Below are 58,629 nucleotides of genomic sequence, written 5' to 3' on the forward strand. Positions count from 1 at the left end.
TTTACCCTGTCCCCACAAGGGTTTCAACCTGCTTGACCACACAACAAACAGAAATAAAATCCAATTATATCTGCAACTTTTATCAACAACATTTTTTAGCAAAGAGCCTGGAATAATTTCCCACAACTTCTGCTCCAGATGGGCCCAAGCACAGACCTGTCCCCCAACACTGCAGTTGTTCCATGTGATATTTTCCCTCCTCCCTCCTAAATGCCAGCCTGTGTGAGCACACCCACACGGGCACCCACCTCCAAGCCTTTCATCTGCTCAGAGAGGAGGCCTTTAAGCACTGAAAACTCCCAACCACACCCCCCAGGAGCCTGGCCAAGGCTTGACCCACCTGCAGGGCCCACGGCAGAGCCCTCAGCCTGGGTCAGCTCTGTCATCCCACATCTGGTGCTTGGAACATCCCAGAAATCATCTGTAAGGAAGGTGCTGTCATTCTGTCATTCACACCTCTCTGGGAGGACAGCTGGGCAAGGGATCCAACAACCTTCTCCCCCAGTTAATACTCAGGGACCTCACAGCTCAGTTTTGGGAATCATCTGGGAAACCTCTGGCTCGCCAAAGCACTCTTTAGGAGGAAATTAATTGTGAATTAAGGTTTGAAGGTTAGATAAAGAATACAGTATCTTTCTGGTTTGCTGGAAACCCTGAAATGGCACTCCCCAGGCAGAGGATGGACCCTCATGTCAACGTGTCTCCATGTGCCCAGAGTGGAGCCCTCCAGAGGTACTCCTAGTTGGGCCCCAATTTGAATTCAGCTCCCTCTGAGGCTCCAAGAATGTTTCTCTCAGCTCCAGTGTGAACTTCCAGCTCCAGCACAGTGTCAGGCTCTTTCCCAGCACTGATTCAGGACCTCCACATCCTCACCCAGCACAGCAGGACCCACCAACTCAGCCTCACTCAGCCTCCTCCTCATCCCTGTCCTCATTCCCAGCCCCCAGTGGGAGCTGCCCCAAAGGACAAGACTTGCAAAAATGTCCCTCCAAAGATGCAGATGAGAAGGGTTTCGATGGGGGTTTTAGCCCTGGTGTCTTCTGAGACAGCTGAGTCAGGCAGGAACCCAATCTCCAGCTGTCCAGTCCCTCTGCATCTGCACTGGAGCTGCTGCCAAGCTCAGCTGGACCGGTACAGAGCAAGAGCCACTCACCACAAAGACACAAAGCTGCACAGGGATGAGATGTTTAATCCCACACCTGCCAAGCTGGCCACTCCAGAAAGCTGGATCTGCCCATCAGTCTCACCACTGGTGTCTCAGGAACCAGCCAGTTCAGAGGCACCCCTGCCCTCCTGCTGGTGACACTGGTCCCAGCCTCTGGTCTGACTCCTGGGAAAGAGCTACAGGAGGAGCAAGCACTGAAGGTGGGAAGGCACCTGAGCACTACAGGGTGCCAGGGAGATGGCAGCAGGGACCTGTGCTGATGGCTCCCTGACAAATCTCCAGGGAAGTCCCTAGTGATCAGTGCTGTTCCCCAGTGAGCACATGCAGGGAGCAGCACACCGAGATGGCCCCAAGAGCACAGGTACCTGAGACTGTCAGACTGATCATCAGAGACACAAAGACACCCAACTTTCCACCTCCTGCTGTGTGGGCAGCACCACGACCAAGAAACTCCCAAACCACACAGGCACATTCATCCAGGTCCCAAACTCTAGCTCATGCTTGCCTCTGGACCAGCTCCTGCTCACACAGTGGCTTGGTGGTATTAAACCCACCAGGAGAACCTCATTCCAGCATCCAGCAGATGATGGCAAATGAGCTAAAATGAACACTTTGCCAATCCTGACTTGGCCAAAACCAGGGCCTCCCCAGAAGGGTTTGCACAGCTTTAACAAAACCCAGCTCCCTAAGCCAATTGCTGCTCTAATGATGCAATTGAGGGGATAAACAAGCCCTTCAAGGCTGGTTATTCAGGAGCAAACAGTGCTGTCTGGAGGCAGCTTGCAGCAGCCCTGTGAACAGAGCTAACAGAGGCTGGGAAGCAGTGTGGGCACAGCTGGAGCTAGCCAAGCTGGCCAGATGCTCTGCTGGCCGGGCCCGAGCACACAGGCCAATGTTTAGGCTGAACCAGATCCATGAGCATCTTCCCAGTTCTGAGCTGGCCCAGCTTGGAAGGCATTCACCTGGTGCTGAGCTCCAGGAGCATGTGTGTGGCAGCATCCCCACGAGCCAGTCCAGCCCAGAGCTTGGAGCCAGGCAGATGCTCAGTGGGGCTGACACAGAGCTCAGCACTGGGTGGATGCTCCAGGGCTGGAGGCAGCACCAAGGAAGGCAGGAGGAGACAGCGCTGGGAAATCAGAGGACAAGGAGAAGGCCATGGGAGGACCAGGCTCACCCGCATTCCTGCCCTCCCCCTAGTGTAAGGTAGAATCTGGGGAGGGGATGCAAAGGGACAGCTTGGGAGCATATGGGGGTCTGCCAGAGGCAGAGAGCAGCTGAAAATCAAGACCCTCTCTACCGGGTTAAGGAATCACTGCCTCCTCCCTGCCCCCCATACCATGCAGCCTCGGGGGATGCGCCGACCCTTCACCCTCCTGCCTGCACACGCAGTGGGGATGGGGTAGCACATCTCCCCGGCTTTCGGTCCGGGGCCCGTGCACTGAGGGGAGCAACCCTAGCACAAATGCTCGGTCTGCGGGTAAAGCCGGGGCAGAGAAAGTCCCCCCTCCAACCCAGCTCGGGGTGAGAATGACACTCCCCAGCTCAGACTCAACCCAAGGGAAATGAGGGAGCTGAGCACACCCTGACTCAGACACCCCCTCCAAGGGGTAACGGGGTGGGAGATGAAGCACCCCCGGAGCGAGTCAGCCCCTTCCGGGGTGGCAGAGCAACCCCCGGGGCACGGCAGGCTGAGCATCCCTACCGCGGCCCCGCCCGGGGGGCAATGGGGAGCATCCCCAGTAGGGGGGGTGGGGGGGAGGAGGACAGAGTATCCCCGGAGGGTGGCAAAAAGGGCAGAGCCCGCCGAGTCCAGCCCCACCGGGGCTGAGCATACCCACGGGGGGGCCGAGCATCCTCTCGGGGGGCAGCAGAGCATCCCTGGGGGAGGCAATAAGGGCAGAGCCCTCCGGGTCCGGCCCCACCGGGGGGGCTGAGCACCCCCGGGCGGCCCCACGGGGGTCACGGGGGCAGAGCTCCCCCCGGGCGGCCCCGCGCGGGGCTGAGCATCCCCCGTGGGCAGCGCGGCCCCGCCCGCACTCACCGCCCGCCGAAGTCGCTGGAAGCCGCCGCTGCCGCCGCTGCCGCCCCGCCCTGCCCCGCCCACTGCGTCACCGTCCCCGCCTGGCCACGCCCCGGACACGCCCCCGAGCGGCCACGCCCCCAGGGGAGGGGGCCGGGGGTCGGGGCAGGAGCGGGGGTCGGGGGTTGCTCCCGGGGACAGGAACGTCCCTGGGGACAGGGTACCCCTGGAAAGGGGAGGAACCCCTCCTTTGGGCGTCACAAGACTTTCATGAGCGACAGGAATCCCCCCAGGGGAACCCTCCTTGAGGGCAGAAACCCCCTTGGGGGCAGGAATTCCACCGGGAGGACAGACGACTCTGAGGTGGGGCAGAAATGCCCCCGTGGGAGTAGGAAACTCTCTTGTGGGGAAGGTTCCTCCCTGGGGGAGGCACAGCAATCCCCCTGGAATGGGCATAGGACTCTCCTGGCGGCAGGAACCTCTTCGGGGTTTGTAAGTCCCCACAGGGGCAGGACTCCCCAGGGGTCTTGTCCAACCCCGGAGGAAGGGAGGGAGGCAGGAGCAGACCTGGGCTCTGGGGTGTCCGAAGCCCTGGGTGCCCCGTCCCCCTCACCATGTGGGGAGCAGCAATGGAGCCAGGCAGTGACCCCCGGACTGCCCCAGCCCCCTCCTCACCCTGCAAGGCTCAGTTCTGAGCCCTGGGGGATGAGATGTGTCACCCCGGGCTCCCCTCAAGGATGTCTTCGGCATCATCAATGGGATTTGGGACAGGGCACCCATAAACTTCAGCGGGAGCAGCCAAAAGCCCACCCTGCTTCATCATCCTGCCCTGCACAGGGGCATCCTTCACAAACAATTAATTTGGGGGCCTTGGAAGCAGAGCCCCTGACACAGCCTTTGGGATCCCTCAGCAGTCCTCACCCAGTCTACCAACAAGGAGCTCCTTTCTGTGACCCCACAGGGAACGACTGGGATCAGTAGCATCATCACAGAGCAGCACCTTCCTCTCTCCAGGAAGGACATGGAGCTCATCCGCAGGATTTTTGCTGGAGGACCCTGAGGAGGTCTCACATAAATGCCTCCAACCCACCAGAGGGAGGGAGTGTGCTGGATCCGCCCACCACCGGCCAGACTCAGGAACAACTGCCTTCAATCCCAAGAACATTTCATCTCTTTTCCACCTGCCAGAGTTTTCTAAGCCAAGACAAGCTTCACTTTTTAAAAATAATACTGTGATACAGTTCTCAAATAACTATGATGAATAGGATAATCCAAGGAAAACATTTTCAAGTAAAGAGGTGGGTGCAGCCAGGAGCACCAGGATCTGGTTTATTGACTGCCATACACATTAATTTGTATCCATTGCCTTAAGGACAGATGGATTAGGAGTAGCCTTTCTGTCAAGGAATGGCCTTTCCTGCCTGGGATGATAAGAAGTTTTCTCAATCAAATATGTTCCTTGCTGATAAAATGCTCTTTGTTTATTTAAGAAATGCTGAGAGAAATAGGGTCAGGCAGGGAGGTTATGGACATAGCAGTTCCTGGCCATGCCTGGGAAGCAGAAGGAATGTGGATTTCCTGGATTTGTCCATATTCCCTGCTTTATCCTGCTCTGGAGAGGCCCAAGAGCTGACACCACAGCTGTGAAAACATCTCGCTGTCATTCCAACCCTCTCCTGAAGTTTTGTAGGAAAGGGGCACAAGTAGGAATGCAGCACTCTGGAGTGTTCAGAGTCATTGAGGGAGAATGGGGCAGGACTGGGCTCTTTGGTCACTGTGTAAATCCCAGAGGAGGGGAGCAGGATTCCACCTGCCTGCCCAGTTTACCCCAGCACTGGGCAGGACTCCCAGCCAGCTCCTGGCAGCGCCCAAATCCCCTTGTAAGCAGGGCACATACCCTCAGGGGCACACAGGCCCCAAAATCACCATCAGCCCCTGGGCTGCCAGTCACGATTTCCCTTTGCAGATCCCCTGGAATCAATTCCTCCCCCATGGGGTGGCACCACTCCTTCAGCAAGCTCTGAGCACTCATTTCAGCCCTAAAAAATAGCAAATGCAGTTTACAGCTGGTGGCCACCCATCACTGCTCCCACCACAGAGGCGTGGGTGGCACTGGGAGCCTGTGGTGTGGGCTGTGCTTGGGCACTGCTCAGTGGGTGTCTCCTGGGTGTGTTCCAAATCCTCTGAAATCATCAGGATAAACCCCACCAACACTGTCTTTTTAGTGTCAGTAGCATTACTTTATCCTTGGCCAGAGTGTGTGTGGCCAACAGGGTTCCAGCCTCCCCACAGACAGAAATACAAAACCTTTTCATGTGTTTATACATTTTTAGAAGAAAAAAAACAACCAAACAATAAACCCCAAACAAACAAAACAAAACTTAATTTGGTCTAAATTCCATAATTCTCTTCCATTTAATACTATTCTATCCTCTACCAGTTACTGATTTCTCACTTCTTATGTTAATTAGTCCATCTTTTTAGTCTTTTTAGCATCTTTGGAAAATAGAAAATTTTAACACATAGATGGAGTTTTGTTCGCCTCTTCTTTATCTTCAGGTTTCTGCAAAATGTCCTTGTAGCTCATAAATTCAACATTCCAGATGTCCAACCTCACCAATATGTTCTGCTCTCCCTGGCTTTGTTCATTGAAGCATATCAGACTTAGTTTATCAAAACTTCAATTTCAGTACTTTTCCCAATGTGTGCTCCTACAGAAGTGGCTCAAGGCAACTTTGCTAAATGCTGGAAAAGAGTAATTTAAGAATAACACACTATTTATAATTTATATATAGGTTATGATTAATTAAAGCAATTAATTTAAAAGTTAATTAAAACCATTAACTAAAATTATTATTTAAAAGTTCCATTGTTTCCAACAGGGGGTGCATCAGGGCAATCACCTCAGAGTTCCTCCTTACTGGGAGCCCTGGGGGGGCCTGCAATCACCACAGAACCCTTTTACTGGGGGGTCAATTTCCTCAGAGACCCTCCCTGCTGGGAGGATGCAGGGAATCCCCCTCAGAGCCCCCCTTATTGGGATGACTGGGAAGGGCAATCATCTCAGAGCCCCCCTTTACTGGGATGACTGGGAAGGGCAATCATCTCAGAGCCCCCCCTTATTGGGATGACTGGAGAGTGAAGTTACCTCAGGGGCTGTCCTTACAGGGAGGACGTGGGGGCAATTCTCTCAGAGATCCATGCTCTGGGAGAACTGGGGACCCACCCACTTGCTCAGAGGCCCTCGTTACTGGGAGCACTGGGGAGCCAGCATCCTTTGTGACTGGGAGGACGGGGATCCCTTCACCTCAGCGACCCTCAGTACTGGGAGGACTGGTGTGTAGGGGATCCCGTCGGGCACCCTGGTTACCGGGAGGGGGCAGTTGCCTCACAGACCCGCAGTACTGGACGGAATCCCCTTCAGGCCTCCATTACTGGGAGGACTGGGGCAGGCTGGAAGCCCCTCAGGGCCCCTGCTAACAGAGAACTGGGAGGGGGCAATCCCTCAAACACCTCCATTACGAGAGGGGCAATTCATAGATCTTCATTACTAGGGGGGATCTCCTCAGGGATCCCCTTTACTGGGGGGAATCTCCTGAAGTGCTCTTGTTACTGATAAGACTGTGGGGGGAGGGAGAAACCCTCAGGGACCCTCAGCACTGGGAGAGGGGGAATCCCCTCAGGGGTCCCCGTTCCTGGGAGCGCTGCGGGAGGGTCCCCTCAGCACGGGGAGGACTGGCGGGTTATGTCACAGCCCCAGTGATGTCAGAGCGGCGCGCGGTGTCGCGGCGGTGACGCGGCGCGGGGCGGGCGCTCTGGCGCTGTCCCCGCTGTCCCCGCGGGGCCCGGCCGGACATGGCCCCGCGCGGCCGCCCCGCCGCCGCCGCCATGCCCCGCAGGGGCGCCCGCAAACGCCTCAAGTTTCGCGCCGACGACGTGTGCTCCGAGCGGGGTGAGAGCCGGGCCGGGCCGGGTCGGGCCAGCGGAGCCGGGCCTGGGCCGCGGTTGAGGGGGCCGAGGCTGATGAGGGGAGCGGCACCAGATGAGGGGAGCGGGGACTGTGAGGGAAGGCGGGCCTGAGGTGAGCCGGGCCGAGCTCTGCTGGTGCACGCCGGAGAGGAGGCCTGGGCCCGCATTAGGGCCCGAGGGAGGAGATAGTTAAAGGGCCTGAGCTTGGCCTGGGTGAGAGGGATGAGGGGAAGGAGGACGATCCAGTCTCACCTAGGAGTGAGCTGAGCCCTCTCGGGTTTGTGCAGGCAGAGAGCTGAGTCCAGGAGGGATCCCCCAGCGGGGTTCTGGACGGATGTGTGGCAATAAGACCTCTTTGCCTGTGGAGGAGGAGCCTGAGACCAGAGGATCATCCAGGCTCGAGTTGGGCTGTGTGAGGGAGAATGGGATTATCACTGGCTGAGGTGGTGGGAGAAGGCGAATTGCGCTGGGCTGGGCGGGGGCGTGGGTCCCCTAAGCCTGGTAGACCGATGGTCTGGAGTAGAGACTTTCTGGGGACTCCTGGCCTGCACATCTTTGCTGAGGCTCATTTTCCTGCTTGTGCATCTCCTCCTCGAGCCTCTACTCCTGTGGAGACTGTTCCCTTTAGTCATCGTGACTCTTAGCCCTTTTGTCCTCTCCCCATAATCCCTAATCACTCTGACCCCTGTTTCCCCCTCTCTGCAGTGACGGTGGCAGATTATGCCAACTCAGACCCAGCTGTCGTGAAGTCTGGGCGGGTGAAGAAGGCTGTGGCCAACGCAGTGCAGCAGGAGGGTGAGTCTGCCCTGGGGCCCCAGCCTTCCCCACACTGTCTTCAGGTTTTGCTCTGCATGACATGGGAAACTCTTCTTCCTTAAACTGAGAAAATTTGTTGTCCTTTAGTGCTGAAAATGAGCGTGTGCTACTCTGCAGACAACCAGATGTTAAGGACTTAGGAGGTTCTGCAGAAAGCCTGCTGCAAGAATTGCTGAGTCTTTGTTAGTGCCTGAAATGGAAAGGCTCGGGTGTCATCTCCTGCTTGAAGCAGAAAACAACATTATAAAAGTCTTTATTACTTTATTACCACATATAAAACTGTAGATAACTTTATTAGCAGGTAAAGTTCTTTGCCGGGGGAGTAAGGTTGTGATAGGTCTGTCAAACATGTGTTGTGAGGAGGTCTTGAGAGGCTGTTGCTGTTTTTTTGGCAAACTTTGCAAAGGAGGAGTTTTCCTGGAAAGGTAGTGCAGTATTTTGTTATCTGCTTCCTCCTTGTCTGGGAGCTTTCTGAGCTAACACACCCCACTTGCTTGAGAAATGGTGAGGTTTTGGCCTTTTGAATGTAGCTGTCACATGTGTTGGAGATGGATGTTGTGTTGACAGTGATGACTGAACTTTTCATAAAGGAAAACTCTTGGTTTGCTTCTGAAATCTTGCACTGTTGGAGGCAGTATGCACTTGGCATGAGTGCCTGTCAGGGGCAGTGGTGCTCCTGAACATTCTCTTCAGCTGCTGCTTCTCAAGCTTTTAGGATCAGGGCACCTCCCTCTTTTGTGGCCTCCTTTGTTTGGGGCTTCCCTCCTCCCAGGCCCTCTCCTGTTAACCCATCTGTGTTCTGTCTCCTTGAGGCAAAGTCCAGCACTTCAGCATCATGCCGGCAAACTGCTGGTGTTCTGTTCTCCCTGCGCCCAGCATCATCTGCTTCATCCAGTTTATTGCCTTCCCTGCTGTGTTTCTGGCTCACCTCCACCTCATCCTGGTGCCTCCGGGTCACAGCAGTTCCACGCCCACCCCTTTCCCAGGTCTTTGCAGTGCAGTCTCAGGGGTTTCCCCTCCGGATTCAGGGATTCTCGGGATCTCTCCTCCCCCGCCCCGGGGCTGTGCTCCAGCCTTATCTGGCCCAGCCATGACTGTGCTGCAGCCTTATCTGGCCCAGCCTTATCTGTGTGTCTCGGGGTGCCACGCGTGGGGACAGGAGCTCCAACCTTTGGCCTTGCTGCCCTCCGGAAACTGGGCTCCGAGTAAAGCCCGTGCTGGGCGTGGCTGCAGCGGGCAGGGCACCTCCCATAGCGAGCATCCTGAGGGAGCTTCACCCGCAGGGGAGCTGCGGCCAGGAGGAATTTATCTGGGCTTCCTTCTTAACGCCCAGGATGGGAGGATTGCAACAGTGAGGTGAAGAGAGGGTGCCTCTGCAGGGTTGCAGTGCAGCCATTCACTGCTCGGTGGACTCGTGCTGGTGACTCAGAGGTTGACTTTTCCTTAGCAGAGTGGGGTGGACTCTTCTTCTAAACCCCACTCTGAGTCCCTGTCAGTTTTGTCCTCTCTTGCTTGGCTGTGTTTGATGTCCTAACTCACTGTCATTTGTGTTGCCACCTGTTCCACTCTCTTTTTACCTATGAAAGGTCATGTAGAGAGGGCAGGGGGAAAACAACTGCCATGAATACATCCAGGTGCCTCCAGTTTACAGAACAAACTGTGCAAAGTGAGGTAGAACTGGTTTAGCAAAGCACTGAGGTGTGTCTAGTCAGTGGGTACAATCAAGCCCTGTCTGAAGACTGTCTTTCCATCTGCTGTCTTTTCATTTTAAAACCTTGTTTGGTGGTTAGAAATGAGAATATTTTTCACCTGAGTTTATGTTTGGTTTCTTGCTGTTGTTGTTTGTTTTTCTGCTATTCTGTCTCTGAGATTAAAAAGCACATTTTGCTCTTCAGTAGTTCTGGTGACTGCAGTGACTGGAACTGGGATGTATAAAACCTTCCTGGGCCTCAGGTTGTGCTGAGTAGAAAAGCTTGAACACTGTAAGCCTCCTCTGACCTCACTGGTCATGTTCTATTCTTCACCCAGTTTGTTGGGTTGAAATTCAGCTCTCGAATGAGTTTCACAGCCTGTTAGCCTTTGTGCTGCTGTGGCAGTGCTGGTCTCTGTGGCAGTGCCTCACACAGCTGTAATGCAGGACCACACCTTTCTTTTTCCAAGACTGTCATTACTGACTCTCATGTGTATTTTTCTGCCCTAATGAGCCCTCAGTTTACAGATCAAGTTTTAAAAATAATATTTCTGAACAGGGATATGTCTAAACATGTCCCCAGATACAGGAAAAAGCCAGCCCCAAGCTCCAGCTGACTCAACTGGCTGTTTTCCTCACTAGGCCAGGGCCTTCCCCTTCACTAAATTCCAGGGTAAGTGAACTCGTGTGCACTTGACACTGAGTTCCAGCCCCAGTGGATTGTGTGATCAGCCACAGGAAGGTTGTCCTGCTGCAAAGGGAGTGAGTCTTCTCCATGTTCATAAAACAGTTCCAGAGCAGGTGCTGCCTTCAGGCTGAACATGGCCATGCAAGGCAACTTTGCTATTTAGGGAAACCAGTTACCCTTTATAAAGAGGCTGTTGTTTTATTTGGAGTTGTAAATAGCTTCAGCTAAACCAGTGGGATCTGCATAATGTGCTGGTAATCATCTTCATTGTTCATGACTTAAAACAAGCAGCTGAATAATTATGTTTCCCATTCACTCATCCCTGCTAATCTTTCTCTGACAAGGTAATCCTTGAGCTCAGGATTTACTTGCTTGTGTCACTCACCAGAAAGCTTTAAGGCAGTGGTTCCACTGAAGCATCTCCTGAACTTGGATCACCTTTTCCTCTCTGCTGTTGTACTTACTGTTGTTTTTCATTCCAGTAAAATCCCTGTGTGGTTTGGAAGCTTCCTGTGTCCCTACTGAGGAAGTTCTCTCTGTGTCAGGAGAGTCCTGTGACAGCAGTGATGAGATGGATACCAAGGAGAGCATCAACGGGAGAGCTGCGAGGAAAAAGAAGAGCAAAAGGCACAAAGGTGTGGTCACCTGCTGTCCTGGGGCTCTGTGGGCTCCTGCTACATGTCCAGTGTGGGGGATGCTCATGCTGAGGATTTACAGGATGGTCATGGGGCTCTTGGAGCATTCTGGAATTTGTGTGTGCACAAAGAAATGCCAGGGGTTTAGTCACTTGCAAATCTTCGGGCACTTGGTCACAGGAGCTGTATTTGCACAAAGGCAGAGCCTGGGGCATGAAATCAGAGCCCAGAGAGCTCCTTGCTTTTAACAAATATCCCTCAGTCTTGGAAAACAAACACTGCTATTCCAGAGTTGTGCAACTGTGCCACTGGATATGTTGCTTCACTGAACATGGGGTGGTGGCAGCAGGTTTGCTTTGGGGTTGAAGTGCTGCTGTCCGTGATGCATTTGTTGGCAAAACACAGGCTCTGTTTTCAGTGTTTCCAAGGCTGTGGTTTGTTACAAATGGGTTTAAAGGGCTCCTTTTCCAGCAAGGAAGTGCATTTGATCCTACTGGCACCTTAATACATTAATTCAAGGGAGATGTATCCTTCAGCATTTGCACTTTGTGCAACCCCATAGAAATCCATTGACAATGCAGTGTAAGCATCAAACAGCTCTGCTGGACTGGGGAACCCTGCAGAAGTTTCTAGTATCAGGTTGCTTTCAGGTTGAGAAGCAAATTTTGACCAGTTTTCTTGAGCTTAATAACAATTTATGTAGCACGTGATCATCCATCCACCACAGACTGAGGGTGGACAGCACTTCCTCTGGGAAGGGAGTGAAAAGAGCTTAATCTCTTTTATTAAGGCATCCTTCAGAATCCTGGCAAAATAATATCTGAGTGGCTGGAGCTATGAGTCTGGGAAGACAATATTCTGTTCTACCACAGCCTTGTCTTGTTTCTGCTACACGTTTAGGGAGGAAAAAATGGTGATAGAACAGTGATGCTTCTGGCTGCCCTCTGAGTTCAGCAGTGTGGAGTTTGATGGCTTCTTGAGCCAGAGCTGACCCAGCAAAATGGGTGTAGCAGCTCATTGTGGGTGTGCCTGCCATAAATCTGAAGTGCTGTGGGGAAGTGATCACATCCAGAGCTTTCTTTGGCAAGTATCACATGAGAATAAAGAACTGCCCTTTGTATTAACCTGCTGTCTCAGGGTTAGATCTGGCACCTCAAGTTCCCAAACACCTCTTCTATGCCAGAGATCTCACAGCAGCTTTTCCTATTAGCAGTGTGCACAAGTTGTGTTTTCCTTCTCTGTTCTTAACCTTCCTAGTGCTCAGTATTGTTCACCTACTCTAAAACTATTTTTTACTCCTAAAGTTGGAGCAATGTGTGTGCAAAAATATGTGGTGTAAACTACTAAACACTCCAGGAATGAAAGGAGTGTGAGCCCTCAGTTCTGGCTGAGCAGTTCTGACACCTCTAAGAGGAACAGGCCATTCTCTCCATCTGAATTGCATTAAAAGTTCTATCCAAAAAGTTTTAATGAAATAATGAGATTTAAGAAAAGAAGCTGATTGCCAGATGCAGAACAGAATTTCCCTCCCTGACAGAGCTCCTACCAAAATATTGTGACCACTGGAACAAGGACCTGATAAGCCTGGCAGTACCAGTGATCAGGGTCTTCATGTGTGAGGCTATTTTAGTGACCTGTTGAATGTGCCCTTTTCATTAAAAATGCAGGAACTTGGCCCTCCTTTTATGTGAAGTTGCCTCTTTATTTGACATCCAATTTTTATTTCTCAACTTCAGTGTGGTATTTCAGCTGTGCCAGGGTCAGGCATCAAAACAGGGTCCAGAAAGGCTTTGTGGTTTCCATCCTTGCACACAGCACTCACTTGGACAAGATGCTGAACAAAATGACCTAATTCTGTATGCTTTGAGCTGAGCTGCTAGATTAGAAACCTCCAGCGAACCCTTTCAGCCTGAATTCCTTTATGAATCTGCCACTTTGCCCATTTGTGCAGCAGGGATAGCAGTGGCAGGTGTCCAGCCCAGGGGAGGTGTCTGGCTGTGTGGACACTGATGGCAATGGGAGCAGGGCCACTGAGGCAGTGCACACTGGGGCTTGGGCTGTCCCTGGGTGTGAGTCAGGGGCCCTCGTGTGCTGCCAGGTGTGCAGCACGTGTCTCTGGGTGGGAGTTGGTGCAGATGGGATGTCCTGCACTAATCCACCCGCGTTGCCTTTAGAAGATGCCGAAGGGGGAGGAGGAGAGGAATATCCCATCGACATCTGGCTGCTCCTGGCTTCCTACATCCGCCCTGAGGACATTGTCCGGTTCTCTCTGATCTGCAAGAAAGCCTGGACTGTCACTTGCACTGCTGCCTTTTGGACCAGGCTCTACAGAAGGTGAGACTCCAGAGGGTTTTAAAACTGGTTGTGGGAGGGTTCAGTAGAGAGCAGTTCTCTGCAGAGCTGGAAATTAGGGAGTAATTCTCTGTAGGCCTGGGCCCTGTGTTTGCACATTGACATTGTGATGTGAGCCTCTCTTGTGGAATATTCGTATCCCTCAAGGACAAGCTGGGAGAGCTTGGGTTGTTCATCCTGGAGAAGAGAAGGCTTGGGGAAAACATCCCTGTGACCTTCTAATACCTTAAGGGGGCTTAAAAAGGGGAGCAGAGGGACTTTTTATATGGGTCGGTGGTGACAGAACAAGGAGTAATGATTTTAAACTGGGAGCAGAGGGCAGGGTTAGATTGGATGTTAGGAAAAAATTCTTAACTGTGAAGGCAGTGAGGTCCTGGCACAGATTGCCCAGAGAAACTGTGGCTGTCCCATCCCCAGTAGTGTCCAAGGCCAGGTTGGAGCACCCTGGGATAGTGGAAGGTGCCCCTGCCCATGGCAGGTGGTGGAATGAGCTGAGCTTTAAGGTCCCTTCCAACCCAAACCATTATAAGATTCTAATATCACATCTGGTTTGGGTATGGAAATGGATCTTTGTGGTGTTTTCCTGTATGTTCCCTGTAAAATCTCAGAGTTTTGTGTCCTTTTCTGATTGCCATGGCCCAACATTTGTATATATCAACCTGTCCAAGTGTGTATGGCAGGGTCAGTGCTGAAAAGCAAACATCATTGATGGACAACTTGCCCTGCCTCAAGCTGTAATCACAGCCACCTCCCTGTAATTTGGGAATTTTGGAGCTGTACAGTGACAGAAGTAAGTGAAAGCAAGGAGGCCAAAGGGGTGGTCAACACTTGATACAAATGCTTCTGTCCCAGTACATGCCACTGGGACATTCCTTCAGGAGAGAACATTTTCTTTACACAGCTGTTGCCCAGGAGGCACAAGCAGCAGGGGCACAGAGAGTGGCTGTGGTCATCCTCGCCCCGCCCCTGGTTTTTAGTGTGACATTCCCTAGCAAAGGCTCCTTTGGAATGTGATCAAGTAACAGCCCTTGAGTGCAGGTGTTCAGGCTGCTCAGGCAGTGCTGAGAGCTGCAGTCAGCTCAGCTGGAAGTCCCTGGGAACCTACAGCAACCTGCAGCCCTTTGTGCAGCCTGCAGCTACATCCCTGGCTGGTCTCTGGGCAAACTAGAAATGATTGGGAATTGTAGTAGGATGTGTGGGCTGGAAGCCTGCCTGGTGCAGGTCAGGGCTTTGAGGCTGCCATGTGGTGTCCTGTCAGCAGCACAACCCCCTCACAGCCCTCAGGCTTGACCAGAGTCAGTCAGATGTGTGTGTGTGGCTGTGGCCCTGCCGTGCCCTGGAGCTGACACGTTGCTGTGGGCTGTGCAGGCACTACAGCCTGGACGCGTACCTGCCCCTGCGCCTGCGGCCCGAGTCCATGGAGAAGCTGCACTGCCTGCGCGCCTGCGTCATCCGCTCCCTGTTCCACATGTACGAGCCCTTCGCCGCCCGCCTCTCCAGGAACCCCGCCATCCCAGACAGTACTCCCAGCACTTTAAAGAATTCCAGAGTAAGTGGCATCACTGAGGAGCTGTTTTCTGTTTGGCTTGGTTTTTTCTTTCTAGAAGAAAAACAGATGATATGGAGATGGTCACCAGTGAAGCTGGTGTAGGATGGTCACTAACTGGGTATTCTCAGTGGGATTTGTAAAAGTGGGCTGATTACTTGTGTGTGTAGAGTTACTCTTTGGAGTAACTTCTGCTTAAGTCCTATTCTACACCATTTTAACCAGCAAAAGGGTCCTGGTATCACTGGATATCAGAACTGCCAGGGATGTTTGCAGCTTCCCTTCCTCTGATCAAGGCTCCATAGGATCAGCTTTTATATGTTTTGCTTTATTCTGACACTGCCTGCCAGAGTACATCTTCTCTCTGTAACAGGCCTCTGGAGAGCTCAGGAGTGACATTAATGCCAGGAGTTGTGTCACTCTGTGCCACTTTCCTGCAGGTCATCCATGGTGTGGTGTGTGGGTGAGGCGGGGTGGTGATGCTGGGAATGGCAGATGCATGGCAAATATGCAGAGCCAGTGTCTGCTTGGGACTGGGCTGCACTTGTGTTGGGCTGTGAAGGGCTTGTCTGTGGTGTGGGCAGGTAATTCCCTGTGCTATCCCAGCTTGGAGCACTTGCATATTATTCCTCTTTAATTGCTGTTGACCATTAACTCTGAAATGCCTTTGTGTCTCTTGTTTGGTTTTAACTTGCAACTGGCCGATAATCTGTGAGCAGCTTAAACAATGATGTGAATTCTCCACCCTCCAAATCCTAGGTCAAAAGAGGTTTCTGGAGCCAAACTGAAGTGGGTTTCATTTAGGAGTTGTTCTTTCTTTTCTATTCAAAATAGAGGAACCTCATCTATCTGTACATGACATCCCACCTTTCTTCCTTCCTCTCCCTGTCACAGGCTGTCCTAGGCTCGGGGAGCATCCAGCAGCACACAGGAGGTGGTGCTGCAGCACAGGGAAAAGCACGTGGCTCTGTGTGCGGTCTTATCTCTGCATCCAGAGCTCCTTGTTCTCTTCCTGAGTCCCCAGGCTGGGGATCTTCATTCTTGCCAACTGAAAAAACAAGACACTTTGAGGAAATTCCAGTAGTCCTGAGCCCAAGCTCCCACTGCTCATGGCTGTAGGAGCTGGAGCCCCGAGGCGGTGCTGGCAGGGTTGACATTTCAGGAGGATTCCTGATGACATCATAACGGCTTTGGTGCCCACTGCTAGTGCTTCTCCTGTACTAACAGTTGGAGGAGGATCGTTTAAGTGCAGTCTTTCATTGTTCAGCTTTTAAAAAAGGAAATTAAATGGGGACGAGACTTTGTCAGAGCAGTAGAGGTCTGACCAAACCCCTTGCAGCATGAAAGAGCCACCCTGAGTCTGGTCTTGCTGTACTACTGCACTGCAGGACTCTGAGCTCCACTTGTGTGACTGTGCACACAAATCCCTCAGCACAGAGGGTTTGGAGGAGGACCTGGCACTGCCTCCCCACGTTCTGGCTTTCGTGGGCTTTGGTTGTACCTTTGTGGGTTGCTGACACTAACGGCAATGCCTACCTAAAGTGCATGTGGCTAGAGGAGAGCCCAGCCCCAAGTGTGATCCAACCTAGCTTTTCCTCTTTAATTTCCTTTTTTCTTTCCCTAGCCTAGCTTGTGTGGGACACTGGAGCCGTTATGGTGTCAGCAGAGGTGTTTGCCCTTTAAAGACACCCCATTATTTTGGGCGGAGCGGCCCCGCACGGCGCGTCTGAAGGGCAGGACGGCTGACCCGAGGACGACATCCTCTGCCCCTTAGGAGGTACTGACCTTTTGTGCTTCACTACTTGCCATGACCAAACAGGTTGCTAGACCAGGCTGCCTCTGTAGGTGAACTACAAATGCCACTGGTGGAGTTAAACTCAGCAGCATCTGCTGTTCATCTGAGTTAAAAGATCTGGAGAGTATTTTTATTGGAAAAATACTTGAGGGCTGCTTCCTCCCAGGTGGAGGTTATTCTGTGCATGTTTCTGAGCTTTACTCCACAGAGCTTTGTTGTTCACTTCATGAGGATTGTGGAGAAAAAAGGTCTTTTAAGGACTTGTTTATGAATGTGACTCAGAGTTGAAGTAGAGGGTCTTGTATCCCCCTTGGTCTCTTCAGAGCCCCTGTGGTGGAGGGCTGGCTCTGGCTTCGTTTTATTAGGATCACTCCATCCTGGAATGAAGTTAAATGTGTGCTTTGCCCTGCAACCCAGTCAGGCCTTCTCTCTTCAGGAGAGACTGTGTATGAATCACAGGGAGTTCTCTTTACCCACATTATTCCTCCTTTACCTGCTGACACTGATGAAAGATAAGACCAGCTGTGGTGGGCTGGCATCTGTGGTGTGGAAAAGCTTTGTGGGATGGCTGGACTGATTTGCCAGGTTCTTTCCTTGGCTGTTGAAGGCTGGTTGCTTGTACTGTGACTGGTAGGCAGGGATTTCCCCCCTACAGTTTTTCTGAGTCTCCTGCTCTAGAACAAGCTCCTGGGCTGGAGCCTGTGGCCCACACAGTGATAACCAAGTGAAATTGGAGCAGTCCTGATGTATGTCTGCATGAGAGGGCAATGCTGGTGACTTCTGAGGCTGGTTGAGGCTGGTTTCTCATTTTCTTTCGAAAAGAGACAGAAGGTCAGACTGTGCTGTCCTGGCAGTGGTTTTGGACTCAAAATGATGACAGTCAGTGCTGGTAATGGCAAGGTCAAGGTCTCCATTTGACACCACAATGGCTTAGGAACTTCTTCATCCATCACCTCATAGCTCATGTGGTGGTCTTTGTATTTCCCTCTGGATCCTTTCCTTCTCAATCCTTATTCTGTTCTCTGTTGTTCCTCGCTTTAACCTTGTTTGGAACCCAGTTTAATGGGAGTTGCTTGTGGGTAGAGGGAATGGGTGAACCTGTACCACTCACACCTGCCCTAGGAAAGGGGTAAATGGCACATCAGGATTTTGCTGTTTGGCACATCAGTGACTACACGTTGCATGAGGAGTTGGCCAGCTTGAAACTGGGAGATCTACACTGCTGAGAGGGTTCTTTGAACATAATCAATTTGAATAAGTGGCTCCTAATTGCTCCTATGTAATTGTGTTTTCAATTGGAAGCCTTTATTATCTGTTGAAAGTTATTTAAAGTGGTGTTTCTAAGGGTTTCATAATTTTGTGTTTCTTTTTTCCACCTCAGTGTCTGCTTTTCTGGTGCAAAAAGATTGTAGGGAACAGACAAGAAGCAATGTGGGAATTCAACTTCAAGTTCAAAAAGCAGGTATGAAAGAACTAGATCAGCTGTGACTTTTGTTTGAAGTAGAAATTATTTTTCTGGGGAGTAGAAGGGAAGTGGATACTTTTTGTCCATTCAGAGAATAAATACAAACAGATTTCCATGGTAAACTAAAGCACGTTGTAGAACTACACTCAGTTTTCAGTCTGTGTTACCAAGACATTTAGAATCCCACATTTTTATTTCCTCCTTCAGTATCCTTTCCCTGCTATAAGATGTGGATCATCACTACTGATTGTTACCAAAAACCAGACTGTCTGACTGTAGTGGTCAAAATGTTGACCAAAATCTGAAACTTCTTGTTATGCCATTGCCAAGATTTCTCAGGGAAGTGAAGACAGCCAGCACTGCCAGGGAAAGCCTCCAGTCGTGGGTGTTGGGAGAAGCCAGTAATTTCAGGCAACCTTGGGAATTGTGCAGCTTTCCCCTCTAAAGAAATGGGTCTGAAAATTGTCCATCCAGAGTGATGGCATTTTATTGTTATTGTGACACTTTGCCCAAATACCTGGGGAGGAGGAGAGACCCTGCCAGGCCACACTGGGGAGGAGCAGCCAAGCCCAGCAGAGGTTCCTGCTTTGCTAAATCGGCCTCTCTTTCTTTCAAGTCTCCCAGATTGAAGAGCAAGTGTTGCAAAGGTCTCCAGCCCCCAATCCAGTATGAGGAAGTGCACACAAACCCAGATCAGGATTGCTGCCTGCTGCAGATCACCACCTTCAACTTCATCTTCGTGCCAATTGTCATGGGCATGACCTTCACCTTGGTGAGTGGGAGAAAGCTGCCAGGCTTTGCAGATGAGGTTCCTGTAAAGACATGAGAGGGCACCTGGAATCTCCTGTGTTGGAAGGGACCCACAGGGTCCCCTATTCCTGGCCCTGCACAGGACAACCCCAAGAATCCCACCCAGTACCTATTTTGGGCTGTATAAATCCTAGTGTTCTATCAGCAGACCATTTCTGGGAATCATATGGTTAATGAAGAGAGGAAGTGCTCAGAATCTCAGTTTAACTTCTCCATTTCCCCTGTTTGGTGCAGTGAATAGAGAGCATGTAGAGAATGTGCCAGGAGCTGTGGTTAGGCAGTGTCTGGCTGCAGGTCAGTTACCAGAACTGCAGCAGATTCAGGAGACAGGGAGCAGTAGAAGTGGAGGTGTGCCCCTCACAGGAATATCTCTTTATGGCAGTAAATTCTGGGAGGAAAATCCCACATGAGCAAACTCTTTGATTGTGTGTTTGGTCCCTGATTGGGATTCAGGGTTTCAGAAGTGGCCAGTGCTCAGGAGAGGTTCAGTCTGGCCTCACTTAGGAGTTGGGCAGTGAGTTCCAGACTTCTCCTGACAGCCATGTGTTTCCAGGTTCACTTAGAATCAGAATCATAAAATTACTTAGATTAGAAAAGACCTTTAAGATCAGTCCCAGCACTGTCATGTTCACCCCTAACCCATGTCTCAAGTGCCACATCCACAGGCCTTTTGAACACTGCAAGGGATGGTGACACCACCACTGCCCAGGCAGTTCCAGTGTTCTTTTACAACCCTTCCAGTTTTTTCCAGCATGATTATTTGGGGCTGCCAGCCAGCTAGCTGGTTTGGATGAGAATGAGAATGTGACTGTGAAACACCTTGTACCATTCAGAGGAATTTATAAAGTCTAGAAGTGTGGTGTTGAGAGCTCTCTTGTCACTGTGACTCTCTGAAGCAGCTCTGGTCTCCTCTCTTGCAGTTCTCCATCTCGGTGAGCACGGACATGCGGCACCACCGCGTGCGCCTGGTGTTCCAGGACACGCCCGTGCGCAACGGGAAGAAGCCGCGCATGGAGCAGGGGGTGCAGGTGGTACTGGACCCTGTGCACAGTGTCAGGCTCCTGGACTGGTGGCACCCACAGTACCCCTTCTCCCCAAAGGCTTAGTGCTCTCCTGAGGCTGCAGGAGCCCACAGGGGACTGAATCTGGCAGGCTGAAGAGAATTTCTAGGAACCAGGAAATCCTATTTTTATTTCTGAAATAAATTCTGCAGTCTCCTTGCAAGTGGTTGAAGCTGCTGAGCTAGTTTGTATGTATATAACTTCTGGTCAGTAATGAGCAGAGCTGAGTGTAAAGCAGAAACTATTTGTAAACACACTTTTATGTAAAATTGACATTTTATGATTTGAAAGGAGCTCCCTGGAACTGTTCATTTAAAATCCTTTTGGTGCTAATCAAAGTGGTCTTGTGTTCTGTTGTTCGGGAAAAAGTAGGAGGTTTTGCTTTCCAAGAACTTTCCTTTTTGCTTTCCAGGAACAATCAACAAACAAAATTATGTTTGTTTTACTGCAGCAGGATTGTGTTTATGCACAGTGTGATATTTCAGTGTCTGAGAAGCAGTGAGCAAGACAGCAGTGATCAACAATAATCTTAATTCCCAGCCCAGCAGATACCAGTTAAGGAAAGAAAAAGGTGTAAATGATCAAACAAAGGAATTACTTGAAAGAGGACTTGTAAGGCAAAAGTATGTAAAGGTACTTAAGTTCTCACACTGGTGTTTTTCTTTGAAAAGAAGATCTAAACTTTTAAACCAGAAGGTGCTTTTCAGAGAACATAAACAGGGAGGGAGAGGAGGGGACAAACTAAAATAACTGAAGCAGTGATGAAGTGATGAAGGACTCGACTCTGTCTTTTCAAAGAGCAGTGCGGAAATCGTTTCTGTTGAAAGCCCCCAAGCAACCACTGATCTGGCTTTTGACTAAGTAAATTGATTTCTGTGAGGAAGAAGCAATCATGAAACTTCCTGTGGCTCTGGGCTGACTGAGAAGTGAAAGGTGCAGGGGCTGGGCCTGTCAGAAGTGTGGTCTGACCAGAAGGAACCTGGCTGGAGGTTTAATTGAACACGTGGCTTCCTGGGGAGGTGCAGAGGAGGTGCTACAGGGCAGGGGAAAAGCTGTGCAGATACAGACCCTGGACTGAGCTTTGCTGCTTATCAGATATCAGCTCCTCAGTCCTACTGCACATATCTGGTCCCTGGCAGGAGGAACAGTACTTGTCCATGTAGAATGTTCAGTGAAGCTCCTGAAGGAGAGGGAGTTCTGCCATCTTGGTTTGGACTCGGTGGTCTTTGAGCCCTTCCAGCTCAGAATATCCAGTGGTTCTGTGACCCCACATGACCCTGGTGTAGCTGCCCAGAAGGAGTTTCTTGCCACTCTGTAAATCACCACTAAGGACATCTGACCCGACCTTGGATCTCTGCTGTATGGGAACTCAGTACATCCCTCTGGATGTCCAGAGTTGGAGACTCTTCATGTTGACTTCAAACACATTTGGGACAGCTTCTGCCTCACAGTTCCCCTTTCCACCACTGCTGAACTGTTGATGCCACAGGTAAGTTTTGAAGTTAAGTTGGTTTATTAGAGATAAAAGGCAAGAAAAATGTGCTGTCCCTGTGCACCTGGGGCTGCCATGACAGCAGAGCCTGGGCTGTGTCATGCTTGTGCAGGAGAGGCAGCACAGGGTTGGGGCTGGAGCTGTGTCTAAGGGCTGCAGGGGCTCTGTCCCCAGGGAAGCTGCTCCAGGGCAGTGGGGGACAACAGTCTGCCTTTTGCTGTGGGGTTAAACACCACTGAACTCGGGAACAGGTGGTGAGCTCAGGCAGTAAAACGTGGTCAGGCTGCACTTTGTGGTTGTCTTGGAGGGAGGTGGCTGCTTACTCAGAGCCTGGTTCTGGCTGTGCTTCAGGCTGTTTCCTGCTACGTTCCCTGAAAACTCCCTCGTGATGATGCCATGGGCATGTGCCCGGTGACTGCTATTGATGCAGGGTCTGGAGGGTGGGAGCAGAGTTGGTTCCTGGCTCAGGCTGATGGCAGGAGCACGGAGCAGGCTGGTGTCTGTGGGGGGCTGTGCCCTTACCTTTGGGGGGCTGCTCGGGCTGAGTGGTGCTGGGAGCGGCAGCCTGGGCCCTGCTCTGGCTCCTGTGCAGAGCTACAGAACAGCTCCTAGGGCTGTGTGTTCCTGCCATCTGGCAGAGCAGGAACACCTTCTGATCAGGCATATGGCAAATCCGGGGGGCAAAGGTGCTTGGCAGCTCCAGAATTCCCTGGCTGATCCTGGGCCGTGCAGCCAGAGCGGGCGGCACAGGCTGTGACAGCAGGAAGCAGGTGAATGGGAATGTTTCCTGCTACCAACAGACTTGCTGGATTCAAATATGGATATTTAGATACAGATGCCCCTAAGCCAGAGGTGCCCCTCCCAGGCCAGGCTTTTGGTAGGCTGAAATGTATAAAATGTACAAGAACAATTCTCAGTCTTTCCCTTTACAAAGCTCCTGGTGATCTGGTGCTGGAGCTGTGCTGATCAGCAGTGCTGGCAGGGATTGGGAACCTGTTCTGATCCACGTTGGGAGGATGGGGAGTGGCAGGGGTGCTGTGGAAGGGGGATTCTGCCTCTGTGTAGAGCTGCAGGTACAGGTGTTCCCCTTGGTCCCTACCCAGAGCATCAGATCCTGAATCCTGGGCTGAGGTTTGCTCAGTGAGGAAGTGACACCAAAGCTCAGCCCCGAGCAGGGGATTTCCACCCTGGCCCCTGAGCCCAGCCTCTCTTGAAGCTTCATTGCCAGAAAAGTCCTCTTCAGTGTCCTCCAGTATGGGATGCAGTGAGTCCACGGCAGGAGTGGCTGTGGTTTGGTGTCACCCATTTCTGTAGGACACAGCTCAGAGGGGTCCTCAGTGATGTGGAAATGGAACCCCAGATCAGCATCATGGTGGCTCTCCCTGTGCTCTCCCTGCTGTGTGAGGCCCCATTCTACCTTTGCTTTGTCCTGCTCCTGAATAATGCAAGGGCTGTAAACAGATCCTGCCTGGCTCTCTGGTTTCCTAGGGGAGACAGGAAGACTTGGCCACCATCCTCACCCTGCTCCTGTCCTTGTCAGGATCCGGTGTCCAACAGGAGCTGAGCTCGGTAAGGCGAGGCCTGGGGGCTTGGGGAAGGGGCTAGGCCCTGCTTTGGATTCCCTTGTGCCTGTCCCATCCCAGTCCCTCTGCTCTGGCCTCAACTGGGAGAACTGGTCCTCCCTGGCCCTCTGAGCTGGGTGTGCCTGTGCAGCCACAGGGCCCTCTCAGAGCAGCCTTTGCACCTGAGGCTTCTCTTTCTTCTTCAGCTTATTCTAAAGCAAGCAAACATGTGCCTTTTAGCCTCATTTCAGCCACCTCCCTGTTCCCTCTGGTCAAATATTTTGGTGAGCAGAGCATGTTTGGGCTTGGGGCCAGAGGGAGGTTTGAGAGCAGCCTTTGGTGCCAGGCTTTGGTTGGTTCCTGGGCACTAGGGCTATGCTGTGGCCCTCACAGGGTGGCAGGTGGAGGGACCCTTTTTCAGCACCCAAAAACCATTTGGGACCTGCTCCATAGCACAAAGGGGGGGACTGGATGAACTGGCCAAGGCTGGGCTTGTGGGACTTGCTTTGAGGGCAAGAGGACCCAGGATGTTTGTCTGGGCACCAGGAGCTGTTTCCTAGCTGGATTCCCTTCCTGCTCCAGGCCTGCTCGTGGATGTCCCTGGGGAGGGTCAAATCCTGCCCTAACACTGCACCCTGAAGCAGCCTGTGAGGACCAACGGGGAATTTGGTGGTTCTCTGGCTCCCCTTGGCAGTGCTGGCTATTGGCAGGGCTCTGTTCTATTGGCAGGGCTCTGCACACCGAGCATTGGGGACCCAGGGCTGTGCTGGGTGTCACAGCCCTCCCCCTCTTCCTTTCTGCGGGGACAGGAAGGACCAGATTTCCTTCCTGTGCAGGGGTGGGGGTCAGGGGCAGCTGTGGTGAGAAAAGCCCTCCCCCTCCTGCAGCTGCTGCAAGCCCCACAATCCTTCCCACCCTGGGCCACTGAGCAGCAAAGTTCTGCTGGGCTGCACCATCCCAGCTGCCTTGGCCCTCCTGGAGTCCTCCAGCCCCTGCCCAGGTGGGAATCCCAGACTGCCTTTGCTCCAGAGCAGGTGGGGTGTCCCCACTGAGCCCCTGGGACCCCACTGGGACAGAGCCACTGCCACTCCACCAGAGGAATGTAAGGATTTAAACCCAAATGATGGAGGAAAAGCAAAAACCAGCGGATCCGGGAGCCCGGGGACGTCTCTTCTGCCTTCCCAGCACCATCACCTGCTTCCTGCTCTACCTTCTCTCTCTCACAGAGGAGTTCCAAGCTCCACGTGCTCCCACGGGAGCAGCTGGGGCTGGAAGTTGTCATGGGGAATTTGTAGAAGATGGAGCATGGCAAGAGATGTGAGGTCTCCTCCCTGAAGGTAGGAGAGGCCCAGGCCAGCAAGGAGAGAAGGGAAGTGGGATCCACACTTTGTGTGAATAAATAGGGGGAAGGGAAGGGAAGGGAAGGGAAGGGAAGGGAAGGGAAGGGAAGGGAAGGGAAGGGAAGGGAAGGGAAGGGAAGGGAAGGGAAGGGAAGGGAAGGGAAGGGAAGGGAAGGGAAGGGAAGGGAAGGGAAGGGAAGGGAAGGGAAGGGAAGGGAAGGGAAGGGGTTTCCTCTCCATGGGGCTGCTGTGGGAAGGAGCTGATCTGGTTGGGAGCTGGGGACAAGCGATGCCATTGATGACTTGTGGATGCTCCAGAGCCATGTTCCTGCTCTGGGTCTAGAGGAGGGAAGCAGTGGGAGAAAAAGCTTGGAGGGTGGAGGAGTTGGCAACAAACCGGGCCCTGGAAGGGCCCTATGTGGCCCACATTGGTTCACTGAGATGAAGGGGCTTCAGAAGGGGCTTCATTCCCAGCCCAATGCTCCAGTGAGGAGCTGCAGTGTGTGGGGAAGCTGTGGTGTCCTGGGGCTACATCCCGGGTGGGATCCAGGTTCTGCCCTGCCCCAGGGTGCCAGGCATGCAGTTCTGGCTCTGCAGCCCCAGAGGTTTTTGCCACCTCAGCACAAGAGCTGGAAAAGAAATGGGCAAAAAGCTGTGCCAGCTCCGTGTCACCAGCTCCTGGCTCGGTGAAGTGTCAGGTTCGTGCCAGAGTTTGGGACGCTGCGGCTTGGCAAGAGCCCCCAGCGGGGGTTGCTGCTGCCCGGGGGACTGGAGCTGCCTGCGAGGATGGAGTCGGTGGGGCACAGCTGATGCCATCCTGGGCTGCCGGTCGGTGGGGCTGTCGCAGGTCCCACGGCGGGCTGGGGGCCCTGGCCCGTCCCACGTGGGTCCCCGCCGACCTGGCCGGTTCTCCGAAGCTCCTGGGATTGAGGGCGCCGGCGGACGCTCCTCCTCTGCGGGAGGCAGGCAAGGACTCGGGGTGGGGCTTTGCCGAGCGAGAATCCTGAGTCCGGCCAGCCCGGGGAAGTTGCCAGGACCGAGCACCCCGGAGAGGCGAGGCTGCCGCCCACCCGTGAGTCTCTGCCCTCGGCGGGTGCGTGCAGAGCGGGGCTGGCCAGGAGCCATCTCCTGCTGCCGTGGGAGCGGGTGTGAGGGCAGGGGGCTGGGCTGGGGACAGGATCGGTGTAAGAGTCCCTCCCTGCAGGGACCTCCCTGTGCTGTGGGACACCTGAGCTGACTGAAAGCTTTGTCCTCCGGAGCCGTGTGCTGCTAGAACAGGGCATTTCCCCCCCTTTGTCCCCGTGGGACAACCCGTGGAGCAGAGACACTCAGGTACAGTGGGGCCAGAGCCTGGCCTGACTCCCAGGGGGCCCAGTAGCCCCCATCCCCCACAGCCCGAATGGCCACAATTTGCCCATGGGGGACGTTGTGCTGCCACAATTTGCAGTGTCCCCCACCCATTTCTGGTGCTGGGTTCCATCCCAGCCCTTTCCACCCCGGGGACCCTCAGGGCGGGGCACTGAGCTGTGCTGCAGGAGAAGAGCTGGTGTTTACCCTGCTGGGTGACACAGCCTTTGTCTGTGCCTCAGTTTCCCCCAGCATGGAAAGGCACTCCTGGCAGTGGGAAGGGAGCCCTGGCTGTTCCCTTCTTGTGCAACCAGCCCTGCTCTCCCCAGTGCCGGCGGAAGCAGCTGGAGCTGCCTGCACACCGGGAGCTTCCTCGGAGCCCCGTGGGACTGAGGCTGGGAATGGACTGTTCCTTCCCCTGCCCTGCACTGAGGCTGGGGAGGAGTTTGGCTCCAAGCAAGTGGCTCTCAGCTCCTCCTGGCCTATGTCCCTACAGCAGGGTGGCTTTTGGGGACATCTGCAGTGGGGTGCTGGGCTGTGGGGAAGGTGCATGAGGTGCTTGGAGCAAGTGTGGGGACAGGGATACTCTCTGGAGGCACTTTGAGCTGGAGCAGGATGATGCTGCACCCCTGGTTGTGCCCACTTTACCTGGGCTGCTTTGTTCCTTCATGGAGGCAGGAATCCAAAGCCCAGTACAGTTAGGGAGCTAATTATGGGGCTGCACTCGTTACCTTCTGTTCTGTTCTGTGCTGGTGACCCCTGTTCCCCATGGGCTGCCTGCTCCTTGGGTGAAGCTGCTCCTGTGAGTGCTGGGAGTGCTCAGCAGCATCTTGTTTTCCATGCAGGATGGGCCGTTGGCAGCCAGACATTCCCCAGCAGCCAGGAAAACCTTTGGCCACCCAGAGTGGCCAGATGCCCAGCCTGGCATGTGGCCAGGCCTCGCCCTTGGTGACCCTTCCCAGCTCACCCCGTGGCCCTGGTTGTAGATCCCAGAGGTGCAGGCTTGGAAATCCACGTTCAGGGTGGCACCAGGGTGTGATGTCCCTGTGGCTCGGACAGATCCCTAATGCTGCTCCCCCCTGAGCTGGTGAGGTCCCCCATGTCTCCAGAGCTGTAAGGGATGGAGAGGCCACACTCTCTGCTGGGACCTGGACAGAGAGATTAAGCAGCTGCAGGAGCTGGTTGTCTCTGCTGCAGGTCAGCCCTGCCCTGCCCTGCCGGGCAGCGCGGCTCTGGCTCCGTGTTTATCTCCGAGGGAGCAGCCGTGTCCCTGGGCGGGGTCAGCGCTCCAAGGGCGAAGCGCCTGCGGATCGGATCGGGGCACCTGCGCGGCACCAGCCTCTTGGGGAGCTCACAACCCCTCCAGAGGACTCCTGGGTGCAAACATGAGGGTTCTCCTTAAAATAAGCCCAGCACACGCTTCAGGGCAGCGGCCCCAGAGGTGCTGAGCTCCAATCTGTGGGGCCTGTGGGTGGGCTCAGGGCACAGCGGTGCTGCTCAGCTGCACAGCAGTGGTTGGGGCAGGAAAGTGTTCAGAGCGCCGTCCTAGGAAGCCCAGCCTTGGTTTGGGAAGGCTTAGGAGGGCTTTTCCTCCACGTTTGCATTCGAAGCTGCTTTGACCAAGCCAAGTCACTGTGAACAGCTTGGATGGGGCTCAGGGTGTCTGCCCCATCGGGCTGGGCACTTGCCCAGCCTCAGCTGCTTCTCTTCCAGGGCAGCACTGTCATATTTATAATGGAAAAAACCCAGGCAAACACAGGAGCCTTTTAGCCTCCTGCCACACCTCTGCTACAATGTACATTATCCAAGTTCACTGCCACTTGCTTGACACTGTCCCCTCAGGGACACTTTTCTTGTCCTACCAAGCAGGGGATGGGGCTGGGACAGGGCGAGCTGGTGCCTGCCTGGAGGAAGGTGGGGAGCTGCTTCCTCCTCACAGTGCTGGAAGAGCAGCCTGGGCCCATTTGAGACCTGAGTGTTTCTCAGGGCTTGGTGACAAATCCTGGGGTGTTGGTGACTGCTCTTGGGGTGTCCCCATGACCCGAAAGTTTTTTCTGAGGCTCTGTAACCTGCATTTCTTCTGCTTCCAGCTCCGGGGTGCTGCTTGGGGTGTCCCTGGGGCTGGTTTGGGGGGGATTTTGTACCTGGCTGATTTTGTCCTGGTCAGGTTGGGGTTTCCCTGTCCCTGCCTGCCCAAAGGGGACAGTGCACAAGTGTCCCCTGATGCCCCATGGCTGCTCACAGGTGTGCACCTGTGTGTGCTTGGGGCAGGGGGTCGGTCCCAGGGGTGTACCCAGGTGCTGTCCCACTGTCCCATCCAGGGGGTGGTGGCTTTCTCCAGGCTGTGCCCTGACATGTCCCCTCTCCCCAGGCCTCAGCCAGCAGGAGCCATGCGATGCTCCCTGAAACGCTCCCTCACAGTTCTGCTTGCTGTCTCCTTCCTCCTCCTCCTCCTCCTCCTCCATGGGAGCAGCTGGCAGGAACAGGATCCCCTGGAGGTGAGTCCCCAACCAGAGACATCCCACTGGAGAGGCTAGTGGAGCATCCTCTAGCCCTTCCTGCCCCACACGAACCCCAGCCTCAGCTCTGCTCTCTTCCCTGCCCCCTGTCACCCCAACACCCCCCACCTTCTCCTCTGCCTCAGATTGCCCTGGGCAGATGGACCCCCCTGAATCCAGAAGTTGGGAGGGCAGGACAGGGGCTCCCCTTCGCTTCTGGGTCCCCCTCTTGTCATCCCCCCTTGCTTGGTGCTCTGTGGTGTGACCTGTTGCCTGTGGCTCCCATGCAGGTGCAGCTCAGGGGCCTGGCTCCCGACACGATCCTGCAGCTGCTGCAGCCAGAGGGAGCCCAGCACATCCTCAGGGACACAGCTGAGCTCTCTGCACTCCACAACATCTCCTACCAGCTCCTCGCTGGCTCCCCAGCTCCCCGAAAAAGTGAGTGGTCCTGGGCCCTGTGGGTATGCACCTCTGGGTGTGCACAGCTGCACATCCCAGCACAGGCCTGCCTCCTGAGTGCTGCTGGGGCAGGGAGAGGCTGGGTCCTGCCTTTTTGGGTGGGGACCTGCCCACAACCCCCACAGCCTTTACTGCTCGCTCTGGGGATGGAGGAACTGGGGAAGCTCCACGTGCTCCACACAGGGTCCAAGTTTCTGCACCTTGGGACTGGGTGACTGCAGGTGTTTTGGGCTTCCCAGACCTCTCTTTGGGGGTTGCTGAGATCCCATCTCCCTGGGGTTGAGGTTCCAGTGGAGATGGTGAGCTGGACCACTGGGACAACCCCACAGTGTGGGAGGAGTGGGCCAAGCTCTTGGACAGGTGCACAAGAAGCAATTCCCATGCAAACTCTGGGAAGGAGCCCAGGGCAACCTGTGAGGCTGTGCTGGAGCCAGCACAGGAATGGTGTTGTCCCAACCATCAGCAAGAGAAGCTGAATCAACGCAGCCACTGCTGAGCCATGGGGAGTACACAAGGTGCCTGATCCCAGTGTGGGTGCATCTCCATGAGGTGTGGAGTGGGGAATGCTTCCAAGATGTGCAGCCATACCAATAAGCCATTTCTGCCCTACAGACTCTCTCTCTGCACTGTTACTTGCCTAGATTTGGCTTTTTTTAAGGTGTTTTTCAGGAATATTTCTTGAGTGGAGCCCCTGCCTCCTCAGCCTGGCTCTTGCTGCCATTTGGACCAATTTTGGGCCTTTCCTGAGATGCTTAAAGCTTCAGCTTCAGGAAGGAGACAACAGCCTTAGACATGGGGTTACAAGCAGCACTGATCCTGCAGGCTGGCCATGGGAAGAGATTTTTGGAGCCCTTTCGTTACATCTTGAAGGGAAGAGCATCACTATGGTGATCCCAGGTTAGCCCTCTGCCTGTTCATGCCTTTCCTTTGCCTTGCAGAATTCCTGGCGGTGGGAATGGCATCCGTGCAGAGGCCACGTGGTTTCTACCTCCTGGCCACACTCCAGTCCCTGTTCAGCCAGTCCACGGAGGAGGAGCTGCAGGAGATGGTGGTGGTGGTGCACCTGGCTGACACCGATCCTGGCTGGAACGTGCGTGTTGCCGCCACCATCGCCCAGAAGTTTGCTCGCCACATCCTCCTGGGCCGGCTCCTGCTCATCCACGCTCCCCCTGAGTTCTACCCCACCCTGGAAGGCCTGAAGAGGAACTTCAACGATGCAGAGGAGCGGGTGAGGTTCCGCTCCAAGCAGAATGTGGACTATGCCTTCCTGCTCGCCTTCGCCGCCAACCTCTCCTCCTACTACCTGATGATCGAGGACGACGTGTGGAGCGCCAGGTCCTTCCTGACGTCCATCCGCAGGGCACTGGCTTCCCAGGAGGGCTCAAACTGGGCTACCCTCGAATTCTCCAAGCTGGGCTACATTGGAAAGCTCTACCACTCCAGTGACCTTCCTCGCCTGGCTCACTTCCTCCTCCTCTTCTACCAGGAAATGCCCTGTGACTGGCTGCTGGTCCACTTCCGCCAGCTGCTCACCCAGAAGGATGTGATCCGCTTCAAGCCATCCCTCTTCCAGCACATGGGCCTCTACTCCTCCTTCCAGGGCACTTTCAACCGGCTGAAGGACGAGGATTTCCAGGCCGATGCCTTGGACCTCCCGGACAACCCACCAGCATCCCTGTACACCAGCATGTCCATCTTTGAGAACTACGAGCCCCTCAAGGCCTACAGCTCAGCACAGGGGTACTTCTGGGGCAAAGACCCAGCAGCTGGCAGTACTTTTACCATCGTGTTCCAGCAGCCAGCCCGAGTCAGCCGTGTCCGGGTACGCACGGGCTCCGTGGAGCGCCCGGGCGATTTCCTGCGCGCAGGGCTGCTGGAGCTGGGCCAGCGCCGCGACCGCAGCCGGGACTGCTCCTCCTACGTCCCTGTGGGCTCCTTCGAGAAGGGGACCCTGGAGCAGCAGGATCTGGAGAAGGTCCTGCCTGGGCCCGTGGAGTGCGTGAGGATCCGGGTGACCCAGGACCAGAGCGAGTGGCTCATCATTGAGAGCATCGACATCTGGACCACAGCAGGCACTTGAGCACAACACCTGTGCCAGGATGTCAAAGCAGCTGGATTTGGTTCCTTTATTTTTCACATTGCCTTTTTGGATAAGAAATTAAGTTATTGGCTCTCACTGCTCCATGTCTGGAGAGATGGGAAACACTGCTGTGGGCTGTGGATGGATCTAGGAGCAGGGCCCATCAGAATGTACCTGCTGGGGGATGCCCCAATGAGCCAAGGAGGGGGAAGGCACTTGGGAATTCAGGGCTGAGCAGTAGAAAACCTTTCCTCCCGGGGAGGATGATGTACAGGACAAAGCTGATCAGCTAATTAACAAACCAAATAATTCATCAGGCAGTGGTAATTTTTTTTTTGGAGCCTCTCCACACCTTACCTGCTATAATTTTTCTAACTTTTTCCAAAACTCTCAATTTCTAATTCCCTCCTCTCTGATCCCATTTCCTAGCTGCTCCTGCAGGGGTCAGGGGAAAGTCTGGGGGTGCTGCTCACCAAACCCTTCACCCTGCAGGCTCAGCAGGTTCGTGGCAGCAGCAAGCTCCCACTGGTGCCCGGCCATTTCCCGGTGCCGATCAGGGGCGACGGCCACCAGATGGACCCATCGGCCCGGCCCCGGGCAGCGCCTCCCACCAGCGCTCCTTGTTCCCGCCCTCCAAGGGAAAAAACGCAATTCCCAGAGACCTCACTTCGTGTTTTTGCTTGGTTCACACGGAGCGGGAAGGACAGGCAAGATGGGGCATCCAGAAAGGCGAGGAACGCACAGAATTGAGCACCAGGGAGCAAAGATAAGCCAAGGAAAATGTGACCTTGGTATAATGTGAAGCTCTGGGTCCTTTTTAGCCCAGTAAGGTGCTGAAGGGTAACACAAAGGATCCCAAAAGCTGCTGTTTGGGTTTGTCTGGCAGGGTCAGCTTGGAGGGCTGGATGCTCCACTAGCAGCTGTGCACCCCAGCATGCAGGGCAGTGACTGGCAGTAACCTCTCCCAGTTAGGCTTTTAGCAACAATTTCTCAGCTTCCTGCAAAGGAAGAATTCCAGTCTGCTCAGCATTCCCATGGGATAGCCCAGAGAACTCACTAACCTGGGCCAAGCAGAACTCTGGTCTGCCCATGTTCCAAGCCTGGCTCTCCCGGAGCAGGACAGTCACGGTCAGCAGGGAGCAGTGCCACTCCTGCAGCACCATAACCACAGCTCTGGTTTGAGGTGGCATCAGCTCACCTGCTGGGCACTGGCAGGCAGATGGAGAGCCCCAGACTTAGCATGATGAGGTTTTTCCCCTGAAAAAAAGCCACTTAGGTAGTAGGTCTTTGCATTTAATATGGAGGTGCTACACCATAAACTCCAGATGTTCTCAGTGGGATCAATACACATGGCAGAACCACTGCAGCTTCCTCCACACAGACCAAGTCCTGTCAGAGCTCTTGGAGTGTTCTGAGTGGCACAAGTGTCCACTTCCCAGGGCCCTGAAAGGTGTTTCCAGTGCTCCAGGAGAGCCTTTGCCCTAGTTCTCTTGGACACAAATGCTGCTGCCCACTGTGGGAGAATATCAAGAAATTTCACCCCAGGATGTTTTTATCTACTGGTAAAGCACAAAAAGATAGAAATGTAAATCAGATTTTTACCTGTTGGACTCTTACTGATGTAGGTACTAACAGGTTTTGTGATATTCACATGCCCAGAAGCAAGCTGCAGTCTCAATTATGCTGGTGTAAACCTGGACAGACTCCATTTACATCAGGATAAGTGGAAGTGTGCACTGGCAGAAACCCCCTCCCCTTTGTTCCTGTGCTGTTCCTGTGTGGCTCAGCACCACAATGCCCAAGGACCATCAGTGCATACTGGAGGAGGAGGTGGCTGCTGCACCCTGGAGAAACATCACATAATTTATCCCACATCAAAACTCTCCCACCATTTTTATCCCAGCAGGACTCAGCCAGCTCTCAGCGCTCTGCTCCCAGCCCCTGTCCCTGCTGGGGTGGGCTGATGGAGTCCCATGGCAGCCAGAGCCCAGGGGCCCCGTGGCTGTGCAGGGGAAGGGCAGGGGACACGACCAGAGAAGCCTTTGGGGCTGCTGCTCCCTCTGGAGACGGTGGATCAGGGAGGGCTGGAGGTTCCATTCCAACGCCGGGGTGTCCTGGTGCGGCAGGGCCTGGCAGGGCCTAGCTCAGCATCTTGTGCCGGTCGAACACCGTCTTCCTCTGCTCCTGCACCTGCCGCTTCCAGCGCTGCTGCGCCCCCTCCACCCGCTCCAGCACGGTGTTGGCCCTGGCGCCAGCCAGGGTGGGCACTGCGGCCAGGGAGTGAGTGTCCTGCAAGGAAAGGAACAGGGCTGGGGACCAGGCAGTGCCCAGCGAGCACAGAGCGAGGCAGCTGACCTGGGGAGAAACTGCACCTGAAAGAGCAGGGCAAGGTTTGAGTTGTTCTGATGAAAAACCTCCTTTTCAGAGCTCCTCAACACCAGCCCCCAAGTCCTTGCTCTTGGGGATCACCCACAGCTCCAGACAGAAGTTCCCAGAAGAGGAACTGCACGAAGTGTAGAGCTCTGCTGGAAGCCCACTCTTGGAGTCAGCAAGGAGCCACAGTGCCCAGGTGAACCACATCCCCCCACTAAAACCAGGCTGACGATGGAGATCCATCATGGCACAGGAGCAAGGCCTATCCCAGAGGACTTAGTCCAGCAAACTGGAGGGAGATAAACCTCACTTAACACCAGGCATTTACCATGTGCACCTGGATCTGGATCTGAATTACTGCTGCAGAGCAGGGTGCAAACCCATGACTTTGGAATACAATTCATATCCTCCTGCAGGACCTCCTTTTTCAGCAGAGGGAGGCAATGAATGGACTGTGGACACTGGAGCATCTGCTCCTCACATCCGAGTATGAAGGAATTGGGACAAATAGTTTGTACTCACAACAAAGTACAAACAGGACAATCCAACCCAGTGCTGCAACCGCATGAATTTTATGCAGCAAGAAATTTTTCTTCCCTCAAACTGGTGTGTGACAGAGAGAAAGGGGGAGAGAGTAGCTCTTTCTTTGCTACTGGGATTTTGCCAAATCATTTTGCCCAGGGTTTGTACACCAGTGTCCCAAAAGATGGGGTTTGAATGACATTGTGCTCTGGGAGAACCGCAGCAGAGGAGCACAAGGAACAAAGGTCTGGATACAACCCAGGGCCCAGCCCCAGAGCAGGATCAAACAGCACCTTGTAGGCCAGCGTTTTAAGTGTCTAGAAGATGTTTTAGCCAACACTTAAGTTCGTCCTTCCCTGGAAGCTCAGCACCACAAAACTCCATCTGGGACACTGCACAAACAGGATCTGTTTGACTTTTTTTTCCCTCTAGATGGACAAACCAAATTCAGGCCAGCTGCTACAAAGTCCCCTCTGCCTCTGAGGCTAGGGCTTGCCTTGGGATTGTTACACAGAACTCTGAATATTCCTTGTGCTTCTGCATGATGTGCAGAAATCTAAATGTTCACCTGTGTAAGTGCCCCCAAAGCAGCAGCGCTGGTCCCTCAGTGGATCAGAGGAGACAAGCAGGAGGTCGCTGTTTCCCTGTCCCCCATTCTCCTGTCCCCCTGTCTGCACCCCCTGCCCCCTCACCTCGCTGTCCTCCTCATTGTGCAGGGGCTGGGTGTAGGGGTCTGGCTTGCGGATCAGGGGGTCCACGAGCACCAGGAACGCCATGTAGAGCAGCAGGGCCCCCACCACCGACAGGTAGATGATGATGATCACCTGCAGTTGAGGACAGCGCAGGGGGAAAGGATAAGCAGTGGAGGTAAGAAGCACCACAGAGGTCAGGAAGGTCCTTTGCAGCTGCCTCTGATGTGTGATTTCTTGTTCTCATTTTGCTCACAAGAGTCTCTTGCTCTTGCCAGGAGGCCGAGGTTGTGCCATCACTGCACAAACTGTGCTGACGCTCTCACTGTGCCAACTGAGGGCACATTCTGCACATAGGGGACAACAAGATAGGGCCCTGGTCAGAGATGCTTGGCACTCTTGTCACATATCCCCAGCAAGAAGACTGGGCTCCCACACAGCTCCTCACTACCAGGAATGCCCCTGTCTCAGACGGAATCACAGAAGTCACAGAATCCCTGAATCACTGAGTGAGGTTGGAGAAGATGTCTGAGATCATGGAGTCCAACCTGTGACCAATCCCCACCTTGTCACCCCACCCAGAGCACTCAGTGCCACATCCAGTGGTTCCTTGAACACCTCCAAGGACAGTGACTCCCTGAGCAGCCCCTTCCAGGATCCAACATCCTTTTTGTGAAGAAATTCTTCCTAATGTCCAACCTAAATCTCCCCTGATGCAAATTAAGACTATGTCTTCTTGTCATGTCACTAGCTGCCTGGGAGAAGAGGCCAAGCCCCACCTGGCTACAGCCTTCTTTCAGAGAGCTGTAGAGTGAGCCCCTGGCGCTGCCACCATGTACTCGCTGTGACAGTTTCCTTTCTGAAAGAAAACTTTCTGGGCTCTTCTCCAGGAACCTTCCAGTGTGGAAGTGCTGGTGCTGCTGTGGCAGGGCAAGGGGCAGGGCACAGGCAGGGAGTGCAGTCACCCTGGGCTTGTGTGGCACAGGAGGGGGCAGGACGGGCAGGGCCTGAGCTCAGGTACCTTGATGGTGGTGGTGCTGCGCTCCTCGTACTTGCACTCACAGAGCAGGCAATAGGCCTCCACGTCATTCCCAGGCACTGGCATGGGCTCCACCACGTGCAGACAGTTGCTGCAGCACAAACACACAAACCACAATCAGCAGCAGCACAAGGTGAAACCAGTGCTCTGGGCAAGGACACTGGGGTGACTTTGTCTGTGTCCCAGCTTTCCAGTCAGACTGATAACACTGATGTGGTGTTAAGGGCTCCCCTAACAGCCTAGCTGCCCAAAGTCCCTGGGATAGGTTGTCCCAGCACCTTTGGCAGGGATCTGGTCCAGGTGGAAAGGATTGGAGGGCACACCCTACATCTGCCAAGAGCGGTGGGTTAACGTATCATCCCAGATTCCTCAATTTCTGTTTAAAAAATGCCCCGGCCTGGGTTGAACATCACCCACCAAAACAGCTCCCTCTGCAAACATACAGGCAGGGAATCCCTTCCTCAGCATCAGCTGGGAACTCCAGAGCCTGGCTGGCACAGACCAACCCTGAGGCTGCTCACTCACTCACTCAGTCACTCACCAGTCCTTCTGGGACACATTCTTGTTGTAGATGTGCCCGCTGACGTTGCGGTACGGGGGGCAGATGCACTTGCAGCGAATGTCCTCGGAGCTCTGCAGGACACAGGAGCCATGTGAAGGAGGGGACACAGCTCTGTCCCCTCACACCCCACCTCTGCTGTTCCCCACACACGGCTCAGTGTCACCCACCTTGTTGGCCTGTGCTGGAGGACACAGGACACAGCCCAGCAGCACCAGCAGCAGCACGGGGCTCACAGAGTTCCGGGAGCTTGGGGTGAACATCCTGGGAGCCTGAGGGAACAAAATTCACATCCAGGATAGAGCATCTCAGCTGAATGCAGCCACAACGAGGTAGTCAAGAGGCTTTTTTTGGCCCACTTGCCTCTGTTTTGCCCAGGAAGAAGAAATTTGTTCCTGAATTGCAGCTGATGCCAGCCAGAAACTCTTGGAAACAACACAGATCTCAACAATGCTCCTGTCAGAAGAGCTTCCACCCTGTACAACCCCACATCTAAACTACACCAGCTCTGCAAAACTATTGCTGATTTCCTTATAACTGGACTTGCAGAAAACCTCCTATTCATCTCTTACTACCCCGGAGCCCAGCTACAGATATTTTGGTGCTGACAGTTTTGCTCACTAAAAGATGCAGAACTAGGAGCAAGAGTGACCTAAAGCAGTACACTGGGGCCCCCCCGCTGCACTGTCATGAGCACTGCCATGAGTGGTAAATCATTCATCTTCTGACACTCAAAGTCTTGCTGCTGAAGGGAATTATGTATTTTCCTGTCATGAGCTATGGGAAAGGGGTGGAATATTCCTAAGTATTCCAAATCAATTCCTAAACCTCCTTTATCTCAAGATACCTGTTCACTAAGTCCTGATTTTAAAATTACTTCAAGCTGGTAGCTTGGTGAATTCATTAACACCTTCTGCTACATATCACAGAATGGTTTGGGCTGGAAGGGACCCTAAAGATTATCTCCTTCTAACTCGCATGTGTGTGGATAAAGTTGTCCCAGAGATGTGTGCTTCCAGAAATCCATAAGAAGATGAATTTATTCCCTGTGTCACAAAAGGCAAGTTTGCCTTGGTCAGGCTGCATTCACCCTCAGAGGGAAAAGGTGGAGCAGGTGTTGGGGGACCTTGAGACAGCAAGGAAGAGCTGTTTCAGCAGAGGAAGGGGAAGGGAATTTACACCTTCATTAATCAGCTCCCAGGTAATCCCACAGCTTACTCCAGGTACTTGTACTCCATCACCTGACCTGATTCCATTGGGATTTAAATCGCTGTGATATTCCGTTCCCTTTGCTTTATCTTATGTCAACACCTTAAATTCACATAATGGATTACAAACAAGAAGTTCCTTTCTTCTTTATCTAAACAAAACACCAGCAACTTCTAACAAGCTGCCAGACCTCCAAAATGCATTCCAGTCCTATCACCTCATCCCATGATTTATTAAGGTTTTGCACTACAGCTTCAAAAATCTCCTCAAACAATGATCCTTTCCAGGGAGACTCCCCTGTACATCAGGGGTTCAGATCTTCATCACAGATCTGGGGAACAGGACTGATCTGAGCTGCCCAGTGCACGTTCCCCATTTTAAGTGGGTCTGGACTTTTGTCTGAATTTTTAACACAACAATGGGGCACGTACCATTGCTGGGCATACAATGCCCAACTCTCAGCTGAGTTTAGAATATCTGAACAACTCACATTTAAAAACAGGAGGGGAAAACATGTGATCTATTATACCATAAACAAAAACTTAAAACCTAGGCAGAGTTCACACACCCTGAACTGCAGAACACCCTCAACCACACAAAGGATAATCAAGGCATATTTATCTCCAATATATTTGACAGCAAAAGGATACATGCACACATGCCTTACAGCTGTTTTTTTCAGACCATCAGCCCGGGCCACAGCAGCTATGCAGCCAAAACCAGCTGCATCTGGACTAAAATCTGCCAGAGCATTAAGCACAGCAGAGGGGGGGCATGGTTGAGGTGAAGTTCTCGGGGGCTGTGAGTGTCGCAGCTCCCAGGATGAGCCCCCACAAAAGGCTGTCCAGAGCACGGCTGCACACAACCACCCCTCTTCTACCTGGGATTGCCCAGTAATCACCTCATCTTTAACCTCCCCGTCCCTGCAAGTGTCCAAGGCCAGGCTGCACGGGGCTTGGAGCAGCCTGGTCTCGTGGAATTAGTCCTTGTCCATAGGACTATCCCCAGCAGGGGGTGGGACTGGATGAGCTTTATGGTCCCTTCCCACCCAAACCATTCTGGGATGATTCTGTGAACATCACATGGAGCACTTCTAAGACTCCAGCCCATTTCCCTCCCCGGACCTGTGCTCAAACCATCCCCGACCCCGACCCGGACCCAGGGCAGGGCCGGACCCCTCAATTCCCGCCGAGGGCCCGGATGCCCCCTCAGCCCTCCAGGGGCTTCCACCGCCCGTTCCCACCCGGGATGCCTCCGGCAATGCGGGCCACGGCCTCTCCGCGAGCCCCGGGTCCTGCACAGCCCCGCACGGTCCCGCCCCGGGAGCAGGGCCAGAGCCCGACGCCCTCAGCCCCCGGCCATACCCACCCCACACCTGCCCGTTACCTGGCCCTCGCTGCAGCCCGAGCGCGGCCCCTCCCTGCAGGCCCCGGCCAAGCCCTCCCCGCCTGCCCGCTTGGCCATGGAGCGTGACGCACAGTGACGGACAGCTCCGCCGGCCAATCGGACGGCAGCAGCCCGGCCGCTGCTGAGGGCGGCCCGCGGCCCGCGGAGCTGAGCGGTCGCGGTGGCGGCGCCGGCCGTGGCCGTGGCCGTTGCCGTTGCCGGAGGGGCCTTCGGCGGACGTGGCCCGGGCGGCTCCCGCCTGGCTTCCCGGGGCAGCACCCGCAGGGCTGCGCCGCCGCGTCCTGGGGTTGAGACGCGGGATAGCCCCGCTCCTTCTCAGCCCCTTCTCACTTCACATCCCCGTTCTCCCCTTATAGCCCCTTCTCCCCTCACACCCCCAGGTCTCCCCTCACGGTCCTACTCCCCCCTAATGGCCCCTCTCTTCCCTCACAGACCCCGTTCCCCCCTCACACCCCGCTCTCCCCTCACACCGGCGGTGGTCCTGTGTCTATCAGAGGGAAAAGCCAGGGCGGCAGTGGTGCCCTTGCTTCTGTTTTTGGGTGATTTGTGGTTATAGATTATATCAGTGATCCTTCAGTTTCAAAGGCTTTAGTCTCGCTAGGAACCTCTTGTGTTTGAGACTTGTGACTCATTTTAAAAGCCTGGTCCTTGTGCCAAGAGGAACATTGTGCGTTTCCAAGGCCACAGGGTCTGGTGTTTGTCCAGAGAACTTTCCTCAGATGTGGTTCCTGTAGTACCTCGGGTTTGCCCCACTTTCTGTGTCTGTACCTTTCAGGTGTGCAAATACCCCCAAGCCTTGGCTTTGCTCTGGTGGCAGCTCCCAGGAGGTTCCATTCAGAGCTGGAGGGATTGAGGGCGGCAGGAAAATTCCACAAATGCCAGAGGCTTATGTCCAAAGAGGAGAGAAAGGAGTCCTGCACCTTCATTCGAATAAAAGGAGAGAGTCCACCGAGGCACAAACCCGCAGGGCTTTCTCTCCCGAATTTTGGAGGGCACAGCCTCCTTTTATCCCAAACTCCCGGCCCCACGTTGCCTCTTGCTTTCCCCATTGGCCGGGGTGCTAGGAAGGTACAGCCTTCCCGAACCGCCTAGCACATATTCCCCCTAGAACCCGTTATTTTACCCCAAAGTTCAGGCTTGTGCAGACACTTGTCTGCTTTAGAAGTCTGGGCTCTGCAACAAGCCCCCTGCCCAAAGTTAGTAGATACACATTAAGACCCATTTCAAAGACGTTAACACCCATACCTTCACCCATCAAACTGTTCGTAAAGACATTAACTTTCCTCTCAAGGGCCTCACTTGCTTCTCTGGCACTTTGCTGCTTTACCTGGTGCAGATTTACCTGGTCCGTGCTGCTGGATAAAGTCAGGATGTATTTTTTTTCAGGTAAAAAAAAAATCCCTTGATGGAAAAAGAAGAGACTCAAACCCCTGATTTAACTTCTAGAAATAGAATCACAAAATCAAATAGGTTGGGAAAGACCTCTGAGATCATCGTGTGCCAACCTGTGCCTGACCCCCATCTTGTCATCCAGTCCAGAGCACTCAGTGCTGTGTCCAGGCATTCCTTGGACACCTCCAGGAATGGGGACTCCACCATCTCGAGTCCCTGGGCAGTCCCTTCCAATGCCTGACCACCCTGCCCATGGAGAAATTCCTCTGGACGTCCAGCCTGAACCTTTCCTGGCACAACTTCATGCTGTTTCCTCCTGTCCTGTCCCCATTCCCTGGGAGCAGAGGCCAACCCCACCCTGGCTGCCCCCTCCTGTCAGGAGTTGTGCAGAGCCAGAAGGTCCCCCCGAGCCTCCTTTTCTCCAGGCTGAGCCCCTTTCCAGCTCCCTCAGCCCCTCCTGGTGCTCCAGTCCCTTCCAAAGCTCCATTCCCAGCTCCTTTCCTGGCTCTGAACTCTCTCCAGCCCCTCGATGGAACCGGAACCCATCCGGAACCCATCTGCCATGGACCCCTCATGGGAGGGTGTTTCCAGTCCTGACAGAGTTTGCTCCTTTGATGAAAATAAAAATGAAAATAATAAGGTGAGATACATTCAGCCAGAAACAGGTGTAGATCAGAGGGTAAATGTCTGTTTGGCAGATAGTTCTGTCTCTCCAATAGTTTTAACTTTCTAGAAATGAGTAAATAATTGAGACTGCTTGTTTTAAGGCTTGTAGAATGTATAAGTTGTGAAGACTGCTAGGTTTTAAAATGTCCCACAAAATGTTCCATGCCCCGGCCATAGGAATTACTGATGTCAAAGTGCTTCCACAGAGTCATAAAGTCATGGGGTGGTTTCAGTTGGGAGGGACCTCAAAACTCATCCTATCCCACCCCATGCCATGGGCAGGGACACCTTCCACTATCCCAGGTTGCTCCAAGCCCCATACAGCCTGGCCTTGAAGACCTCCAGGGATGGGGCAGCCACAGCTGCTCTGGACAAGCTGTGCCAGGGCCTCCCCACCCTCACAGGGAAGAATTTTTTTCTATTACTTCATCTAAACCTACTCTCTTTCAGTTTGAAGCCATTCACCCTTGTCCTGTCATTGCATGTTCTTGTACATAGCCTCATAAATAATATTCTAAAGAGTTTTCTCACCCCATTGCTGTAATGTTTAAAATCCTGGCCCTGCCCTGGCTGCATTCTACCTCCACTCACTGGAGTCTGCATAGGATAGTGGTCTAAGTCAGCTGGACTGATCCAAGGAAACATCCCATGAAAATAATCCTGGGTATTAGATGCACAAAGGACTTCTAATTCCTTCCTCCTACTCCAGTGTTGCTGAGCGGAAGAAGCTCTTTGGTGCTAAATCAGAGCTCTCCCTTCAGAGCAGAACGCTGGGCCTCCTCATGGGACATTAAGTGCTGTGACACAGCTGAGTTTTTTCAGGTTTAAAAGCCCATGGCCACAGGGATTTTCTGTGACTGACTTTCCTCTGGCTGGTGAGGAGGTGTTTTTATCTCTGACATGCCTGTTGTCACAGCAATCTGTTCTTCTGTGTCTTTTGCAGCCCAAAGGTCCATACCACTGCTTCTTGTGGAGCTACAGATGACACTTGGAGGAAGCAGCCTGGACTGGTGACAAGACACTGGAAATATCCTTGGAGGAAGTAAAGGAATAGCCCAGGCAGCTGAGAGATCACATCCAGGGATCAGTTTTTTTGGGGTGAGCGCCTCAAAAACAGACTGACCAATACAGGATGAATTTGAAAGTTGCATTTCAGTTCAAGTGCCTTTTCCAAGAGACTGGTTTCAGAATTCTTGGATGGGAGAGTGAGTTGTATGTACACTTCCTTGCAGTGATGAGTGGGAGATCTCACACACATTTCCAGGAGACTGTTTCCTGTTTCCTTGCTGACTTTCCCCCTGGCAAAGCTGCCTTTTTGTCGGTCCCAGATAACTGGGATGGAGCAGGCTTGATTATCTCCTGGATGTCATCCCTGTTGCTGTGGTTAAAGCCCAGCAGCAGTGGGAAAAGTGAGTTTGCCTGAAGGGAGCAGGATTTGCTGCTTTATTTCTTCCTACCTGTTGCTCAGTCTTGTCTTCATTCCTAAGTGCACCACTGTACACACTCAACAGATGTGGTCTTGTTTCCTGAATTTCTGTGTGTGCTGAATGAAGGTCCCTTCAAAAATCTCTCCAGCAATGGGGTCTGAACCCTATAAGAGATCTCGCCCTGAATTCCCAGTAATCTGGGTTGATTTTAGCCACTGACACCACCCTGTAGGGATCTGTGACTCACACAGGGTCTGGGAAGAGGCTTTGGAGACCTTGGGACTCCCAGTGACACTGTGGGGCTGTTCATTCCTGATTTCTGCCTCCCACTTTGCTGGCAGCACTAAGGTGAGAGGTGCCTCAGAGGAGCCTTCCATGGGCAGTGCCCTACGAATAGATGCCAAACACAATTCATGTGGCACAGAAGGAGAGGGAATGGGAGATGGGAGACAAACACAAATGTGTAAAAGAGGGGAAATGCATCAGCTGTTAATATCCTGCCCTGTACTTTCCCCTTACCCACGTAATTAGGCCTTGCTGGCACTCGTGGTGTCAATCTGAAGGACAGGTGGCATTTTTGTTAACAACAGCAGTGGCTGAGGACACACAGGAACAGCCTGTCCTTGTTCTCTCTGGACAAGGGTGTTGGTGACAACACTGCAAACCTCCTTCCGGCCCAGCGCTGAGGGTCACAGCAGCTGGCACATATTTAAAGGGCAGTTTATTTTAAATTGTAAGCAGATACATTGACTTGTAAATATTCTAGAAATACATCCTGCCATTATAAAAATCATCCTATAATTCTGGGGGAAGAAATTTCATTCTTCACCTGCAACAATATTATTTGGTCTTTCTATTGCCTGTGAAATGAAATGCTTTGGGAATTGTAAGCTGACAAGAGAAGACTTCAGGGTGCCTGAGTATTGGGTCAACCTGTGGGGCTCTCTTCCTTGTGCAGGATGGGTGGTTAGACCAAACAATGGCAATTCTTCTTCTCTTTATGCTGTCAGCTCCCTTCCAGCTCTAAGGAAGTGGTTTGTGGTGCTGTGCCTCAGTTTCCTAAGTCAAATGGTACCACAGCACAGGGAGGGGCTCTGTAAGGGTGGCTGAAGAGCTCAAGAGGGTCACAAGAGCTGCTTGTGACAGTCAGTTCTTGAGGGCTTCTCTCACCCTGAAAGACCTGATGGTCTTAAAAAGTGTCATGGAGATTTGTGAGCACAAATTAATGAACAAATGGTGTCAGTCCTAGGCAGGAGCAGCTGCTGTGTGCGTGGGAGCTGACAGAAGATGTGGCTGCCCAGCAGGCTGGGCTCTGATAACCTGGGAGATCCAGTGTCAGTGTGTGCCCTTGGGCCATGCACACACAGGCTGGGGTTGTGCAGGACCCTGTGTCCAGCATGACCTCCCATGGCATGGATGGGCAGAGAACAAGCATTAATATCCAGCCATGAAGGGTAACTCTGGACCATGGAATTTGGAGCTGCTTCTCGTGGGTCACAGCTGTGCGGCCATGAAGGTGTGGTGGGGAGGACACTCACAGTTGGTGATGGAATGGCTCTGGGCTGGTGAGGGGGAACCAACCCACACATGGCTGACCCCCAAAGAGGGGACTCCTGCTTCTCCACCTGTGCTGTGTTTAATAATTTCTGCCCCTAGACAGGAGACCACTGCCAGTCACAAACCTTGTGCCAGGGAAGGCTCAGATTGGACATTAGGAAGAATTTCTTCACAGAAGGGGTGATTAGATATTGGAAGGGGGTGCCCAGGGAGGTGGTGGAGTCACTATCCCTGGAGGTGTTTCAGGAAAGCCTGGAGTGACACACGGTGCCATGGTCTTGTTGACAAGGTGGGCCTTGGTCACAGGTTAGACTCAATGATCTCAGGGGTCTTTTCCAGCCTCAGTGATTTTGTGGTTCTGTGATTCTGTGAAACAGGATGGCTGAGGAATAGGACCTCCTCTGGGTTCAGCCAAGCCTTCTGCAGTGGTAAGACTAAAGGAGAGAGTGGCTGCACCCCAGAGCAGTGCTCTGGCCCACACTGCTTCCTCCTGCCTGATTTTCTCTGTGGCCTGAGGTATTTTTCAAGAGCCGATGCTCTTCCCTGAGCCTGGAATCCTGTGTGGTGGTGCAGTCCTGCTGTGAACCAAACAAAAACTTCAGCCTCCTGGGAGGGAGCTGCCATTGGAAAGGGTAGGGAACTGTGCTCTGATGGAACTGAGGCAGGTGGAGACTTGGCAAAGCCAGACCCAAAATACTTTCATCTTCCAAGCCAGGGGTGTGGAGCACTGCCCACAGCAGGGATGCTTCCAGCTCCTTGGGTGTAGAGATGTCTGTGAAGCTCCAGTGCCACCCTCCCTGCTGTCCTCCCCCTGCCATGTGTGTGATGTGAGGGAAGAGGGGAAGGAATAGAATCAGGATGGCTGTGATGGATCCTATTTGTGAGACTGAGTGGCTGCAGCCTCTGGGGACTGCTCCATGCTGCTCCCACTCCTGTTCCGCGTGGGTGTCCTGGGAAGTCTGGCTCCTCCTTACTTGGCAGAGAATCACTGCCTTTGGCAGCCTTTTCTGAAACACCTGATTCAGCCAAAAATAAGTTTCTCCAAGAATTTTGATGGAATTGCATGAACAATTATGCCTAAGTGTATTTTTGGCATGAGGCCTTCTGGGGCTTGGTTTTGCCTTCTAAGGTTGTGAAGGGGGGCTGCAGTCACCCTAGTACACCTCATGCTGTGACTGCTCCTTAAACCTGGCCAGCTTGGAGCTGTTGGGCTGGACTGATGGTCAGGGACCCCTCCTGCCCCCCAGTGGGTGTCCTGGTTTAACCCAGCTGCCAAGGCAGCCCCACACTCACTCCTTCACAGTGTGATGGGAGGAGAGTCAGAGGAGTGAAAGTGAGACATCTGGTGGCTCGAGATAAATCAGTTACTAAGTAAAGCAAAAGCCATGCACACAAACAAAGTAAAACGAGATTCATTCACATGTCCCAACAGCAGGAACAATGGGGGAGTAATTCTACACGTGAGACCAAGGAAGTCTAATAGAGGTCACTGCCTTCGGGGCAGTTTGTAGCCAAGACCCTATGGTTTGGAAGGGTTGCTCAGTGCAGTATTGGACCACGTCTCAGGCTTCTTCCAATTTGCACAGTTGGGGTTTTGTTTCCCTAAAAATTCCCAAGTGGATACGGAATTCATCATCTTCTGACCTGCCATGCTGAGTTGTGTTAAACAGCTGCTCTGTTTCGGAAAGGATAAAAGAATTCCTGGGGAGACCCCTGGGCAGGATTAATTTCTCTGTTTGGTGGGACCGGCAGGGCACTGTGGGTTATAGGATCCCACCTGTATTTGCCCCCTTGGAGCAGGATGCTCTCCAGAAACCTTAGCAGAGACTTGGAGAAGTGACTCAGCTGTGTTCGGAGGAAGTGATTTCAGTGCAAGTGAAGTATATGCTCATTTCCTCTGGCACAGAAGAGAACACAAAATGTTACTAGGTGGGCAGGTTCCCTCAGTGCAACTTAATGTTGTGCTTTCTCAGCTCTGCCATCAGCCTTTAATTTGGGGGCCCCAGATGGGTCATCCCTGTGCATCCAGCAGTGTGGGTGGGAGTTTTGCCTCTCCCTGCAGGGCTGACCTCAGGGAGGAGGAGAGCCAGGGAAGCTCCAGCCACAGTAACTGATTGTCTCCTCCTGTAGGCCTCAGCCCAGAGAGGGCTGGGGGCTTGCCAGGGGCTTTTGCAGCCTTTGGAAAAGGGACAGGGAGTGAGTACAAGCCTTTCATTTCTGTATTGCTTGGATGAAATAAAATGTAAACCAGAAAAGCAAACACAGACATGCAGGTGGGAAGCTGCCAAAGGCTCCCAGTAATACACTGGTCATTTTTATCTCCACACCTTTTGTTGTCAGCTGTAGTGACAAACATGTATTTATGTTCAGTTAAAGTGATGTGTTACACTCATCTGACATCATCATCAGTCACCCAGCTGTGCTGAACTACCCCAAACTGTTGTGTTTCCAGCTGTGGGGTTCCTAGCCCCGAGGGATTGTCTGTGGTGTGGGGTTTCCCTGGACATGATCTTTCCAGGTCAGACGTCTTCCCCAGAAGGCAGTGACACTTTTGTCAAAAATTATTCCCTCCTGTCTAAATTAATATTTTTGCTGCTAATTTGGGAAGTAACAAGATAGTGGTGTGGCAGGCAGTGCTCTCAGCATACATGTGGGTTGTATTAAAAATAGGCATTAAAATATAATTTCTTGGGTCCTTTTAAAATTATCTGGACCTTTGTCAAGAGAGGTCCATGCTTTTCCTCCCCCAGCATTCCCCCCTCCTTGGAATGCTGCTTCCCTCACGATTTTTTTATTAGCATTGCTTGCTGCCATAGGTTTTATTTCTCATCTCATATTTCACCTTCCCCTTCTCCGTGTCCCACTTCAGCCACTGACCAGGCTGGGCAGGGCAGGACAGGATAATGTTGCTGACAGAAAACCTCAAGAGGCAATTAACAGCTTCTCCAGCATGCAGGCCTGATTGGATTGAGGTTATTCCCAACTTGTCAAAGAGCCTTCCCCTCAGAAGGGAAGACAAAGCCTGGGCACAGAACCTGCTCTACACTTCTGCTGTGCTGGCTTTCTCTTTGGGCAGGATTATTTCAAATGTTGGTTCCAAGTGGTGTTTTCTGTCAGGAATGACCTGTTAGGATGGGACACATCACCAGTGAGTGCTTCCACATCACTGATGCTGTGCTGGATGGTTCTGCCCTGTGGAACAGATGGGCTCAGAAGCAGTGGGAGTGAGCCAAAAGTCCCATTTCCTTCCACTGCTGTTCTGGGCTCAGTGACAGAGGGCTGTGTAATGCTGGGAGGGGAGTGTAATGCAGAGCAAGATTCAGCCCATGGCTGTAGGAGTGAAGAACATCTGTGGAGGGCTGTGCTTGCCCTTCCTGTGGAAACATGGGGGACCTACAGTGCTGGGAATCACAAACCTCTGAGGGCAGCCTTTGTGCTGGGAAAGGGGGTGGGAGCTGCTGTGCCAGCAGGTATCTGGTGCTGCACTGGAAGATACTGGTGGGTTATGGGAAGGTGCTGGCAAGAGGTGGTCACATCCTGCTTCAGAATGCACTGGCAGGGATGGAAAGACTGACACCAATGTCAGCAAGCACCGCACTGGATGTTCTGAGCATGTCCTGAACCACAGTCTGCTGCAGGGATGCGGAGTCTCCACTGGAGCCTTGCTGCAGGTGTTGGAGCAGTGCAGGGGTGCTGTGAGAGCAGACAAATGCTCAGAGCCAGCCTGCTCCAGAGGGAGCTCTGGATGGCTCAGTGAGCCACCAGGCTGCTCCAGCCCTGGGGGCCAGGCCTCTCCTCCCTGCGCTGTGCTCTTTACACCCTGAGCTCCCTCCAAGTGTGGCCTGGCCTCGAGGGTATCTCGTGGGCAGCAGTGCACCTCCCAGCTCCCCTCCAGCTGGCCCTATTTATGGAGTTCCAGTGTTGGCAGGTAGGGAAGTGAGACATTTGAAGCATGAGGGCCTGTTCTGGTGAGCCAGGGATATTTATTTGAGCTGATGAAACTTCTTGTCATTGCCCAGGGTTAGGAACTCTGCCCATGTGTTCTGAATCATCATTTCCAGGGCACGAGTGGGCTCAATATTCAGGACAAAGCAAACAAAACATTGTTAGAGTGGGAAGAGGGATTTCTACCCATATAAATTATACCCCGTTATCACCCCATGGAGGGCAGTCACACGTCAGGACATTTCTCCTGAGGGCTAAGATGACCTCACTCCCTTTTTATTTCAACAGTCTGATCTCCCAGAGCTGTGTAATTTGTCTTTTCCATGCAAGGGAAAGGTGGGGGGAGAAGCCATTCAGACATAGGTCAGATGGGTAGAAATGTCTCTTGTGGAAAGACAAGACATTCAAGGACAGTGGAGGGAGTCTTTCACGTCCCCATTTCTGCTAAATAACAGGGGAAATTCTCCTGAAAATTGATCTTGCTGCAACAGGCAGATTTCACAGCTCCTTCCCAGGCTTTCCTTGTTGGGGAATGCTCATGATGGCCAATACAGGAATGACCAGATAGTCCCTAGGAGTGGTCCCAGCTCTGCAGGGTGTCCCAGGAGCAGGGATCACCACTGTGTTGACAATATCCAGCTCTTACTGGTGCAGAGAGCTGTGATCCTACAAACCACTGCTGTTTTTAATGTTTGCTCCCACAAGAGCCAAAAATTCCTGAGCAGGCAGAGTTCTTGAAGAGTTTGGGTTTGGATTAGACTTTCCCTTCTGTGTTTCTGTTTTTTGACACAGTCATGACTCAAGGCATTGCACAGGGATTAGTGACCAGCAGAACCATCTGTAGATGTCTGGTCCAGAAGGGAAGTATTTCAAACCCAGAGCAGATAATACTAAAGTGTCTCTGCCAACTCACCTCCTGTCTGCCCCAAAGCAATCTCAGCCCATGCAGCCCCTGTCAGACAGGGACAAGGGAAATGTGCACACCTTGAGCACTCCTCACCCAGGTAACCCACAGGCCAAACAGTGCTGCCAGCATCACCATCCATCACAGCTACTGAAAACACCTCAGATACTCTTGCTGGCTAACAGCTCTCTTGCTTCCTGAGACCCAGGAGGCCTCTGACACAGTTCAGAGAGCCAGGACTGGAGCACCAGAGCTTCTGGAAAAAAAAGGGACTTCATTTGATTGCTTTTTCTTCTCCTTTGACAAATATTTCAGTGCAGATGCTGAAAATCTTTCAATTCACTAAAATCTGCCCATGTGTGCTATTTCTTCCAAAGTCACTCCCTTTTCTGGGGGTCTCTCCACAGGGATGATGAGCCACATTCTGTGTGTGTCCAGACCTGTTCTGGGGTAAAAGAATCAATGTAGTCACCCTTCTCAAGGGGTTGACAAAATCCCTTGGTGCTGGTCACTCCTGTGAGCGTGGTGAGGAGCTGGAAGGGCTGGCTGGCAGGACATTATTAGCAGCTTGTTTGCACTCTGAGCAGGCTGCCCTGGCCCTCAAGCCCTTCTTTTCTTTGGGCAAGTCCTGCAGGGCAGTAGTGCCCATCTACCCCCCATTAGTGCCAGCCCCTTGGAGATCCTGCTCAGGTCACCCAAACAGCCAAGCCTCAGTTGTGAAGGCTGTGGGCAGTGCCAGGGAGCATTCCAGCAGGGGAGGTGTGTTTATGCTTCCCCTGAGACTGAATCACAGAATCATTTAGGTTGAAAAAGACCTTTGAGATCATTGAGCCCAAGCTGTGCCCAACCCCCACCTTGTCACCCAGCCCAGAGCACTGAGTGCCACATCCAGTTGTTCCTAGGGCTGGGGACTTCAAAGCTCCCTCGGCAGCCCCTTGCAATATTTAATAACCCTTTCTGTGAAGAAATTCCTCCTAATGTCCAACCTTCCCTGGCACACCTTGAGCCTTTTTTCCTGAGCATGCTGAAGCTGCAAAGGCTCTGAGGCCTGACTGGACAGGGGTGGCCTCAGCAGGACCTGTCCCCATCACAGCTGGTTGAGCTAGTGTGATCCGCAGGATTGAAGGGACAGTACACACCCAGTGCTGTGTCCTGAGCCCCTCTTGCAGGGCAATGTCTGCCCGTCCCAAGCACCCCTCTCTGTGTAATCATTGAGGCCCTGGCAGCAGAGGCCGGGCAGTGCTGCAGCCAGGCTCAGCTTTCCTGCTCCAAACCAGGGCCTGTGCCAGTGCTGATGGACAGACAGGGAGGGGACGTGAGGGAGCAGAGGGGAGGGTGTGTGTACCCCTTCCCCACAGCTTCTCCCACTCAGAAGGTGTTTATCCTAGTGACAAGTGCTATGGGCCTTTCATAACTGCTGCATTAGCAGAGGATCAAGTGGCACTTAATGGGAGCAGTCTGCCTCATAAAGTGTGATGGGAAAGGTCACCAAGGTCGAGGGGGAAACATTTTCAGCAGGCTGACACAAGCCTTGGCTTCTGCCTGACAACAGGTGCCAGTTTGCTGGGCTGCTCTCCCCTCCTGCACTGCTGCTGCCCCGTCCCCTCCCGTGTGCTGGCTCCAGGCTCTGCAGCGGCACCAGGAGTGTCTGTGAGCTCTGTGTGGGGCACACAGGGAACAAACCTCCTGCAGAATGCAGGGAAAAGGGGATCTGAGGCCACTGCCTGGCTTCTGAGCTATGGAAAAAAGGGAGTAGAGGGTGTGGTGCTTCCTTGTGAAGCTGCTCCAAACCAGGTGGGTAGGTTGAGCACTTCACTTTGAAAGGAATGAAAGGGATCTGTCTTTATAAACAAACTGTGGGTAAAGCTAGATACTGAGAGATGAAAGAAGCGATGGGAGGAACAATAAATCCCATAGAAAAAGAAAATGGGGGGGTATACTTTAGAAGGGAGTCTATATGAGGCAATTCACCTCTCAAGTACCTCAGCCAATGGGGAAAGAGAGAGAGAAATGCAGCTGGGAAATTAGGAGGCTGTGCCCTCTGAAAATTTGAGAGACCCCAGGGGAAATGTGCCATGGCCTCTCCCTTTATTTGAATAAGGTTACAGGACTCCTCTGTCTCCATTTTGGACATAAACCTCTGGTGGTTTTGGATTAATTTTCCTGACAACTTGAGTGCCACAATAAAGAGCTTCACTCCTTAAGGCCACTGGTTTTGCTGGGGTTTGTCTCTCCCTGTTGGGTTTGCTGAAATGGGCTTGCTGGGTCTCAGCCAATCTACAGTTTGAACATCCCCAGTTTGCCCAGGCCAGATGAAATCTTATTGCTGCTCCTGGCAAGCCTGTCCCTGCAGTCAGACATGTATTGATGGCTTTGCAAGTCTTCTTGCCCCCCTCTCTTGCTGCTTTGGTGTCCCATCTGTCTTACACAGTTTCATTTGGGACAATGCAGGGTATTCAGTCCAGGCCAAGTTGCTGATGACAAGCTAATTAAAGACCAAGCAAGGGAGGAGCAGCCTAATGAGGGAGAAGTGGGAGGAAGGGCAGTTTGCCAGGGCTGTGCTGGGAGACTCTGGCTCAGTGGAACTGTGTGCTGTAATTGATGGGTCAGGGGAGGCCCTCCTCACACAGACTGTAGGACACAGGAACAGAGACCTGCTTCAATGGCCTGTTCTGGGAGACTGGGATGGGCTCACACCTTCCCAGCTCCAGGGTTTCCTCTACAGGGTCAATCCTTAGCTTTAACATGGAGTTAATTGTCCTACACTGTTGAAAATAGGAGACCCGGAGAGCACATTATGGCCATGTCAGTGCAAACAAAAAGCCAGGAGCAGGAGTGGCATCTTCTAAGGACCAGCAGTACTCAGGCTGGGGGTCCTGTGACCATGAGTCACAGGATCTCAAAATCATTTATGCCAAAAAGACCTCCAAGATCATCCAGTGCAACCATTAACACAGCACTGCACAAGCCACCACTAACCCACGTCCCTAAGCTCCACATCCACTTCTTTTCTGGATACTTCCAGGGATGGTGACTCCACCACTGCCCCAGGGAGGTGTGCCAGGGCTTGATCACCCTCTCAGTGAAGAAATTTTTCCTAATATTCAATTTAAGCAGACCCTGGCCAGCTCCCTTCCTGCAGTCCCATGAAGGAAATGGGGCATGAAAGAGAGGTGGATTCTGGCACTGGCAGGAATAGAGGCTCTGCTGGAAGATTTCATTTGGAATGGGCATGCTGGGAACGCAGGGGTTACCTCCAGTACTCACAGGAAGCCAGCACAAACAGCCAAATGCTGCAGGTGGTGATGGGGCTGTGCCAGAGCTGTGTTAGCACAGCGTTGGTCTTAGCACCTCACCCTGGGTCCCCCTCACCTGCTTCATCCAGAGTAATCAAAGCAAGGCAATTCCTCACCTCTGGGGAATGATGGAGTGTGAGAAAACATCATTTATGAACATGAAGTGACTTTTATTTGGCTTGCTTTCTGCTGTTTCCATGCTGAATTTCCTTTCTGAACAGTGGCACTGAGACTTTGATTCACAACCAAATTATTCAGTGCATCTCACCAAACATGGGGAAAGGACTGAGAGCTTCTGTAGCTCCAAAAGGGACTGTGGACTGTAGAATGGTTGTATCTTGTGTGTTTTCTTCTGAAATTTGAAGAAAGATTTTTCTAGCCTTTGCTTCAGGAATGCTTATTTCTCAAGCGAAATGATGCAAGAGCTCTGCGTTTCCCAGCTCCTCAGGAAAGCATGGAGATTTTTGCTGCAGCAGACTGCTCCTAACCATAAGGCATGGCCCAAAGGCTGTTGTAGCAGCTGTGTTTGGCACAGGCTCTGCCAGGGATCTGTTTGCAGGGAGAGCTCTGTCCTTGAGGCCAAGTGCCCAGGGCAGTCAGTGGGTGCAGCCACCTGCACTGCCCTCCCTGTGCCTGAGACCTCTCCTCACAGCTTCTAAAATTCCTCTCACCACGGGGGGGCATTTCCTTATTATCAACACCTGCTTGGACATGCAGAAGCACTGACCCCTTCCAGAGCCACTGGGACTGAAAGCTTTGGGGCATAACTCTGTGGAGGTGTTAAAGCTGGCTGTGAGTAATTTACGGTGCAGGGTGCTGGGGCAGGAGCTCTGCTGTCAGCTGGGTGTACAGGGGGAGGAGGGGACACTCCCTGGTCACAGCTTCCCACACTCTCCATCACAAGTCAGCAGAGACAGGAACCCCAGGAAACTGTGGTGATTCTGAGGCCCCAGAGCCCCCAGCACGTCCCATGAAATGCTGTCAGAGGCACCCACACACAAATGATGGAAGAACCATCACAGCAGAGAACAGACACACACAAAAGGTGTATTTCTGTTTGAATTAAACACCCATCTGGGATTTCTGTCTAAAGGACATGGAGGTCTTACAGTGGGTAAGAACTGGGACCTCCTGTTCCAAGGGCTTCTCTGGCAGGGTGTTGGCAGCCTATAAGCCTGCTGTGACACTGCCTTGTTCACCCAGATGTGTGCACTGGGGTACCCAGAGCTCTCCCCATGGCCCTGCTGCTGGGCTGGGACGTGGGGCCATCGTGCTGTGCACACAGTTCACTGTAGGCTGGCAATTGAAAGAGAATGTCCAAGGGTCAGGACAACAAATTGCCAAAATAGCTGTATAGCAAGTCACCCCCAACTGGCATTTACTGCAGCCAAGAGTTTCTGACCTCAGTGTCTCCTGGCCATTTGTCCTCCCAGATCTCCTGACCTTAGAAAAGGCCTCTGAATTTGAGTGGCAGAAAGCTGTGACACCAAGTTCCCATTATAAAATAAATCTATGATAACTCTGTCAGATATTCCACCTTGTTATTCCAACCAGGAGGCTGGGCTAACCACATCTGGTGGTTAAAAGTCTCCTGATATTCCTCTTTATGGACAGGTATTTTCTTTGTCCTTCTCTTACCTTGTGTCCCCTTTTGTTATTTACCTTTGTAAGATATTTAATATTTTTTATCACCCTTTTCTCTTTTGTTGGGCTGAACAAAGTAACCTTACTCACTCTATTTTAATACAACTTGCCCTCCACTACCTGAGCAGCCTATGGTGCCACCTCCACCTGCTTGAGAAACTTGGTTTTTAACTGTGTTTCCTGGATTGTGGTGGAGGCCTCAGAAATTGGATATTTCCCTAACAGCATTACTTACCAGCTTGTGCTGGAATTGCACATGGAGTTTTCCATCCACACTCTCATGGTGATTTACATTCCTGTGTCCTCTGCTCTCCAGTCATCTTTGTCATCACCATTTTTGCCATCATTATGATTTAAAATGGAGGCTTCACATATTCTCACTCTCTCAGCGCTCCAGAGTCAGTGCTGCAGAGTCAGCCCTTTTTTTTTGGTCTAGATTTTTTTCACTGCTTGTCTTAAGGAATATGTGCTGTCCTGCCTAGGTTGATATTTGTCAATTCTTACTTAATCACTTAACCATTCTTTGCAAACAGACCAGGTTGGAAAAGGCATGAAAGCTGGCAAAACATCCCTTCTCAGACTCATCAGGACAAAAAACATGACACAATCTTGTAGGTGTGAAGAAGATGTGAAAGGAGTACCTTGGGGGAATCAAGGTCATAGTAGAAATAAAAATAACTTATTATTTTTTTCCATCTGTGTTTGGTGTGGAGGTCCCTATGCTTGGGTCTCTTATTTGTGAATGTCTCCACTTAAGTCAGTCTCAGAGTGAAGCCTCAGGAAGCTATGGAATGTAGAAATGAAGGAAACCAGCAGTTTTCAACAGAGATATGAAAATAGACCAGAGAGAGGAAAATCTGCCCCAGTTCAGGGATGAAACACCTGAACTGCAGTCTTATACTTAAAGTTGACTTTGCACTGTAACAAAAAACTTGAGGATCAGAGCCAGGCCCCTGAATGTAGCAATAGACCAAATTCTCTGGCAAGAATGGCATCTTCAGAGCACCTGTACAAGGTCAAAGGAACCTGATCACTCATGGTTTCCTCCCCACTGAACACAGATGAAACAACATGGATCTTCTCGGAGCACACCCAAATGTGTTCCTTTCATAAGCCAGGACTCCCCAGTTATTAATAATAGCTGATATCAGACTGCAGCATGACACCAATTCCTCACAGGGCCTTAATGACAGACTTTCTGGTAAGCAAAATCATTAGAAGGGAAATGTTGCCAGGAATCCTAAATCCCTGACTCTGGCATGCTGAGGTTTAGAAGCTTCCATCTCCAAACTGCCTTATGGGATGTGATTTGTCAGGATGGTTTTCAGCTCAGGAGTTCTCCTTCCTGCAGTGCTTGCCCTTCTTCATGTCCTGCCTTTGCAGACAGGCACTGTCACTCCAACCTTCACCTTGAGCTCTCTTGTATTAACTTTTGTTGCCTCCTTTTAGCCCTTTATCCATTTCCACACATTTAACAAAGCAAGTTTCTGCAGTTTTGCCTTGGTACTTGTACACAGAAACTTCAGTATCTCATGTTCACTGCTCAAAGTTAGCACAACCATTCCACCTGGACAGGAGATGTTCTTGGGTGGGTGCCACTTGAAGATGAACCAGTTCTATGTGCCCATCATAAAGTTCTGCACACTGGGCTAAATCCACAGACATGTGGCCAGGAGAGCAAGGGCGGTCACAGAGGGGACAAAGGGACAAACTCTTCTTTGTGCTTCCAAATTGCCATAGGCAATGGCCACAAGTTCCATCTCAGGAGGTTCAGGTTGGGCACTAGGAAAAGGCCTCTCCAGGAAGCTGCTGCAGGCTTAGGACTGGTCACAAGAGAGGGAGAATCTCCATCCTTGTGAGAGTTTGGGGTGTTTGCTGAGACTCAGTGGAAAAGCCTTGGCTGCTCCAATCTGGTGCTCCAGCTAGTCCTGCCCTGAGTGGGAGGATGGACTGGGGACCTCCAGAGCCCCTGGTCACTGCCACCTCCATGGCTCAGTGACTATCAGCTGCATCCCTCTGTCACCTGCCAGGCCAGGTGTCCTTCAGGTTCACCAGGCCTGACCAGACTGCCAAGGACAGTGGTGGAGTCACCATCCCCGGAAGTGCCCGAAAAACATGCGGACACTTGGGAGTAGGGTGCAGTGGTGAACATGGCAATACTGGGGAAATGTTGGACTCAATGATCTTTGAGGTGTTTAAACCTAAATGACTCCATGATTCTGTGACTGTGTGACTTTGCTTGACCCTGAGCCTTGTAGGAGTGCTCTGCCCTTGCATCTCTGGAAACAATGCTTAGGCCAATGGAAGGTGACAAAAAATAAACCCTTTTCAAGAATTACAGAAGATAAATAAATCCTACAGGCCTCAGCTCCTCTGTGGAGACTCCCAGCTTTCCTGCCATCCTCTGACCAGCTTTGGGACCGATGGATGGTTTGACTGATACACCACAGAGCTGAGGGTTAAAGAACCCTTAAGAAACGTTTAAGGAATTGCTAAAACCACTTGTGTTGAAAAGGGTCCCAATTCCTTGAGACTTATAAAGTTAAACTGGGGCCAATCTTCTCCTTTCCCCCTCTGGCTGAGCTCAGCAATCAGCTGACATAGTTAAGCTGACAGTCATTAGATTTATATGTCCTTTGCTTCTGGCATTCTGTCCTGTCTGCTGGAGCAGTGTGGGGCTGGTGACCTTTGTGGCATGTGGCAAGGCCAGTGAGTCTTGGCTTCTGCCGCAGACGGCTGTGGCTTGTTGTTTAAGGAAGTTTATTTCTCAAGGCTGTGGTCAGCAGTGAGCGATGCACTTGTGCTATATTTGCAGGCATACCTAGAGAGTCAGGAAGGAGGCCAGAACCATTCCAGAGAAGACAAACTGCAGATCTCAATGTCCTTATCAATGAGGTGTATATTCATAAGCTGAAAAGGAGATACAAATTGTCCGACAGAATAAATAAAGAGGGAGAACAGGGACAAGAAAGGCACCTGGAGTATCAGATAGCCACTTAGAAGATGATGGATAAATGGGAAAATCCTACACCAGGAAGAGAAAGCTGGATTTTTAGTGTAGATATATCAGAGAGAGAGCTAAAATTGTGCTTTGAAAGACAAACATGCACAAAGCCCAGAAATTTTGTCTTCATATACCTGCAGAAGGTAAGCAGCAGCAGTTAATGGTTTGTTGGATTGCTCCCTGCTTTTTAGAGCTCCTTAGAGTTTTCCTCTGGGTTGCTGAGAATCTTGTTCTCTGCTGGATTGACCTTCCTGCACCAGCAGCTTGCTCTCTGCTCTGCTGCCAGCTTGGAGTGGGATCCAAGTCCCTCAATATTGCCATGAAAGGGGTGGGAAGGGTGGCCAGGAGAGCATCTCACCAGTGCATTCCTGCTTCCAGCAAGGATTGGGCAACTGTCAGTGTGACCCAGCTGGCCTGAGGAGCCAGGAGGAGTCCAGACTGGTAGTGGAACTGAGGAGTACAGGTCAGCTGGTGTGGGTGATAAACATGTGAGGCTTCTCTCCTTCTCATCTCTACTGAGGGCTGCCTGGACAGCTCAGCCCCTCTGTGGTCACTGTGGGGAAAGAAACTTTGCTCTGGTTAGGCCTTCAAACTGGAACTCACTGTGTGCAAAGAGAGGAGTGAGTGGTGAATGTAAAATGAGAGATGTCTGAAAAATAAGCTGAATGAAGCTGAAGAGCTCATGAATGAGAGCATGAGCCATTCACTGTCATGGTCACACACAGCCCTGAGCCACCTGGGACACTCAGTCCGTCAGTCCAAGAGATTGACAAGGACATACTGGATTTGGAAATGCTCAAACTATGAGCAATTTGCTTGCCCTTTAGTTTGCCCCAGAGCAGCAGCCCAGGTCTCTCTCAATGCAGGGTTAATCGGGGCCTTTGCGTGGGTCTGGTTTCCTCCTGCTCAGCTCCTGGCGCTGGCATTGTCTGCCCCAGCCACCCTTCCCAGAACACAGATCTCCCTCTTCCATCACAGTTCTGACACAGGATCCCTCTCTGACACCCACCCCTCCTTTCCTCCCTTCTCCCAGTCTGACCAGGATGGATCAGCACCCCTGACATTATCCTGCTCCTTTCAATGATCCATCCATCCATCTATCCATTCCCCATCCATCCATCACCTGAAAGGTGACCTGCTCACTTGTCCCTCCCCAGCCCAGAGGCATCAAAGGAGGGGAAGGTGATTTATTTTAACACAGAATGTTTTCATTCACTCAGGATCAAATACAGGTACCCCTGAGCACCAGGATGTATCCCAGTGGTTTTTCCAGCATGCAGGCACCAAGAGATGTGCATTCAGATGAACCCAGTGATGTTAGGGAAGGCTCCAGGTACTCAGTACCTCTTAGGTCTGGATGCTTCAAACTGAGGTCACTTGAAAAATGAAGTTTTGCATCTTCAGGAGCCTTGAAGTGGCTTCATTTTCTCCCACTGCCTGGGCCAGGCCACATGGCCATCTGACCATGATCTTCCTGGGCATCTCCAGTTCTGGGCTTGCCTCCTCCCTGGGGCAGAGAAATAACTGTCAGGAGACTCCTGTGGTTGGGTTCACATCTGGTTCAGCTTCACAGCATAGCTCCAGCAAGGAACTACTTTGGCAGAGACTTCTGAGATCTTCCTTGCTGTAACTTTGATCCTAAACTGAAGCATTGCTGCCTGTGACACTTTCAGCATTAGTGTGAAAGCAGGGTAGAAGCTGCACCTGCAGGGATGAGCCTGGATAAGGACTTTTGTGCTGGAGAGCATTGATCAATTCACTGCATATGCACAGGAATCAAATTAAATTCCTTGGGAAAAGTCTTGCAATGGTTTTGAAAGTTAAGACAGTGGGATCTCATAGATTCTTTCTAGAGACTGAGAAAAAGTGTCATTTGGATTTCTCAGAAGAACAGAAACTCCCAACAAAAAAGGACTTTCCTCTTCAGTTCCAAACTAGGGAATGGCACATTCATGAAATGGTACAGTTTTTCCTGTCACATGCTGGGGAGTGAGAGAAGAGGGAGGTAAATCCCTGTTTGCTTGACTGTCTGTCCATTGCTGGGTGCCTTCCCTGCCTGCTCCCTGCCTCTTCCCAGGGCTCTGCTCCTGCCCTTCCCTGCAGCCATGGACAGGGTGGGCACATGGGCACACCAGTGTTCCTGAGAGCACAGACTGGCAGAGGGGATAGAGAGACCATCCAGGCCTGGAAACCAGCAGGAGAGCAG

The 58,629-nt window shown here is 52.5% G+C and overlaps 3 protein-coding genes across 4 annotated transcripts; 2 read left to right on the forward strand and 1 right to left on the reverse strand.

Annotated features, from left to right (window-relative positions):
• The first annotated feature begins 6,975 nt into the window (after positions 1-6,975).
• TMEM183A (transmembrane protein 183A) lies at positions 6,976-20,350 on the forward strand. 2 transcript variants are annotated; one of them, XM_071450458.1, is made up of 8 exons: positions 6,976-7,137; positions 7,860-7,949; positions 10,831-10,983; positions 13,158-13,317; positions 14,704-14,884; positions 18,058-18,138; positions 18,758-18,913; positions 19,872-20,350. In XM_071450458.1, exons 1-8 carry the CDS (start codon positions 7,041-7,043, stop codon positions 20,055-20,057), a joined length of 1,104 nt encoding a protein of 367 aa, XP_071306559.1. In that variant the 5' UTR covers positions 6,976-7,040; the 3' UTR covers positions 20,058-20,350. The 2 variants fall into 2 exon arrangements, with proteins under 2 accessions (XP_071306559.1, XP_071306560.1); XM_071450459.1 differs by having other exon boundaries at positions 13,161-13,317.
• Positions 20,351-24,652: 4,302 nt separating this feature from the next.
• LOC139601409 (alpha-1,6-mannosyl-glycoprotein 4-beta-N-acetylglucosaminyltransferase-like) lies at positions 24,653-31,106 on the forward strand. Its single transcript, XM_071450457.1, is given in 5 exon segments — positions 24,653-25,433; positions 25,435-25,478; positions 28,125-28,251; positions 28,542-28,689; positions 29,649-31,106. Coding segments are annotated over 5 exon segments (1,911 nt in total). The 5' UTR covers positions 24,653-24,983; the 3' UTR covers positions 30,791-31,106.
• A 963-nt stretch (positions 31,107-32,069) lies between these two features.
• TMEM9 (transmembrane protein 9) lies at positions 32,070-38,694 on the reverse strand. The gene is made up of 6 exons (XM_071450460.1): positions 38,568-38,694; positions 36,143-36,244; positions 35,955-36,046; positions 35,396-35,504; positions 34,378-34,509; positions 32,070-33,079 (listed from the first exon to the last, which is right to left on the reverse strand). The coding sequence occupies exons 1-6, from the start codon at positions 38,643-38,645 to the stop codon at positions 32,930-32,932; spliced, it is 663 nt and encodes a 220-aa protein (XP_071306561.1). The 5' UTR covers positions 38,646-38,694; the 3' UTR covers positions 32,070-32,929.
• Positions 38,695-58,629: the final 19,935 nt, after the last annotated feature.

The sequence above is a fragment of the Agelaius tricolor genome, unplaced genomic scaffold, assembly GCF_023055355.1.
Source record: "Agelaius tricolor isolate 1412-34295 unplaced genomic scaffold, bAgeTri1.0.p SCAF_30, whole genome shotgun sequence".
In the NCBI taxonomy this organism is placed as follows: domain Eukaryota; kingdom Metazoa; phylum Chordata; class Aves; order Passeriformes; family Icteridae; genus Agelaius; species Agelaius tricolor.

Excerpts from the sequence above, each read along its gene's own strand:
- TMEM9 (XM_071450460.1), bottom strand. The coding sequence starts at position 38,645 with ATGGCCAAGCGGGCAGGCGGGGAGGGCTTGGCCGGGGCCTGCAGGGAG. Across the intron at positions 35,505-35,954 it reads AATGTGTCCCAGAAGGACTG|CAACTGTCTGCACGTGGTGG; the intron begins GTGAGTGACTGA and ends TTTGTGCTGCAG. Across the intron at positions 34,510-35,395 it reads GCAGCACCACCACCATCAAG|GTGATCATCATCATCTACCT; the intron begins GTACCTGAGCTC and ends CCTCAACTGCAG.
- TMEM183A (XM_071450458.1), top strand. The coding sequence starts at position 7,041 with ATGGCCCCGCGCGGCCGCCCCGCCGCCGCCGCCATGCCCCGCAGGGGC. Across the intron at positions 7,950-10,830 it reads CAACGCAGTGCAGCAGGAGG|TAAAATCCCTGTGTGGTTTG; the intron begins GTGAGTCTGCCC and ends TTTTCATTCCAG. Across the intron at positions 18,914-19,871 it reads TGGGCATGACCTTCACCTTG|TTCTCCATCTCGGTGAGCAC; the intron begins GTGAGTGGGAGA and ends CCTCTCTTGCAG.